The sequence below is a fragment of the Cheilinus undulatus genome, linkage group 12 (genome assembly GCF_018320785.1).
Source record: "Cheilinus undulatus linkage group 12, ASM1832078v1, whole genome shotgun sequence".
NCBI lineage: Eukaryota > Metazoa > Chordata > Actinopteri > Labriformes > Labridae > Cheilinus > Cheilinus undulatus.
The window spans coordinates 1,632,524-1,704,612 of record NC_054876.1 but is presented as its reverse complement, the minus strand read 5'-3'; the positions used below and the strand labels follow the sequence as shown (position 1 = coordinate 1,704,612).

The 72,089-nt window shown below is 39.3% G+C and overlaps 2 protein-coding genes across 2 annotated transcripts; both read right to left on the bottom strand.

Moving 5' to 3' along the window:
• Positions 1–22,108: 22,108 nt before the first annotated feature.
• Positions 22,109–47,068, bottom strand: LOC121519182 (stonustoxin subunit beta-like). Its single transcript, XM_041802010.1, has 4 exons — positions 46,910–47,068; positions 29,587–29,683; positions 22,904–24,358; positions 22,109–22,680 (listed from the first exon to the last, which is right to left on the bottom strand). Exons 1-4 carry the CDS (start codon positions 47,066–47,068, stop codon positions 22,109–22,111), a joined length of 2,283 nt encoding a protein of 760 aa, XP_041657944.1.
• Positions 47,069–47,108: 40 nt separating this feature from the next.
• LOC121519181 (stonustoxin subunit beta-like) lies at positions 47,109–61,243 on the bottom strand. Its single transcript, XM_041802009.1, has 5 exons — positions 60,823–61,243; positions 55,919–57,373; positions 53,042–53,571; positions 50,769–50,954; positions 47,109–47,423 (listed from the first exon to the last, which is right to left on the bottom strand). The coding sequence occupies exons 1-5, from the start codon at positions 61,007–61,009 to the stop codon at positions 47,109–47,111; spliced, it is 2,673 nt and encodes an 890-aa protein (XP_041657943.1). The 5' UTR covers positions 61,010–61,243.
• Between the last annotated feature and the right edge of the window lie 10,846 nt (positions 61,244–72,089).

Sequence of the window (72,089 nt, the reverse complement as noted above, 5' to 3'; positions counted from 1 at the left end):
ACCCCCCCTGTACCTGAGGGTAGTTGAACACAGCCATGAACATTCAAGAGTAGTCATGTGGAGACAAGGCTGTACATTAGGGGGGAAAATGGCCCAGCCAAACTGGGGGCCAGCAAGATCCTGGTCCATTGTAAAGTTAAAGTGTGGTATTTTATATTTAATCTGAATCATAACCACTCTAATCAAAGAAAAAAATACCTTTTTGATTCATTTGTGCAGTAAGAAGCCCTTTTAAAATGTTAATCCTTTTTGTTTAAAACAGAATTAAAATACATTAAAAATAGCTAAAAAATAGTTAATAATGGCAAAAAAAATGGTGGGAAAGGTGACAAAATTGGTGTTTAAAAGTAGAAGAAATGGGTTAGAAGTGCCAAAAATTGGATAAAAGTGGCAAAAAAATAACCCAAAATGGGTTTAAGTGGCAAAAACAGGCATATTTAGTGGTAAAACAGGATTAAAAAGTGGCCGAAATGGTGTTTAAGTGGAAAAACAAGCTTTTCAAAATAAAAGCATTTTGTAAAAACAAAGGGAGTTTCTCCAAAGAAATGCTAAAGTGTGCTTTTACTTTGAAAAGCACAAATCAGAAGTGTTTTCGTAGTGTGTTTATCTTTACCTGTAACATTTTGAACCGTGTGGAAACAGAAAGTTTAATAAATGGCAGAAGTTTCTGGAACAACTTTATCAAACATTTTAGCTCTTAGCCTTCATCTGGTTCATCAAGAAACAGATTTCAAACATATTCTACCCATGTGGACGTAAATATTTGCTGCAACAAGGTAAATATGGCTCTGGATTCATCATTTCTTGTCTAGTTTGACCGATAACCGCTAGTGGTGCAAGGGAAAAATAGAAGAGCTGTAAACTGTGGAGTCCACTGATGACCTTATCAAACCAGACTGGGCTCTATTAAAGATTCATGACCTCCTTATGAGTGAATCCTCCTCTCCATCTCTCACAGCTGGTTCTTCAGGACCTGCTCCTCTGGAGCCCAACCCTCTGTTCTGCTTGGCATCAAAGAACTGGATCACCTGGAGAGGACACAGATTGTCTCAATGACAGCACGCTAAATAAAATTCACTGGTTAATAATACAGATATACTCACCTTTGGCTTTCAGGTATTTATTTTACCTCACACTGATGTGATCCATGTCTGTCCTCTTGATTCTTTGGAGTTAAAACTTCAATGACAAAAAAGCAGAACTCAAACAAAAGAAGACAGTAATGACCAAAAACAATCAAGTGGAAGTGGTTTTTGAGTCAATATGAGCACTAAAATATAGAGATGGAATACCTGCTCTTTTCTAGAATGGACAGTGAAATGACAACAGACTGCATCAATCTGTCTCTAAATCTGTTTTTTTTTTCACACTTCTCATTTTTGATCTGTTTGTTTACTTAAAATATTAAATCTTAACTTAAATCTTTAAAACTAATTTTATTCCATATTTAAATTTTTAAACCACACAATTAGTGTGTGTTGTCATCTAAATCAGTTACCAATCCCGCCCTCATCGAAGGACAAAGAATGTTTTTATTGAGTAAAAAATTCAAAAACATGCGTTTTTAATTTTTAGAAGTAATTTTACTCTCCTTTATAATTATTAAATCTAGACAATCATTGTCTTTTATAATCTAAATCCACCACCACCCCTCATAGGAGGACAAATAACTTTATACTTGTGAAAAAATACAATAATAACAGGTTTTTTTAATGTTTAAAACTACTTTTATTCTAATTTTAACATTATTAAACTAGACAATTATTATCTTTTATCATCTAAACCCGCCACCACCCCTAGGAGGACAAATAACTTTATTCTAGTGATATAAAACAATAATAAAAGTTTTTTTAATCTTTAAAACTATTTTTATTCCATTTTTAAATTGTTAAACTAGACAATTATCTTTTATAATCTGAACCCACCACCACCCCCCTCATAGGAGGACAAATAACTTTATTCTAGTGTAAATATACAATATTTTAAGTTTTTAATTTTTAAAACTACTTTCATTCTAATTTTAATAATTAAACTAGACAATCAATGCTTCACACAATGGTAATTTTAGGCTTTGAGGTGGTGTCAAATATGAGTTTTAAATAAATAGAATTCTAAATGAATATTGCAATATTTCAATAAATATTTTACAATGGTATTGTATTCAGTTTTTCATGCTCTTTTAGGTCTTGTCCTTAACAAGTATCCCAAAAAAAAAACACTAAAACTAATAAAAATAAAATTTAAAATAACCATTTTTGCCTAACAAAAAAACTACCCTTATAAAGTGGTGTTGAAAATAAGGAAAACTAAACTGAAACTGAAAACACAAAGAAAATTTGATAAAAATAAAAACTAATGAAAAATGCAAAACTATCGAAGATGAAGGTGACCGGTGGCGCCTGCTGGACTCTGTCCCATCAAACAGGTCGTGGGTTTTTAATTTTTTTTTAATCCGAGTCGCTGTCGTCACACGGAGGCTGCCAGTGCCAGTGCCTGCTCTGAGTAGAAGAGCTGACTCCAGAGGTGGACAGCTGCTCATCATCCACACCTTCATCCATCCTCTGTCTCTTCGCACTCTCCTGTGCTGCAGCGCTCTCCTCCCTGCTCCTCTTCAGGCCCATGCCTGAGGAGGATGGAACAGACTCCTCTGGGACAGAAGGTCCAGCGGAGACGGAAGGTCCTGCTGGAGGACTATCAGGGACTGGAGGTCCAACAGGGGTAGAAGATCGTGTGGGGACTGGAGGTCCAGCAGGGACAGGAGGGAAATCTTGGCGCCAGCCCTGTCCAAAGTGCTCTGATGGAAACTGCTGCACCAGAGGGGAACGAGGTCTGATGTTGTCCTCTTCATCTTCTCCTTCTTCTTCCTCTTCATCCTCCAACATGGACTCGTACCCCGAGTCCTCATCCTCTGACTCAGCCCACATCATCCACATCCGCAGTAGTTGGACGTCTACCTCATCCAGCAACCTCCACCATTGTTGGATGTCTCCATCCTCCATCCATGGTTGTTGGACGTCTCCATCCTCCATCCATGGTTGTTGGACGTCTCCATCCTCCATCCATTGTTGTTGGGCGTCTCCATCCTCCATCCATGGTTGTTGGATGTCTCCATCCTCCATCCATGGTTGTTGGGCGTCTCCATCCTCCATCCATGGTTGTTGGACGTCTCCATCTTCCATCTGTGGTTGCTGGACGTCTCCATCTTCCATCTGTGGTTGCTGGACGTCTCCATCTTCCATCTGTGGTTGTTGGACGTCTCCATCTTCCATCTGTGGTTGCTGGACGTCTCCATCCTCCATCCATGGTTGTTGGACGTCTCCATCTTCCATCTGTGGTTTCTGGACGTCTCCATCCTCCATCCGCGGTTATTGGACGTCTCCATCCAGCTCCTCCCCCCCACCAAAGATGTCCAAGATGTTTCGGATTTCAACCTTGAGCTTGTTGTCTTAGATCAGAGGACATCCTTCACCTTCACCTTCAAAAGGAAAACCATACTCACCTCATACTCACCTACTCCCTGTTCTTCATCAGGGACGGCTCTGACAACCTCTGGAACGCCATCTCCAGCAGGATGCTCCAGGATGAGGCGTGCGTCATCTGAAAGAGGCAAACCTACAGTGGGTTAAAATATGAAGATAAACTTTTACTACAAATGTGAAATGTTTTGAAGTAGATAAATAATAATCCAGAATCTCTGCTCGGGGATCATCAGGGTATATTTAAAGATGAAAAAAAGGACATTTCCTTACTACACCTGTACTACACTAATAATCCACCAGCACACAAAGAGGCCTGTTAACAGTTAGGATTATATCTGATATTGTGCATTTCTTTCTTTTTGGACAATGGAAACATATATTTATTCTACATCAGAGGCGTCAAACTCAATCACAGAAGGGGCCGGATTCTGAACTAAGGTCTAACCTGAGGGCCTAACAGGGTCCACATTAAACCAAACTGTTAACCTCATTTTTGCTGCTAATACATCATAGGGAAAAAATAAGCACTGATGATAAATGATTTTGAGATTTAAAAAAGTCAAAATGATAAGTTAAAAGGCTCAAAATCTGAGATAAAAAGTCAAAATTATTAGTGCAAAAGGTCAAAACACAAAATTAGATGTTTTACATCATGCTTTTAAAAGGCAAATTTATAAAACAGAAAGTCACAATCATGTTTTTAAGGCTAAAAGATAACTTGAAATTTAAAACTGTGAACCTAAAAGGTCAAAAAATTAGATAAAAAGTCAAAATAATACATTGAAAAAGCCTAAATATTAGTTAAAAGTCCTAATAATAAATGTAGAAGGTCAAAATATGGGATCAAAAGTCAAAATATTAAATATTAAAAGCTCAAAACATAAGATAAAAGTCCAAATAATTGATAGAAGTCATAATTGTGCTATGCAAAATTGAAAATATTAAATGAAAAGACGAATGAATTTCCCACATTTTTTAAATCTAATTATTTTTACTCTTTATATTTTTCTCATTTTTATGACTTAAGGATATTTGATATAATCAAGGTTAAGTTTACATTTTAATACTGAAGGAAATCTGACCTCATGTTTTAGGGCCAGTTAAAGAATATGACAGGATCTTGCGGGCCGGGTATAACTGTACCACGGGCCGCATTTGGGCCCCGGGCCTTGAGTTTGACACCCATGTTCTACATTGACTGGACCCCTTGTTAACAGGTTGACCATAAAAGAACAGGTATATGAAATAAATAATATTGAACTGTCTGGCTCATGATTGAAACTTCATTTGATTCTGTTTTAACTCCTGATACAATAACAGGTCTAAATCCCGCAGGAGCACGTCATCCTGTCTGACGTCATGGCGTTCTACAAAAGTCGCTTTTATGCTAGCCTTCTCTGAACATGTCGGTAAACATGAAAATTAGCAACTCAAAACAAAATAAATGAGATTTAAATCACAATATTCACTGTCATTTCCCTCCACTTTTCCCAGGATATTGAAAAGATTCAAATCTTTAAAAACAAGGCAGTTAAATGGAAAAAAAAATCATCAAGTGAAAAAATAATATCAACAAGTCCATGGGCTAATTTATCCAAACAGGTCGGACAAAGCTAACTGACAGTCTTTAAAAGTTTGTCTCATTCATGTAGACCTACTGAAAAAGCCTTTCAAGTAGATGAGGTCTGAACAGAAACAGACTACATTGTTCAGTAAAATAGTTGAGATGAATTTAGCTACATTTAAAGTTGTCTTACCTCCACCGATGTCCCCTGGAGCAACATCTGCGGCAGCTGTGTGTTGTCTGCTGAAGACCATTTTACACTCATCCTGGGCAAATTTCAAACTGCAGGTGTAACGCACTGGAAAAGCTAAGATGTAATTCCTTGTTTACCTTTATGTCAGTGTATTAAGTCTTGCCTACAAAGAGAGAATTCACATTTGAAATACATCTAGTTAGAAATATTTAAGTTAAAGACAGCTAAAAATAGCATTACTGTGATGTTTATATATTGTCTGTGGAGGAAAAATTGTTTCAGCCTTTAAGAAAAAGGACACTGCCCCTTTTAGAGATGTAAACAGCGGGAAAGACGTGATTCTCACGGAGATTCTGTGAAAAAGAGCTGAAAAAGGCAATAGCTTGTGCTGAACTGTGGGCAAGTTTATGTTAATAAAAGTTGCAAAAAGTGAATCAAAACGTGTCCTGGAGGATTCATCTGAAGGGTGCAACATAATTTTGGTGTTTCCGCCCGGTTCAAGCCAAGTCTTCAGCCAAAGTAAAGAGGGTTTACGACGAGCAAATGACACAACGCTGGACAAAGAGAGAGCCAGCAAGAATGTGCTCCGCAGCGCACCTGCACCTGCATGGAAGGAAAATTACTTCTGCCAAGCTGTGAGTAATTCAACGACGGAACAAACATGGAAAATGAGTGGGAGTTATTGCTGAATGATATCGAGGGAAAACTTCTAACTTTATCACTCACTGAGCTCAGTGCAGTATGTGATGAACTCGGACTTAAGCCTGAAGCAAACCCGTCCTGTCGGCAACTGAGAAGGCTAATCCTGAGTTGTTTAGAGAGTGAGGAGATGCTGAGATCCACCTGAAGAATGCTGGGATCCACCTGTTGATCTCTCCCACTTAACAACAGAGCAGCAACACAAAGTAAGGCAAATGCTGAAGGAAGAGTGTGAGGTGTTTGCTAGGGATGACTGGGACACAGGATGCATTCCTGACCTGCAGATGTCAATACGTCTAAAAGATGACATCCCAGTGACCAAAACATACAATGCCATTCCACGTCACCTGTATCAGAAGTGTGCTATGTCGGACGTGTCATCTCTGAGGAAGGATATCGGATGAACCCGAAAGAGGCAGAAGCTGTCCAAGCATTAAAAAAGTCAAAACCAAGAACAGTCAGAGAGGTCAGATCATTGGTTAGCTTCCTGGGCTACTACAGATCTTTCATTTCTGATTTCTCAAGAATTGCCAAGCCTCTTTACGAGTTACTGTCTCACCCAAAGACTGAGGAAAAACAGACCAAGAAGGGTCGAAGCTGCAGTTCTCCCCAGCTGCCTCCATCTTAGCCTGTGGAGTGGACAGAAAAACATCAGCAAGTGTTGGAAAAGCTGGTTAACACACTGTCTGATCCCCCCGTAATGGCATATCCAGACCTTGAGAAGCCATTTGTGTTACACGTTGATGCTTCTGAAGATGGTTTAGGGGCTGTCTTGTACCAACGTCAGGGAGGAACATTGAGAGTGATAGGCTACGGATCTCGAACACTTACCCCAGCAGAGAAGAATTACAGGCTTCACTCTGGAAAGCTGGAATTCTTAGCACTGAAGTGGGCTGTTACCGAGCGATTCCGTGACTATCTCTTCCATGCCTCTCACTTCACCGTTTACAGTGACAACAACCCTCTGACATATATCATGAAAACTGCAAAACTGAATGCTGTAGGGCATCGGTGGGTGTCAGAGTTGGCTGACTTCCACTTTACCCTGAAGTACAGACCAGGAACTGTCAACCGCGATGCAGACTTTCTTTCACGTCGGCCTGCAGAAATGGAAAAGATTATGTCAGAATGCACAGAGGAGTGTAAACCAGATGACATTGCTGCAGTTGAGGAAGGACTACAAGCTCAAAAAGAAGGTGAAACAGACTGGATATCAGCCATTACCTGTAAGGTGGATGTTTTGACTGAGCTGACTTCTGCACGTGACACAACCATCCAACCAATACCAGCTGAAAGTATTCAGGCAGGTCAAAGAGAGGATGAGGTGATAAGCAGAGTTATCACTCTAAAGCAACAAAATGATCGTTTGAGATACAAAGACAAAATCAGGGAGCCAGCAGCAGTCAAGCGCCTCCTGAGGGAGTGGCCGCGTCTCTATCTGGACAAAGGTGGAATCCTGCACAGAAAGACCAACGTCCGAACTCAGCTTGTGGTTCCTGAGAAGTTCAAGCCACTCATCTATCAGCAACTGCATGAGGAAATGGGACATTTAGGTGCTGATAGAGTGATCGCTTTAGCCAGAGAGAGATTCTTTTGGCCAAAGATGAGAGAAGACATTGAACATTATGTTACCAAGGTATGTCGTTGCCTGAAACAGAAAAAACCAAACAGAAAGACAAAGACACCACTACAAAGCATAACAACATCAGCACCGTTTGAAATGATCTCCATTGATTACCTGCATCTGGAGAGAAGCAAAGGTGGAGTGGAATACATACTGGTGGTTGTAGACCACTTTACAAAGTTTGCACAGGCCTATGCAACACCAAACAAGTCAGGTAAAACAGCAGCACGCAAGATCTTCGACGACTTCATTCTCAGATTCGGCTTTCCAGCTAAGATCCACCATGACCAGGGGAGGGAATTTGAAAATGAGCTGTTTAAGAAACTGCAAAGCTACAGTGGTATTCAACATTCAAGGACAACACCATACCATCCGCAATCTAACCCAGCAGAACGTCTCAACAAGACTTTGCTAAGTATGCTTTGAACACTGGAAGAAATTCAAAAACCAAACTGGAAAGACTATCTGAACAAAGTGGTTCATGCATATAACTCCACTGTCCATGAATCGACAGGATTTTCACCATTTTTCCTGCTTTTCGGAAGAGAGCCAATCTTAACCATTGATCTGTTGTTTCCAAGAGAACAAGCAAACCCACAGTCACATGCAGGTTATGCTGAAAAATGGCAAAGATCAATGCAAGAAGCTTATAACATTGCTCAAGAAAACATGAGGAAAGCATGTGAAAGAGGAAAAAAACACTACAACCAGAAAACATGGAGTTCTGTGTTACAACCTGGAGACCATGTACTGATTCAGAACCTGTCAGAACGAGGAGGACCAGGAAAAATACGTGCTTTCTGGGAAAACAAGGTACATGTTGTTAAGAAAAGAAGAGGAACAAACGGTCCTGTATATGTAGTAAGACCTCTAGATGGAGAAGGTAGAGAAAGAGTGCTACACAGAAATCTTCTGTTACCTTGCCCTTACCTTGTTGATGCACAGAGTAAACTCCCAAAAGAAAGGAAAAAGGATCAGATGAAAGAAAAGAACATACACAGACCAAGAGAAAGAGTTCAGATACCCGCTGAAGATGCAGAAAGTTCAAGTGAAGAGGAGTACAGCATGTGGTGGCCTGAAATGACACCCAGCACTCGCCTCAACCCGCATGCTCCAGTCTTCAACCCTGCAACCATGCATCCCAGAGTAGAAACTGAGGCTGAACAACTCATCCAGGAGGAGAGGACCCAGCCACAGGAAAGAGGAGACACTACTGAGGACATGGATCAGGCAGAGGAGGAGACCAGACCCCAGGAGGAGGACATGCTGGAGCAGGAGATGAGCCGTAGCCTAGATTCAGACTTTGAAGTTCAGGAACCAGAGCTCCAGGTGTATGATGAACATGCTGTGTCTTCAGAGGATGACCAAGTCAAGAGAGCCAGACACTCTACGAGAACTCGTCAACCAAGACGTATCCTTACATATGATGAGTTAGGAAAGCCTAGTGTCACACCCTTTAGACAGTAGATATTATGAGAGACAGTTTATTTACTGAAATTGAAAGCTAAAGTTCATAGTTTAAAGCTAATGTTAACTAAGAGATGAATAGACACTGAATATTTTAGTTACAGTAATCCATTAGTCATGTTTCAGAAATTCTGTTGACTTTAAAGGAAAATGCAAGGAACTACACATACGTTGATAAGTGAGTTTATTACAGGAATTAGTGTGTTAAAGGTGACAGAGTGACACAAAAAGGATTTTCTGTTCAAAAGGACTACACGCTAAAGCATGCACAATGTTAAAGGACATTAAGTGTGTTGGAATGGTAGTTATTGCCATATGAGACTTAATGGACTTGGGAGGCCTACCAATGTACCGATGGATTAAGACAATACAACAAAACAGGAAAAGAAATAGTTATCTATTTATCCTGAACTCATGCTGTTGTGGTCACCAGATGTGTAGTTACTGATATTTGTATGCTCATATTACTGTTCTATTGATATTCATCTAAAGGTATCTTGAGTCTAATGTTAAATTTAAAAGCATTTTAATGATGTTTGTTTACTCAAAAGGAAAATGTTTTGTCAACATTTTATTTTTTTAGTGGGGGAGGGTGTAACGCACTGGAAAAGCTAAGATGTAATTCCTTGTTTACCTTTATGTCAGTGTATTAAGTCTTGCCTACAAAGAGAGAATTCACATTTGAAATACATCTAGTTAGAAATATTTAAGTTAAAGACAGCTAAAAATAGCATTACTGTGATGTTTATATATTGTCTGTGGAGGAAAAATTGTTTCAGCCTTTAAGAAAAAGGACACTGCCCCTTTAAGAGATGTAAACAGCGGGAAAGACGTGATTCTCGCGGAGATTCTGTGAAAAAGAGCTGAAAAAGGCAATAGCTTGTGCTGAACTGTGGGCAAGTTTATGTTAATAAAAGTTGCAAAAAGTGAATCAAAACGTGTCCTGGAGGATTCATCTGAAGGGTGCAACACAGGTCAACTGGTTCAAAGTTCAGGTGCAAAAGGGCAGAATAGAAGGTTCCAGGCATAGATATACATAGAGGAGTAGATAGGACACGCCCCTCTGAGCTGCGTGCCTACAGCGAGGCTAAGCTAGTGGGGGCAAAAGTGTCGGGGCATCCCATGGTTGTAGATGGCACGAAAACTAAAACAACAAGGATGCCTGCACACTGAGCTGCATACGGTTGAAACAAGGAAACTGGAAATAACCTTTCACAGGTAAAAATAGCTTTTGGCTGTTTTTCATTATTAAATCTTGTTGAGAGCTTCAGTAAATGGCTACTAGCAAAACACTAATGTGAGCTAGCAGCTTGACAGCCAAATACCAGACATTTAATAGTATCTGTAGTATAGATGTACATCAGCAGTAGTATAAAAAGCCTTTAGAGTCGTAGAAGTAGTACCAGCATTTGTAATAGTATTACCAGTTGTAGTAGCAGTGCCAGTATCAGCAGCAGTAGTTGGTGTACTACCACTACTACTAGTAGTAGTTATATAGGTTATAGTTATATGTATAGTTATATATTTAAGTCTAAGGTGATTGAAGTGTTACTATTTACTCAGAGACGTGCACAACAATTTCAGTGTACCTGTTTCTAACTTGTACAAATGGCAATAAACTATTCTGTTCTATTCTGTCTCCATAGAGTGTGTTTTTATTTCTATAAACATAGAGAGAGAGAGAGAGAGAGAGAAGGATAAGGAGGGGGAGAGAGACAAATAAATTAATATAAATGATTATTTGATTACCTTTACAATTAAATCTTTCGATCTAAAAACATAATTCCTAGATATGTATATATCTTTATCTTTCTATTTTTATACATACAACTATATGTCTATGTATATACATTTATAAATATTTAATGGCTGAACATAAAAGATTCCCAGACCTCTGGACTTAAAGAGTAAAATAACTAAAATTGTAGGCTACACTGGTAGAAAGCCCTTTCCGTTTTTTTGTTTTTAATCAAATGTTCTGTATTAATAGCACATTTTTTGACGTTGACCATAAAGCAAACCGCATGAAAATTGGTTGAGAAGTGAGCAGGTTATGATTTATTTTCAATGTACATGAATTGCCTTTAATGAGAACGTCGCCCCCGCCAAGATGGCCGCCACGTAGGCACGTCACTTCGCGGGCTGCTACAGCGCGCTGGCGTATCTAGTGTTCTATAGATATCTATGGTCCCAGGGCCTTTAATATCCTCGGCTGGGTCGTTTCCATGACAACGACGTGCGTGTGAGCACGCTCAAATGGACTAACGTGGTATTTTTACACTCCCCAAAGACAAATTTGTGTTTGTTTTTATGTAATTAAATGTATTAATATGTTTATCAGTATTAAACTCTTATTTTTTAGTTTTAAATAGTTCATTTTGAACCAGAGGACCATCCATATTTCCCGGAAACATAAAAATGCTAAGCATTTTCATAACATTTTAATATCATTTTAATGACGTTTTGATAGCACACTCATATGAGGAGGTTCAGTTCTTTTTGTGTCCCTATGTGAGCAGATCATACTAAGCTGTTATCAGTCAAATACTATTTCAACATAGTGCATGAGCAGATCATACTAAGCTGTTATCAGTCAAATACTATTTCAACATAGTGCAAACAGCCTGGAGTGCATGTGAAAAATGGGCAAAACAGCAGAAACATGGTGAAAAATGAGTGTAAAAGTCACTAAAATGGGCAAAAACGTGGAAAAAATGGTCAAAAAACAGCAGAAACATGGTGAAAAATGAGTGTAAAAGTGACTAAAATGGGCAAAAACGTGGGACAACTGGTCAAAAAACAGCAGAAACATGGTGAAAAATGAGTGTAAAAGTCACTAAAATGGGCAAAAACGTGGAAAAAATGGTCAAAAAACAGCAGAAACATGGTGAAAAATGAGTGTAAAAGTGACTAAAATGGGGAAAAACATGGAAAAAATGGTCAAAAAACAGCAGAAACATGGTGAAAAATGAGTGTAAAAGTCACTAAAAGGGGCAAAAACGTGGGACAACTGGTCAAAAAACAGCAGAAACATGGTGAAAAATGAGTGTAAAAGTCACTAAAATGGGCAAAAACGTGGAAAAAATGGTCAAAAAACAGCAGAAACATGGTGAAAAATGAGTGTAAAAGTCACTAAAATGGGCAAAAACGTGGAAAAAATGGTCAAAAAACAGCAGAAACATGGTGAAAAATGAGTGTAAAAGTGACTAAAATGGGGAAAAACATGGAACAAATGGTCAAAAAACAGCAGAAACATGATGAAAAATGAGTGTAAAAGTGACAAAAATGGGCAAAAAACAGCAGAAACATGGTGAAAAATGAGTGTAAAAGTCACTAAAATGGGCAAAAACGTGGAAAAAATGGTCAAAAAACAGCAGAAACATGGTGAAAAATGAGTGTAAAAGTCACTAAAATGGGCAAAAACGTGGGACAACTGGTCAAAAAACAGCAGAAACATGGTGAAAAATGAGTGTAAAAGTGACTAAAATGGGGAAAAACATGGAACAAATGGTCAAAAAACAGCAGAAACATGATGAAAAATGAGTGTAAAAGTGACAAAAATGGGCAAAAAACAGCAGAAACATGGTGAAAATGAGTGTAAAAGTGAGTGAAATGGGCAAAAATGGTCAAAAAAACAGCAGAAACATGGTGAAAATGAGTGTAAAAAATTGCAAATAGCAAACAGCAGAGAGGCAAAAAACTGGTGGCAAAAATGGGATAGAAAAAATGGATTAAAAGTAGCAAGAATATTTTAAAAAAATTGGCAAAAAAACGGACATAAGGGCAATGGAAATATACAGAAAAAAATTAAGGTTGAAAATTAAAGCCAGTTGTATTGATGTGGGGATTCAAACTGATTAATGTGACTTGTAATGGATCATTTCTGAGGTCATAGTTTCCCTTTCTAAAGGTTTTCCAGGGGAATAATATTTCACATTTAGACATAAAAGAGCCACAAATCATCAGAAAAGAGCCACACGTTGAGTATGGCTGGTCTAATCTATAATGGTAGAGAAAAAGATCAAAGTGACTGATTGCAGCAGAAATTGAAGTTACTGTCAGACACTTTGATTAGGTATCAGTGCTGGTGAGCCCTGTAAAATAATGCTGTCACTCTTCTAATAAGAGTAAATGTTCACATTAGAGCCATTCATTCATCAGAGCATTAAACCTTTATTTAGCTAACTGATCACTGTAATTGCTGAGTGTCTTGTTCAAGGACACAGTGGTAGCTAGAAGCCCAGAGAAAAGTCAGAAGATGTTGATGCTTGAAAGCACGCATTAATGTGAAATGTCCACCAGATGGAGCCAGAGGCACGTGCTGGGGTCCCAGTCAAACACTTCACACATCACGTAATCCAGGGCTCCTCAACCTTTCAGCCCAAGACCCCCAAAATAAAGGAGCCAGAGACCGGGGACCCCCACTGTACCTGAACACAGCACCTTCTAGAGCAGTCATGTGGAGACAAGGCCGTCCATAAGGGGGGATTAAGGGGAGAGCTTTCAGGGGCCCAGCCAAACTGGGGCCCATGGAGGTCAACAAAACCATGGTCTATAAAGTTTTGCTGTCATATCCATATTTATGTGGATGTATGGTAACTGTTAGAACCACAAGATGTGAAGTTCAGGCACCTTAGCTAAGAATAGAGCTCTATCTAAACTTCTTCATTGCAAAGATCCATGAGAAAGTAGTGCTAACCAGTTATGTGACCGTCTTCAAATCAACACTGCATTTGACTATATTTACTACGATCAGGCTGGTGACGCTACCGTCTGCTCTCTCATTGGTTGTTGTGGGTGCTCTGTCAGAGCCACTAGGACCTAGAATCATAAATATCAAACATGTCTGATATTTATCATTCTGGGTCTGGGAGGCTACGGCGTGATTTGGAGCAGTAAAACAGTCGTGTTGACACCACACACACAAGGATTATTAAGACAAAAAGTCATACGCCCCCACGATCGTCGGGGGAGGCAAATCTTGTCTCAAATGGAGCTTTAAATCCTGTAGTGCACTGATCATCAAGTGGCGGCCCGAGGGCCAAATCAGGCCCCCCAAACTTCCTGTCTGGCCCCTTGAAGATCAGTAAATTCAGAAAAGGAGGAAGAGATGTTGTGATTTGAATTTTAGCTTTTAGCTTTAAATGTCTGCAGCTTTTAAATCCACCCCAAAAACAATTAGTATTGAAATAGTTGTAGAATGACTCAACATTTTCCTTGTCAGCCATTATTAGTCATTTTTTTATTGTTTAGGACTGGCATAAATGTTGCAAAAATGGCCAGGATAAGTGATGAAAAGAGGTTCAAGAGTGGCACAAGGGAACAAAAATTTGCCTGAAATTGGTGAAAAGAGGTTAAAATGTGGAAAAATTTGTAAAAGAGGAAAAAAGGTGCAAAAAGTATATAAAAAATGGGTTAAAAGTGGCAAAAGTGGTGCAGAAAGGGGTTAAAAAGTGGCAACAATTATATAAAATAGAGTGGCACAAAGGGGATAAAACGTAAAAAAAGGTGGTTTAAAATCAAATCAACTTTATTTGTCAATGTTATCAAACATTCAACAAAAACGACAGCTGGCCCTCTCCAAGATGGCGGCTGCACTGACGTATTGTTCCTGTAAACAGCAGTGACTGAGGCAGCATCTCTGACCCTGAGATCTTCTGTGTGACATTTTGACCTCCCTAAACCACAACCATAACCTCTGCTGAACTCAGACCTGTTGGTCTCCTTCATCGGTGCTTTGTCTCCATCTGGTGGTCATTAAATTAAACTACAACAATCAGTGAATATTCCAGATGGACGCCAGCTTCACTGAAATGTTGTGCAGACGTTCACAACTACAAACTCAACCAGGTGAAAAGCTTCTGCAGGATTTCTAATTGTTACGCCTGTTACACAGTTACACAGTTACACCTGAACAACCAAAAAACACCATACCTGACTTATTAACATTAAACTTTATTAACTGACAAAACCTTACAGACACTTACAGAGATTTTGAAGATTTTTTGTGGACATTGTCAGGAATTTTCACTAAATTTTTGGAGTATTTGCTCGAATTATTGGAATTTGGAATTCACCTGAGAATTCAAAAAATGTCAATGAAATTTTTTATCAAAATGAATAAGATCTTTCAAAAAGTTTCACTTAAAAGTTTTGCAGTGTTTTAGAGAAATTATGGAGGATTTCTTAGAAAATGTAAGAGAATTTTCAGGGGAATTTAGAGGACTTGTTTTAATGTTACAGAAATCTTCAGACATTCCATTTAATTTTCTAAGATTTTCAGTATTTTAGAGGGATTATTATCTATACGTGTCCACATAACTTCACTCAATTTAGGGAGTGATACCACAATAACAGACACCATTCCTGACTCTGCAGCCTTCCAGTCCCACTGTCTAACTCCATGTCTACAGTCTGAGGCCACGGTCACACTGCAGACCTTAATGCTCAATTCTGATCTTCTCTCGGATCAGATGTTTTTGTTTGCCTGTTCACACTGCAGTCACCTTCCAAACCATCAGATATGTATCTGATTGAGAACCACATACAAAAGTGGCCTGAATCTGATTCAAAATGGTCAGATTCAAAGTGACTTCCTCTGTTCACAGTCAGAAAAAAATCTGATATGAGTCATGTGAGCAAAAAAATCAGATTCACTTTTAAGTGCAGTGTGAACGTAGCCTGAATGTCCCCCTGAAACATAGCTGTGGCATTCAGGGGGGTTGTTGGTATTCATAAGTGTGTTTTGGAACATTTAGCTTTGCTTATTAAATTGTGAGATATTACAGAATGTCATGTTGTACTTTTAGATATAGTTAATCTTTTCCTCTGCTAAGATTAGAGTGAGTGGCTCCTTTTTGTCTACAGTGATAATGACAGCTAAGGTTAACGTTAGTGAGACCACTCTTTGTCACAGGGAAGTGTCGTAATTCACAGGACTCCTCCTCACTAGGAAGTGTCGGAGGATCCTCCCCTGAAGATAAAAAGACACACTTATGGAGGGTCAGGAGCTCTCTGCTCTGAGAGCTCACTGGGACACACAGATGGGTGATATTTGTGACATTCTGTAAACTTTATATGTAATCCTTATAAACTTTGGGTCAATGACCATTTAAGCCGAACTAATGCTCTAACAACTGGTGACCCCGACGTGATTGGCTGAAAGGACCTGCCCACATTGAGGGCCACGTTTGGTGGAGTCTCTTGGGAGATTTTTTACTTAGACAACTCACGGTGCAACGTCAAATGAATAAAGGTGAGCAGAAAACCTTTTGATTAAGAATCAGAATTTCTGCATATTGGGAACGCTAAATGAAGAGTTGTCTGAGAAAAGAATTCAAGAGACTGAGTATAATATTTGGATTTTGGATTTGGATATATTGTTTTAATTTGAATATAAATAGATTTAATGGACATAAGAGTGATTACATGTAGAGTGCAGTACCCTATGTAGTTTTAGTTTAGTAGAGTTAAGAGCTGGTGTGCTCCGATAAGGGCTTCAAAGATCCGCCAGAACAATAGCATGCTTGTTTTGGAAATATAATCCGATGTAATATGCCTGCGGTAGGCTATGTCCTCAGTGGTTGCATATTTTGTATATTTATAGTTATATACCTAAAACTCAAGGAGTTCCCAGGTTGAGGTTTTCTAAAGGGGTCTGGAGCCAGCAGTGCGGGACTGCCCACACGTTTCTCTCCCTCTCCTCTTCTTTCTTCTTCCCTGTCTGCGTGTGGTTATTTTATAGAATAGGGTACAGGGAGAGAATCACTTTTTGTCCGAATGTCACTCATCTGTGTGTCATACATTAATTAAATAAATTAATCAATTAATAATTATAATATACCTATATATTATTGTGTGGGTGGATTTTCATGTCAAAAGGCGGTTTTACAGGTCAACGAGCGTTGGCTGAGAATTCCTTGGTGGTTGGTCCTGGTCTTTGACATGCTCTGTGGGGCACTGGAATACATAAGGGGATTTTCTTTGTAGTCTATGGTGGAGCTTAATGGACTGAGTTAAAATAAATGTTCAGATTGGTTCAAACCCCAGCGGTCAAGCGCACGTTATCTTACATCCTGCGTAGAAGCTTCTTGGCTGGATCTGACCATTTAGACCCTGAGTCACTCAGTACTGTTAGAAACCCGTGTGAAATAATTGAAATGTTGCAAAAATTGATTGACAGTCACCTTAAGTGACTTGTGTGTAAATCCGGCACAGAGGTATCGAGTTAAAAGTTAAAGTTAAGATGAGTTGCCAGAGTGTTTCATCTCTGAAGAGGCCTGAATTTGTTGTAGCCTTTATGTTTGTGCCGGCACTCTGTTATTTGTTTTCTGTTTGTCGAGGTTTGTTTGTGGTGTTAAATGTGTAATTTTGAGCTCAGAGAGAATTCCTAATTTTTATTTTTATTTTGTTTGTTTTTGTCTTGGTTTATTTTTTAAATCTGAATTTATTTTTATTTTTTAATTTGAATTTATTTTTGTTTAAAGCAAGCTTGCAAGGCCTAGGGAGGTGGATAGAATGCATTCATTCAGCACTTTGAAAAGGCTCATTATTTTTCCTTTTATTCTCCTTTCTTTTGGTGCCTTATTTATGGTCTTAAATATTAGAAAAATAAACAATTGAATTTGTCTAAATTCAAGAAGAATTCTAACTTTTTACTGAAGAAATCTGACATGCATTGGAGTAATGCTGAGCAAAAACTCTGTGTGTGTGTGTGTGTAGGTGTGGGTGTGTGTGTGTGTGTGTGGGTGTGATCTGCCTGTGTGTGTGTGTGTGTCTCAGTTGACTCCCCCACCCTTCACAAATGCCAACTGAGGGCTTCAACCTACGGCGGCCTTGAGAGGCCTAGAGAGGCTGTGAGACAGAAACAGAGAGAACTAACAGAGAAAATTAATGAGCAAATAGAGAAAAGTTACACAATGTTAAGGAAAAGGAAACATATTTTGAGATGTCCTAACAAAATGACCGTAGTGTTAAAAACTGGAATTATGATTAAGTATAACAAAACAGATTGCCAGGAGGTATAATGGATTAAAGTAAAAGTAAACACGTTACTGCATAGGCTGAGGAAAAACAGAATAATAATGATGATAAAAGAGGGGAGGAAAACTTTTCAGGCTGATTAAGATTCTTGATATAATGCCGGTATGTATGGTAAAGTGAAACAATTGAAGGTGTTAACAGTGAAATAAGGGAGGTTAAACCTAGAATTAACGAAATAACAACAAATTAAAACCCGAAATAAAGATAAATTGATGAACATAGTTGAACTTAAAGCAAGGAAAATAACATAATTTACAAATAAACTACATGATTAGGGTCACAATTTGACATATTGTAAAGTTAAAGAATCATGCACAAGTTTGATAGTTGATTTCCTGACAATGATTTTATGATTTAACTTTTCCTGGACATGAATCATAACAGAACCTACTTTTGGAAACAACAAAAGATGTAGGGTCAAGAGTCTGATCTAAATACAGCAGATATTGTATGCCTATTATGAGACTGTGAGAAATGTTCAGGTCACACAGACTGTAAACTAATAACGAGGGAGTAAGAGCCAAACAGCAGATACGACATGGAGACTAGTCAAAGATATGATACCAGCTCGGCCACAGAAACAAAATAGAAGCCAGTCAAGCCTATGAGAAAGGCAGATGCAGAGAGACAGAGACAACAACAAACATGATAAGGGGTGAGGAACAGAACGATTTGACACAGACTCAGATTACATGACACAATAAAACTACACTATAAGACGGCAATGATGACAAGTAGTGATGGTATTATGAAATACAGACCTTATACATTATGACAAAACGACTACCACGACTGACTGGTGCAGGAATCAGGAAATTTAAAAACAGGAGGATGAAGAACAGGAAATGGCCACACAGCAAATCTACTAAATTTTAAAAACAAAGACTTAACTAAAGAAGAGATTTAACATGACAAGCCTGGTGTCGAATTTTCTGTGAATTCATATGAAGATAATAATAACATGATAATTGTACAAATAATATACACCTGACACACTATCTTGAACATTACTACTGAACAGCGTATATTTTACTGGGAAGAGAGCAGCTGTCTTGACACACATTTGGATGCAAAAAGAAATTTAACACAGTGATTTTCCCCTAAAACTGGAGAACACCCTTGCCCGCTTGACCCCTTTGCCCTAGGTCAGTATGGAAGGCAGGATCATAGGGCTGGGCAATTATGACAAAATGAAGATCACAATTAATTGAAATTTTTTACCTGGATTTTGAACAATCTTGATTAGTGAACGGTTTTGAGTATTTTCCAATTATTTGCTCATCTCTAATGGTCGGCCCAGGACGGGGAACGATCCACGGTTCGTGCTTGGGGCAAAGTCCCAGATACCTGAGTAGCGACAGGACGACCTAACAGGCACTGTCACCATTACTTGGCCTATGTGTCCGTGAAATGGGACTCACGTTGAGCGTGGCAAAGAATGGGGCTTCACAGGACATCTGTGGGCTGAGGAGGAGAACCTGCGTCATTTTCACCGATCAAAGATAACGGACGTCTTGTTCTCTAGAAGCTGCTCTCAACACTAAACATTTTAATTTGGCTGTTTGTGAAAAAAGACAGCATTATCAATGCTGTCTTGTTTCAAAGGGGGATATGATCATAAATTATATGCAGATCGTAAATTTTTTTACATAATTGAAGTGGGCCATCCTGTTTGTACGATACCAGACATGACTTCTACTGTGACGTGACGACAGAGTAGACACAGGAATAGTGGGAGCCAGCTTTGGAGTAGTGAAGGATTTCACAACCAGACTCAACACAAACAGCTGACCTAAAACACCTATATCTACACAGATTTGGCTAAAATTGTTCAGCAATGTTATAAGTTATGTATAAGAGTGAAGTGTGGAGCCTTAAACAGTGGCAAACATCCTGGGACTTAACTAAAAAAGAACACTTCATGTCCAGTTCTGTAGAGACCTCATAGATCCACAGAAACTGTCCAAATTCTGAAAGTTATTTGGTGCTTACAAAGATTTAAAAACTCAGGTTCAGGTTCAGTACTTTTAGATACAGTTAATCTTTTTCTCTGCTAAGATTACAGATACAAGTGAGTGGCTCTTTTGTCTACAGTGATAATGACAGCTAAGGTTAACGTTAGTGAGACCACTCTTTGTCACAGGGAAGTGTCGTAATTCACAGGACTCCTCCTTACTAGGAAGTGTAGGAGAATCCTCCCCTGTAGATAAAAAGACACACTTATGGAGGGTCAGGAGCTCTCTGCTCTGAGAGCTCACTGGGACACACAGATGGGTGATATTTGTGACATTTTGTAAACTTTATATGTAATCCTTAATAAACTTTGGGTCAATGACCATTTAAGACTAACTAATGCTCTCTTTGTCCTTCTGCCAATCAAAAACAAGCGAAAAATTCAAACAACAAAATCAAAATAACAGACACCAAAATCACACTTTAACCCTCTGGTACCCCTTGTGCCAAAAATGCACACTTACTTGATATATTTTTTAAAAAACTTTGTCCTTTTTCACAATTAATATTATCATGTATTGTATTTTTTGTTCATTTTTGCACAATTTTCAAAATTCTGTCCCAGCCACAACAATTAGCCCAACATAAAGAAAGTAAACCTCTTTTATAGCGTTAATACCCCTGGTGTGCGAAAAAGTCCCCATTGAAACCCATTCAAACCACTTCTTTTGATCTATACACCATCAAGGCAGGAATCATGCATTTTCTGGTTTCTGGGCTTCATTTAAGAGTTGGGGCTTTACATTTGCACCTGGACCATTTTTTTACGCTGTGACGTCACTTTTACCATCTATGGGTGAGGGCAGGAAATCCATTGTTTTTTCCACCAGATTTAAGTGTTATACTGCCCTCTGCTCCCCTTCTCACTAACTCTCTGAGGTTTTGTTTCAGTGCAGATCAGTGTGTGAGTCTGCGAGTGTGTCTTTTGCAATAATCAGAAAATAAGTTATCTAATTTTCATGTAGTAACTTGCCAAAAAATCAGTTTTTGTGTGTTTTGCATCTAAAAATGTAGTGACATCATCAATGAAACATGGCATTTAAAGGGTAAAAAAACCTAAAATGAATGAGTATTTGACATTAATGATCAGAGCTGACCTTAAATGAGAAAAATATAATTCAGTAACGGTAAAACAATTTTGAAATGTATGATATTTATAACATGATTTAAAGGTATGCATTTTTTGCGCAGAAGGGTGAAAAACGTGAGTATTTTAGAAAAACTGACCTCACAAAAAAATAATGCATTTTAACCAGTGTTGCTACTAATCAATGACATATGCCAGGCTGCAATCATCTATAAATAAGTTATTCACTTTCTGTGTAGTATCTTGAAAAAAAACAATTTGTGATTTTTTTTCTTCAAAAAATTTTGTTTGTTTACATTACAAACACGGCAATTAAAGGGTTAAAATATATGACAATTATTGAGTATTTGGTATTTTTGTTAATGGCACACGTTGATGAAACAAGGAAAAAATTAAACAATTAAAAATAAACTAATAAAACTTTTTATTTACAGTAATAACCCCCATGTACATTTTTTGCACACTAGGAGGAAAATGAGGAAGCAATTTGTAGGAATACCAGAGGGTTAATATTCCCCAAAAAACTCAATAAGTGTCCTAAAACATTTCTAAATAACTCAATGAAAAAATCAAAATAACAGACACTAAATCACACTTTAATAATACCCATAAAACTCAACAAGTGTCCTAAAACATCTCTGAATCACTCAACGACAAAATCTAACACACTTCCTTTTCTTAAAACCGTCGAACGACTTTGAAAAAATCTGTTAACATGGAAAAATGATGTTTTATTTCTAATGAATGATTACACAGGCAATAAAGGTTAACCCTCTAGTATCACTTCAGTTTTCTAATGTGAAGTCCTTTAAGGATAAAAATGGCTGCTTCCAAAAACGTTCATAAAGATGTCATTTAACAGGCACAGATGCGGCCTAGTGTGAGTGCGCCCCTAGTGGCGAGGCCTCGCCTGCATGTCCCTCCCCCACTCTCTCATCCATCATCTCAAAACGCCAAAGTAGTTTACTGCTACTTGACAGCCTTCCCCAATAAAAAAGGCAGGATAAACTTCCTCTGAGAAAGTGGCACTAAAGGTGTGCAGGTGATAGACTCCTGAGACTGTCTTCTCATAAAATGACAGAGTGCCAGCAGCGAAGTCAAGATACACTCCCACCACACTGATCACAGAGACAGGAGAGACAGAAGGATTGATCTGTTTCTGCTCCTTATTGTGGCATGCAGTGACTTCAAATCCTGATTCAGTGGTCTTCCATCCCAAACACCAGGACATGGCATTCGCACCGAGCTTGGCATCATCCTCCCCTTTCCTGGGCATCCCTTTGTAGCAAACACCAACTGAAGTGTTTTCACTACCAAAGCCCATTAACACCTCCCAGTAACAGCACCCGATCAGCCCCTCCTTACACAAAATCTGCGGAAGAACATCGAATCTCTGAGGCAGGTCACGATACAATTGAGCTGGTCCATATACAGCAAACCAGCATCCCTCCTCCTGAACCACAGTGAGATTCTGGTTTGCTGTGTCCGGGTCCAGGGTGAGATCAGTGAAGTCTGTTGGAGGAGTAAAAAAAAGGTCATGATTCAGCTTCGGAATATTTTAAACACATTTTAAACTGAGAATGTCTGAAGTTCTAACATAAATGATATCAAAGCTAAGTGTCATGACCTGAAGCAGCAATTAAATGTGTGAAATTAAACTAGGGTTGATAAGGAGGATATATATAGAGAAGACTGCTTGGTTATTATTTCTCAAATAGTTGGAAAAAGTTCTCACACATGGCGAAGTCTCCTCTGTTCTTTACGTAAGCCAAATCAAGCTTTTCAGGCTCTGGTTTCAGGATGCCTGCTTCGAGCCTGTAGATGGTTGCTCCTTTGTGGTTCTCATCTGCTATAGCTGTTATCAGAAGGATGCTGAAGTTGTGAGGAAACTGCACACTCTTAAAAAACCTGGCCATACTCCTCATCCTTCTAACAACTGTTTCTGAATAGTACCAGGGGTCCTCTTCTGCATTTTCTTTTTCAGCTGAATCCAAGAAGTCGGTCATTGCTTCAAGGCCAGGGTCAGGGCTGTGCAGGGATGTGAAAACATAACACAGGGCCTCCTGACTACCAGCCTTGATAACCGCTCTTTCTACAGCAGATTGATTTGGGACGACTTGGATCTCTGGTTTGGCTCCCTTCATTAGGGCCAAGCAGGACTTGATGACATTGATTTCTCTCTCTTTACCGTCCATCCACTTGCTGAGACGTTCATGACTGAAGGGGGACTTTGCTCTGTCTTCAAACATTTGCTTTATTGATTTCTCATCTTCTTCACCTCCACGTATGAGGGGCAGTTTCTCTGCAACCATCCTCTTGATGTTAGACGCATACAAGTCACTCAGTTTTTGGAAACGGTGTAACTTCTCTTGAATTGGTGGGAAGCGCTTCACATCTTCATCATCCAGAGCCTCATTAACCCTCATTCCTACTTGTGTCAAATCTTCCAGGGCATCCTGCATCTCCCTCAAGAGTTCCTGACTGATCTCACACTGCAGCTGGACAGCACTGGACTCCAGATTCTTCAGTGGCAACAGCCAGACCCTCTGAGGAACACAGTTCTTTCCGTTTGGTCCTATCAGCTTTGGAAGTTCTGCGTATGTATTCACTGCCTCTACAAATGTTGTAGGGTTGCGTTCAAGAACCAGGTCTCCATAGAATTTGCAGGAGAACGTATCAGTCAGTTTCTTTTCTTCATCAGTCAGTGTGATGTCAACCTTCCCCCCAACCTCGAAAGAGGGTATCTTCTTTATCACAGCTTCCATCTTGCCCTGGATCTCCTGTTTGGTGCTGCTGTCAAGCTTCTCACTGTCAAACACGAAGAAAGCATTCGCCCCGTAGAGGATGCCTGTTACGACGTGTGTTGCAAAGCCCTTCTGAATAAGTTCTATCTGCTCTGCATTCAGGGTCCCCAAGTCAGCCAGAGACAGCTGTTTGAAGCAGGTGGTAACATTGTACTGACAGGTCACTCGGCTCTGATTCTTGAATTTCTTTGTATCGTTTAGATACTGGGCAGACCCTTCAACACTAACCAATCCACCCAAAAAGCTGGCCTTCAGAGAGGCATTGATATCCATCAGAGAGGACTTGGACTCGATTGAGTCAGAGGCAGAGACTTCAAAGGAACTGGTGGGGTGAGGAGTTTCAACCATATTCTCCTCAAGATCTTTACTATGCCACAGTGTCAGACCTAGAGGAATGAGAAAACATCAGTCACTGGATGAAGAAAGATTAGTAACCATACAATCTCCAGAAGTATGTGGACAGAGAGCTACAGCCTCCTTTGAAACCATCTACCAGTCACAGTCTAATAGATCCCACTGGAGTGGACTTATCTGACACTGCCACAATTAGCAATATCAGCCTCATTACCTTTGCCATTATTATTGATGTAAAAGTGTGTTTAAGAGCTGCTCAACTGCTGCAGCTACTGAGTTATCCTATTTTACAATCACTCTAAGGTGGCCGTACACCTAATATTTCCTCCAATTTCAAAGTCGCAGACAAAATTTAAAAGTCGGAGTAAAATCACCTGAGACTTGCTAAAGTCTCAGCTTATTCTCTTTGTCTCAGTCGTCAGGTGTAAGGTGATCATAAGACTCAATTTTAGCCATTTTAAGGCGGTCTTTCTTCAGTCTTGGCATTATGACAATTCCAGACATGTCTGATATTGTCATAAGTCCCGTCTTATGCAAACTTTGTTCATCAGTGACGTGACCAGTGGGAGTCAGGGTTGTGTGTAAGCACATTAAATCCCTTCATTCTTCAAATTTGAACACAAGCGTACTGGAGAGATTTGATTTGATTTGGTTCTTCAAAATCTGGACATGAGTGTGACAGCATAATTAGCAACCTTTTTATACCCTAGGACAGTGGTTCTCAAATGGTGTGCTGTGGCACACTGGTGTGCCTTGAGACAAGTCTAGTTGTGCCTTGAAAATTCGTCTGACTGTACATAAGAAGTACAACTATGTAACAGTTAAAGAGACTATAACCAATGTCCTTACTGCTTGCAAGCGTTACACGTTGCGTTGCATCATATATCATTGTATGCTCACTGTCCATCTGTTATCTTTTAAATATGCAAATGTAAATTTACACATAAAAATTTGACATCTCATGCTTTTACTTAGAAAATCGGAGGTATGGTTCCTCTAACAGCTGTGACCCACATAGTTTTGTCTCCATGTTAGCACAGGTCAGACCATAAAAATTCATAAATGGGTATGGAGAATATCCATGCAACACACTCCTCTTTGTAAAACAAGCTAACAAGTTTCAGGAGCGAGGAAAGTGGAAGAAAATTAAGAGTATCCTCTGGTGGATAAATTGAAAATCTCCCTGATGGGAAGACTTAACCTGATAAAAATGATTATAACCCCTAAGATTAATTATGTTAGCTGCATGTTACCGCTACATTTTCCTCCCACACTTATCAAAACATATAATCAGATGATAGAAAAGTTTGTTTGGGCTGGAAAAAACCTTTATTCAATCAGTCAAAACTTTATGCATCAAATGATAGTGGGGGTTATCTTTACCAAGGATAGATTGGTATCATCTATCTTTTTCTCTGTCTCAACTGACTAAAATACACCTTCCTCCAGCTAAGGTCCCTTCTTGGGTCAAAGTTGAGCAGCAGTTGGTACATCCCTTTTCTATTGAGATGTTCCTTTCACAGACAGACAGGCCGGCTCCAATCAATGATCCTGTGCTAGTCTAGAGAATCCTGGCAAAGGGCACACCAAATAACAAAATCTGATTCATCATTAACAGCTAGATCTTCCTTATGGTATAATAAAAAGCTCTTAATAGATAAAAAGAGTATTGTTTGGCATAAATGGATTGGAGCCGGCATTCACACTATTGGAGATGTGATGGATGAGGCAGGATTCAGCTCATTTGATGAAATTAAAAACAAATATAAGTTGGATAACTCTGAATTTTGGAAATTCTTACAAATTAGACATTGCATCCTTGCAAATAAAAATTATATGCTCAAAGGGAACACAGGCATTCAGGAGATTTCACTTAAGATGGAACAGAAAACTAAGGGAGCATCAAAATTTTATGAATATGTTAGAAGCACACAAGTGCCAAAACTAGATGGACTGAAGAGGTGTTGGGAGAGGGACCTGGATCAGGAGATCTCATATGATAACTGGAAACAAATATTTACTTCATGGTTTTGCCATTTATGTGAAGCACAATCACAACTAACTTTTTATAAGATCTTAAACAGATCCTATTGGTCTCCCTCTAAATTAGCACGACTTAAACTCAGGAACAGTGACACATGCTGGAGATGTGAAAAAGAGGTAGGAACCCTGGTGCATATGCTATATCACTGTGATAGGACAGAAACAATGTGGGTTAAAATCATTTTTTTCCTGAATAAGTTGTTTAATATTAATTTGATTAAAAATCCCACTGTATGCCTTTTTGGAATACTACCAGATAATGTTGAATTAACGAAACGGAAAAAATTGTGGTGCCGTCTGGCCTTGATGACTGGCTGTAGGATTATTTTGCGCCATTGGAAATCATCCAGTATGTCTACTTTTAAAGAATGGCTAGAGCTGTTAAGCACAATGGCAAGCCATGAACGGGTAATTCATAGAGTGGCTGGGAAGGAGGACCTCTTCCTTGATGTGTGGGGCCCTTTTCTGGCGCATTTGATGGATGCTAAGGAATGAGGCTGCTTAATCTGTTTAATATCCAAATATTGTCTGCTTGGATTTCCTAGGGTTTCCTTTTTTACTTTTTGTTTTTGTTCATGTTTTTGTGGCTTAAGTTGAGTATTATTGCTAGAAAATGGACTTTCTTTTGCGTTAGTAAAAAAACAAGAAAAGACACATGACTCAGCAAGATGTTCAATAATGTATATTTCATGACAAGCTGTAATGTGATAACTGATGTCTTTCTGTAAATGTTTTTTTCAAAAAAAAAAAAAAAGAAAAAGAATATCCTCTGGTGGGACACTCCTGGTGTCTTGTCATCCTTTGCGCAACCTCTTCCCTTGTTACTTGTCCATCTTAGTAGGAGCAACAGAGAGAAAATAGAAACAGGCTGACTGGAGATAAACCTGGGGAGCTGCAGTGCATCACATTCAGGGTGTCAGGATGCTACAAAAGGAAACTCTGTAATCAAACTGATGTAGCTGGCACTTGCTCACATTGCATGCAGTTAGGACTGGGACATGTTGCTACTTGCTACACATGCTAAAGAGGCTATTTTGCAAGGACATTAATATGGTGTGCCTTGAGACGTCAGCTTGCTTTTTGGTGTGCCTTGGGGAAAAAAAGTTTGAAAACCATTGCCCTAGGACCTCATGCGACCTCCGGAGGCACACTCCTTTGCTAATTCCTTGGTAACTTTTGAACCGTAGGTTGCAGCCTCTACCTTGTTTTTTCCTGTGAAATCTCTGTGTTGTGCCTTTCTAAATATGTCTTCCATGCATTTGTAGTTCTTTCAGAACATTTTCTAGAGGCCCTGGAACTTGGCTGACTTCCTGGGGTCTCTGAGGACAGCATTGTATATAACAAGAAGTGACAGTTTAGAAAAACGTTAATAACTTTGGAATCATAAGTCATAGACACTGCTTCTTTTTCTCCTCTGACATCTGACCATTTTGCTGTTTGTTTGCTACCCTCGATGTCTCTGTAGCCCTAAAGGACGCCGTTCTAGTGAGCTCAGAACTTCAGTGACTGTTTAGGGTCTTTGAAGATTAAAACCACGGCGGTAGAGCTGTAGAGTCTTTTTGTCCAATTTAAATCCATTTTCGATCATGTACTTTGGCTTTCTTCGGTGGGTAGCCCCATATTCATTGAGGGCAATGTTTACATGCAGTGCATTGTGGGATGGGCTGTCCTCTAATAGCAAGATGTTGCGGCTCTACTGCTTAAAGTAATGGCACAGATAAATCTAACTGCAAAAACGCACCTGGACTTTTTTTGTAAATATGTATATATGTTGAAAACTTTTAGTCACAGAATGGTTTTTTTCACTGTTTTGTCCCCAGGAGATGGAGAACAAGTCTGTACAAAGAAAATGCTTAGTCGCTTTTGATTCCTGTGTTATCAGCAGTTATAGGAATAACAGCGTTAAAATAAACAGCGTTTTTAGTAACAAGTAATCTAACTAATTACTATTTCCATCGTTACAACACCGTTACCGTTACCGACAATTAGATGGGGCTCGTTATAAACTAAAGCAACTCATTGAAGCTCTTGTCATCCAGATTGGCTCTCAGCCACAGGAGCTGCAAAACTATTTATGTTTTTCTTTGGTGAGGGAGGAGGGAGGGACGAGACAACTGCATAAGTGATGATGATTGGCTAAGGTAGAGTAAGCTTTCATGGTAAGCCAATCAGAGGGAGTGTTGAGTTTACATACAAACCGCGCACGCACACAGCAGCCCCACACACCCAAACTATCAGAGGTAAACTGCAGCAATGGCAAGTCTGGAGGAAAAGTTGATGTTTTCAAAGTGAAAGTACAGACACTACTTTATTCTCCTTGAGGTTAAAGGCATGAACGTACGTGTGAAGGGTCCATTATGTCACGGAGCGATCAAATGATCTAATGAAGCATCTCTCAACGGCACACCCTTCTACAAAACTAGTGGACAAAAACACCGTAGTTGACACCATTGATGATAGCAGTGTGGCTAACGTGAGCTCCGCTAACAAAGGAGGACATGGAGCCACGCCGTCCAAGTAGCTAAAGCCCAATTTTTCTGTTCCAGCTTCACAAAAACTTGTGACACAGACTGAACTGAATGGAAAAGTTCTGTGTAAGTACCTGTCTATGCAGGTCTACTCTATGCAACTGGCTTATGAAACCTGCTCAGAAAACAATCCAAATTGTTAGACATATTTAAACTTAAAAAAAGAGTAACGCAATAGTTACTTTCCCTGGTAACTAGTTACTTTTACACTGGAATAATTCACTTACTAACTTAGTTTTTGGGAGAAGTAACTAGTAACTGTAATTACTTTTTAAAAGTAACGTGCCCAACACTGTTTAGCAGTAAAAATCTTGAAGTTTCACATTTAAATTGTTTTTTATAATTTTGTCTTCAGAGTCCTATAACCTTTTCAAAAATCAAGTGACATTACTGTAGTAGATATATTCTTAAAGCCCAGGTTGTCCTGAAAGAAAAGATGTCTAGAGCTTGACTGTGCACCACAGGGTCGATGTTTTATAAGCTTTAAAAGACAAAAAGTCCAGCGAAACATGATGGTGAAAAAATAACTGTGAGCTCTAAGAGTTAATATAAAGTACTGTTTAGCCAGTTTAAGAGGAGAAAAACTAGACTGATTTGGGAATTTTAGTTTATGGGATCACAGGTATGTAGAGATTGCATTTCTGGCTTATAGCAATGAAATCAGTTGAGCAGTTCAGATGAAGACTTACCTGGAATCAGCTCATCTTTGCGAGCATCGTAGAGCATCCCCATGGTGAAAGGACGACCGAGGGCAGCAAAGCTATTGCTGTTGTCATTTTCTACAACCTGTGGAGAAATGTAAAACTGAGTGAGAACAATGCCTTCAGTGTGTTTTTCTGATTATTGGGGGATTGTGGACAGACCCGGGGCACATATTTTTGTTCGAAAAGCCTGAGAAAGTGTATGTTGCATGATATGTGAACTTTAAGATGGTCCTGATGTGTGTATGGAAGCAGTGTTAATTTTGGCAGCTATTTTTAATTTTAGTCTTAGTTTTAGTCATTAAATGAAATGCATTTTAGTCTTTAGTCACATTTTAGTCATTTCTTGTAGTCTAGTTTTAGTCGACGAAAATTCAAAACATTTTAGTTTAGTTTTAGTCCATAAAAGTCCTCACATTTTAGTCTTTACTTTTAGTCCAAGCATTTATTCTCTTGCCTAAATCTGGTACCAAATCATGGTAGTGTGTTCTCTGCTAAACCTGGGGTCCCTGCTTTCTACAGCTGAGAGGCAGAATAGATACAGCTGCATTGTTTTTTGGCAGATTTACCTACAGTGGAGAAATATCACAGATTTTGAATGTCCAATGAAAACTACATTACATTTTTACATTTCAGGGTCACAGAAAAGGCTGTCGACAAACATTTTTAGTCATAGTTTTAGTCGACAAATTAACACTGTATGGAATGGTAGAAGAAGTGAGGCTTTAGTGAGTTCTCCTGCCCATAATATAAACTTTAAGAGGAAGGAGGGGGTAATTCATGGGAGGAATCTTCTGGGGCAGCAGCCTCAAGATCTACTTTTAGCAGGTCTGATGGCCTATTCTTACAGACTAGAATTAACCAGGAACCTCCGGTCATTTGTAATAATCGTGCAGGATGTCTGTGTTTTTAATCCTGTACAAAATCAACCATGTCTGTAATTTGCAAAGTAAAAATTCTCGAGCAGTGATACTCAACCTGCAGCTCTCGAGCCACACTTGGCTCTTCAGTGACCTGTTGCAGCTCTTTTAAGGCATACTTGAGAAAAAAAAAAAACTCCTAAAAATCTTTATGAAGGTTAACACTGTCATCAGTAAGGATTTATTGTAAGTCACATCAATAAATCTGTTACCCACACAAAGAAGACAGGCTTAAACTACCAAACTGAAACCTTTATTTTTCTAATCCTAATAATAATACCATCAGTCGCGCCCGACGGAGGAGTGTGTGTGTAAGAGAAGAGAGCAGAGGCAGTCCGCTGGTGTTGCATTTCTTCAGTAGGTTCATTCATTGAGGTCTGCTGTCTTATGTTCAAATTTCTCCAGCCACTTCCTGACGATGCTCTCTCACACTCATATTTTATGCTGATCATGCCGTGATCATCAACGAGCATAACACACACGGATCACATGTGGAGATAATGTAATATCTAGTGAAACTTGTCCAAACCTGGGGGATTTGTTTGATCTTTAAAGTACTACTGATGATAAATACATTCAAAAGAGCAGAAATATAAAACTAACGCTCCAAAATGAGGCAGGACAGAACAATGCGTCTGGGAAAGCTGCAGGTGTGAGGCAGGGCTGGTTTTAGTCATTTGGAGGCCCAGGGCAAAGACCAAAATGAGGCCCCTCCCCATTTAAGTAAAGAATTATGCTGCGTTCGATTGTACTCGGAACTTGGATAAATTCGGGATGGAAATTCCGACTTCCGAGGTAAATGCGTTTCATTGCATAAGCTCGGAAAACATGGCCGGCCGCAGTAAGCTGATGTTTGTTTGGATGTTTTTTTGAGGATCAAAAATTACTGTCGGGGAAATATATTAGCTACTTGAGGGAGAGAGAGAAAGAGAAACGTCATATGCTGTAAGCATAACTTGAACATACCAGCGAGGGGAACCCTACATGCATCATTGAACTTATACGGGCATCAGCGCAGAGGCCTGTACTGTAGTAGACGACACATAAAAGAAAAAGTTGAGGAGAAAGTGACTCTCACTGTGTGCGACGCCATATTGCTACATCATTACGACCGACTCGGGCTGCTTGGATCCTACCCAAATTCCCGAGTCAGAGTCCCGAGCTCAAGGGCCGTTCTATTGCACTTTTCCGATTCGGAGGTCGGATTTATCCGAGTTCCAAGTACAATCGAACGCAGCATTAATAATGAATTTAAAACTAATCAGAAAGCATCTGTTTTATGTTATAAAGCCACAGAACTCCAATAACATCCCAATGTGAGATAAATAGCCAACCATAAATCATCATTTTCTTTGAAAAGCATCACATAGCTCAAACTCAGAACACTCTGTCTTAAAAAATCTTACAGCCAGGTGGAACTTTCATAACACTGGTGTCAGGCCAAAGACTTCAAAATCACCACACTTCAGGGAATAAAAAGCACATCGTTTGACATATTTTATTGCATTAAAACTGGTTAAAACCACTGTCAGAGGTAAAGGGTGACCAATAGCACTGATTTATAAAAAAAAAAAAAAAGTTAAAATCATGAAAAATTGAGACACAAGATTGTGGCTTTAGGTCAGTGATACATAAAATAAATAATTGCTCATTATCAGTGACAGATTGTTTCTTCTGACACTATACAGACATTTTGTAGCCTAATGCATCCCATTGAAGCTCACAATTATCAACCAATTCACTGTTTTATTTCATATTAACTACAGATTAACTGATCTATGATCTACCTTACATCCCCGGTTTCCATTGTGGCTCTCACTAAAGTATTTTCAAGACAATGTGGCTCTTTGGTAGAATAAGGTTGAGTATCGCTGTTCTAGAGCAAATTACCGACCATGTTCAGGGCAAAGATGTCCACAGGTAATTCTAGTTTCGTCCTTATCAGCATTTCTGACATCCGATGTAATTGACAAATCATCAGATCATTTTCAGTCATAGTTTTTGTGAATTAACACTAGTATGGTCACAAATGTGTTGTACTTTGGAAAAACATTCACTGCAGCCACGAGTTCTGGAGGCTCTCTGCTCTTTGCTAATTATCAGTAACTGCTATTTAACTGACTAAAATGACAAATAACTTTTACTGTGATGGAGATTAAAGATGAAGCCATTCAAGAAGATGTGAAAACCCACTGCAGCCAGATGACATTGCAACCATGAATGCTTGGCACAAAAATGGCAACCTACAAGCAGTGTTGTGCCTGAACGAGTTCAAGTGAGTGTGTTCAATGACTGCGCTCATATTTTTGATGAACGATGAACTCCACTGTTGTGTTCAAACACGTTAAAATGACAATAGGGGTGGGACAAAAAATCGATACACTGAAATATCGCGATACTTCCTGGCGTGATATTGTATCAATATTTTAAAATGCAGTATCGATATTTAATTAATTAGCTAATTATTCACTTTTTTGGCGCGGTAGTTTGTGGTGTAATTTCCCCCCCTGACCGCTAGTTGGCGGCAGGCATTGCTAGCTGGCAGTTGACTCTTGCCTCTTCTCTCTTGAGACAACGAGATCACACGAGACTTCTGGTCTGCGTGAGCCGGTTGCTTGTACCTACCCAGCAGAGCGACTTCTGCCGCATTCATAGTAGATGTGTAGACCTACTTTGGCTTCCAAAACATTAAAGACAGCACAAACTTAGACAGGAGTTAGACTGATATGCCACGCCAGAGTAAAATACTGAGACAACACAACGAATCTACTAGTTAGGCATCATCGCGTTAGCGCTACAGCTAACGGCTAACGTCAACAAACAAGCCTGTTAAAGCTACCGCTGGTCTCTACTCATGCAACCATAATCACAGTCCTATTATTTGTAAGGACCTGTCCCGTGTAGTGTCGTTAAGAATGACGGCTTCGGTAACACAAGAAAGAAATACTGGCCTGTCACGTCATGCCCTCCGCAAAACACAGTCCATCAGTCTGAAAGCTGGACGTGATGATCAGCTCATCTCCCATAATCTCCCTCCACAAACACATTATGTGATGACATAAAAAACAGATAAAATATGAAATATAAAGGATTGGAGTACATTCACTCTATAATAATTTATTCCCCTTTTCTTAAAAAAAAAAATCACAGTAGCATTTTAATTCAGTGCAACAAATGGGGAAAATCCTCATCTTCAGATTGAACAAAGATAGGTAAAATGCGAGATGATGCAGGACTATATATTTTTTTAAATAGCTTAATTCTACATTGTTAAATTCGATATTAACTTAAAATTACATAATGAGTTATACATATATATACTACACATATATGTATAGGCTTTATGCACTTCATATTCAGTATTTAGCTCAGTCTGTGTCAAATTCTGTGAAATTGATACTAAATTGTTGTGAATAAACTGAGAAATCCTGCACTTGACCATTTTATAACTATTTTGTATTCTCTAGTTAGACACATTTTGTGATGTATCGTTATACACATGTGATGTGTATTTTTCCTGATATAGTCTGTAGGCATCATTATCATTCATCTTTTTCACTGGTGTTTAAAAAGTTAACTAAAGATTGCAAAAATCTGCAATATCGTAGAATCGCAATTTAAATTGAATCGGCACCTAAAAAATCGTAAAAAATCGAATCGGGAGGAAAGTGAATCGTCCCAGCCCTACTGTACAATGAACGCCCTCATTTTCTTAACGGTACGCTGTACCGTTCAATTTTCAATTCATGAACTAAGACGTGAGCGCAGTTCATTCAGGAAGCAAAGAGAGCGCTCAAATTCCGAAGGGTACCGGGAATTGCCGAGGTCTCTGTTTTACGAAGGCATCAGTGTGATTTCCAGTAACCGAAGTTATTTCCAACAGCCAAGTCAGGTTTACAGCACGCAGCGCCAAATAAGGCTAATGTGACTAATGCAGTAGCACGTCACATCGGCAGTCAAGCCTCCAGTATGACAGAAGGCAGGAATTATGAACATATAAAAGAATGCTACGATCAAATCAACACAGATCCCAGCGGAAAAAAACCATAACATTCTTGTGTAAATTATCCCTGCCGTCCTTGAAGAAACAAGTCCGAACATCAGTGACTTCAACTTCAAATTTGAAACGGCACATCGAAGTGAAACACACAGCTGCTCTGGGTAATTATCTGCAGCTCATTAATGACTTCAAGAAAAAGTTGTCCAAAAGCAATACGCCTGCCACGAATTTTCAGATGCAGCCCTCCGCACAGACCACAACTTCATTCTGTAAAGGACCAGCCATTGACAAGCTTGTACTGGACTACATTGTTGAGGAGCTGCAGCCTTTAAGCAAGGTAGAGAAGCCAGCGTTTGTCCGGCTAATCACAGGTTTGCAGCCACTCGCGCGTGTGCCTTCAAGGAGGCAGGTACAAACTAGAGCCCAACTGATATGGGATTTTTGGGGCCGATGCCGATACCGATATTGGGGGCTAAAAAAAAGCCGATATCCGATATATCGGCCGATACCTGATATTTTGGCCGATAACCGATATTTTGGCCGATATATGAAAGAAGAACATTGATATACACAGGATGTATACTGTATATGAACACAAATGTGGACATGTGAATAACAACTGCATTTATCTTTAATTATTTCACAAAGATGCAACTTAGACATTAAAACGCTGTATAATAGTCTTATACTGTGGCTGTGGACAATATTAGACAGGAAAATGATAAATGGAGAGCCATATTTATATCGCTGTGGCAAATATGCACATAGAATATGTTTACAATGTGATTCTTGATAACCCTGAGGAAGGCCAACAAGCTGAAATGCGCCTGTTTTATAAAGTTGTTCTCCAAAGATCTACTATTAGTGAAACTTTCTGTCTCCACACTGGTACAATATGTCACAGGAAAGATTAACACCATATGAATGCTTTTCTGGTTTGTGCTTTTCAAAGTAAAAGCCCAGTTTAGCATTTCTATAGAGAAACTCTATTCACTTGTACAGAATGTTTTTATTTTGAAAAGTTCCAGACACACTTCCTCTGCACACTAAATCAAGTCGCTTTTAGCGGTGTTTACTGAGGTAAAACTTATGAAGAAGGACAGGGCTTTGAGAGCAGGGAGATGCAGCTGACAGGCAGAAAACTCGCGCCCTGTACGCGACCCGGAGCTGACACGTGCGGCACACGCGAGCAGTGCTGCTCAGTGAGAAGGACAAGAACAATACGTGCTTTCACATCAACGTCTTCAAAACTCTCCAGTAACACCAGAAAAAGTTGCTAGATTTGTCGCTAGTTGCTTTTTTGAAAAAGAGTCGACAGAGGGGTCTGAAAACTCGCTAAATATAGCAACAAAGTCGCTAAGTTGGCAACACTGAGTGAGGGAGAGCTGCTGCTGAACTCTGCGTCTGAGGGGGAGGGGACAGGCACTCAGGCTGAGTCCAGCATGGAGACACAACACAGAGCGACAGGAGCAGAGACAATCCCCACAAAAAAGTTAATATATCGGCTACATTTTGGCTGATGTTGATTAATCTGTGAAACGCTATAATTGGCCCGCCAATAAATCGGTCGGGCTCTAGTACAAACACTGTTGAACAAGGCATTCAGTGACAGTATTTGCCAACTTAAAGCTAAACTTTCCAAAGTTGAGACTGTATGCACATCAGCAGACTGCTGGTCTGCTGTAAACAAGGCGTTTATTGGCATTACAATTTGACTTCAAAATAGACTTAAAACTTAAAACTTTTAAGTCTTTTTTTCTTTATTTTGAAGTCAATTTTAGAATTTCATAAACTTCTCTGATTGACCCGACAGCTTTACAGAACACCGTCAGGCTTCACGATTCAAGTCCCGTTTTTGGTGCTTCCCCTCTCTCTCTTTCTCCCTAGCTCGCTCTCTCTTTCTTTCTCTCTCTCTTTTCCGCGTGCACACGTTATACATTGAAATATAAATTATCTAAAATTCAGCGCACTGACGTCTTGATTGCATTGTATTTTTCAAAATGTTAAGCATACCCTAACCCTTTGATAAGACAATGATAATGAATTGACACCAATTAAATAGAAAGACCTTATTGCCACAGACAGCGACTGAGAGGAAGTAGGTTAAAGTTCATCATCATACAGTCAGGATTCAACAGGTCACAGAAGCAGCTTTATCCCTTAAAATGTGTTCTCCATGTCATTGGATGGTCTTAAAAGAGCATATTTTTATCTCGTGAACTCACAAAAAAATGTGCAAAAATTGAAAGTGAACACCCTTTTGAAAAATCGACCATATTCCTGTAATCTAAAGGTTGACCTTTCAGACATCATCAGACCTCTGCGTGAATGATGGAGCTTCATTCTTGCTATAATGTGAAATATTACATTCATGCATAAAATAGAGGATTTTAAAATGATTAAGTGTCCCTTTACTTCAATGACAACTTGGAGAATAGAAATAAACTACAATGAAAGAAATAAAGTGTTGGCAACAAAAAAATTCTGGTGAAGGATCCCTTAAACCCCAAATATGGCATAATCTAATGTCATTATTTAACTTCCTTTCCTTGTAGCTTTAAGAAATGTAAACTGTCATCAGAACTTTAATATAGAAATAGTTCATTTAAGGGACCCAACTTCTTTTCTCATTTGTCTAGTACTACTTCTCTTGAAAAAGCAAAAGTGACTGATTTAAAAAATGCAATATTTTTTATTAGAGTACTCGATTAATCGTCAGAAGAATCGATAGAGTACTCGACTACAAAAACAATCTATCACTGCAGCCCTAGTCCTAAACATCTGTGTATGAATCTCTTGCAGCATACTGTAACTCAGTCTGGGAAATGTTTATCCTGGGGTTAGTGAGGGTAGAATAATAGACTCCAGTCACTTGTAGGTATAGACTACTGTATAAGACTAGAATACTGCAGCCAGAAAACAAAAGAAAAATGGGAAATGAACTTGAACTAGTTCAATTAAAGGTGTGTGAACTGAGCTTTTGAACTAGTTCATTTTAATTGTGAACTTGCACATCACTGCCTATAAGTGAATCCATTTTTTATTTTACCCAAATCATAGAAACCTGTTGTGCTTATTCATACAACACAGATGGTAAACACACAGATGTTCATTCAATAAAGTGAACTTGTCTGAGCATGCAGGGCTCTTTTTAAGAGAATTAAGGCCCATTGTTAGCTGTGATGGTTTAACTTTCCTGTTCCCTACCAGGCCTGTCATGCAGTCAGTCGGTCAAAGCTCTGTGAAATTCTGTTGATTTAATAACACCAATATTAGTCCAATGATAACCCATGTAGAAGCTGAAGGGGCAGACATTACCATCACCAGAAAACTCAGGTTTCTACTCAGAATAAATCAGATCAATATAAGCAGGACTTTCAAGATTTATTGCATCAATCACAGTCAACTACAAATCTCAATTAGTGCACTCAAGTATTTTAATCGCTCTTAATCCCTATTTTGTCTCTTTCAGCACTCCATCCATCCAATAATATCACATTTTACTGTCCTCCTATTTCCTTTCAATCCATAACATGCTCTTTCTTCTGTGGTTAACTTTACATCAGATCCTCACCATATCTATAAAAGCAGGTCTGTATCAGACAGGAAGTCAGATACCCTTCAGTTTAAGAAAAAAAAAATCAAAATTGACACAATAACTATTTTAAATGCAAAATAAGAGAATTCTTAAATGCAGTTAATAAGGTGTGATTAATTGTGATTAACTTCAAAATGTGAGTGATTAACTACGATTAAAATTTGTAATCTTTTGACAGCCCTATAAAGAGAAATTTGTTTTTTCAGTGATGTCTCAGGTTTTTCTGAAGTTGTCTGCTCCCAGAATTCAATCAAACATTTCTCAGGTGGTCTAAATGAGTTCAGGAACAAAGTGGTGCTAAATGAAAGACTAAAAGAGTCCTCTCTAATCTCAGAAACAGACCTTCCATCATTCATGCTTACCTCTCCTGTCTCCATCTCTAAAGCGGGGACTCGCCTGATGAAGTTTTGTTGCTCTGCTGATTCGTCCGTGAGTCTCGGTGACTTCTGATGGAAGCTAAACGTCTGATCACCTGTGAGTTTATTTATACTCTCTCCTGCCATCCCCCACAACACACCTTAGCGTGACAACAGCCGAATATGTAAAACAGGTGACATTTTCACCTGGCAGTTTAGAAATAAAGCCAAGAGCAAAAAAATGACTTGACCATGACAGACATGTTTATCCATGGAAAAACACCAACAAAACCACCAAAGAACATTAAGATTACTCAGTCATGGGAACGCATCTGATAACTGAAACTGGAATTTTCCCTTGCGTGACTGATAAAGAAATATCTTATCCAAACTGAAAGATAATTCTCTCTTACAGTTTTTTTTCGATTGCTTAAACACGATTTTGAAAACAGGGCTCATTTTGTCAAAACACTACACACAATTCACACAACCACACACACACATAGCAGAACACCTCAGGTCCTTTTTCAGAATGAAACACTTTTGTAAAAACTATAGACTGATTTATAAAAACCATATTTTGTTACCTTATGTAACACGTTTCATATGACTTAATTCTGTCTGAAGCAGCTACACACTGCTGTTGCTGACCTAAAACACTTTCAGCAGTTCTACTTCTCAGTGATTAGAGTGCTGTAAATGAAGCACACAGAAAAAGAGCAAATATACAATAAATTCACCAAACACGACACAAGACCAAAGCTGCAGACTGATGAAAATATCATTTATTTCTCTCCAAATACCCAAATCAGTCAACATGTCAGCATGGAGAATCACAACAACACATGCCCCATGTTCACACTACTACAGTAGTGAGCATAACACTGTAAGCTCAACAAATATCAGACAAACATAAAATACTGTATCCAGCACAGGTTACATTTACAGTAAAAAGAAAAAAATCTGAAAATACAGTACAGAAAATAATAGACATCTCTTCACCTAGCTGGATCTGGCCAGAGGATTTCATCACCATCACAGGCGACATCCTCATTGGCAGGACAAGAGAAGAACCGTCTTGAGTGTCTGATCCATCCTTGCACAGCTGCGGCGCTGATTTGGTCACAGGCCTCCTCCATGGCTGAATGAGGGGTACCTGAGCCTGGGGCAGAGATCGTAAACCCTCCACTGCCATGCTGAGAAAAACTCTTTGATTGGGTTTAGATGTTTTTGATGAATTTGGTCCTCTTCTTCTTTGAGCACGTTCTCCTCTTGCTTCAGGTCTTCCTCTTCCCCCTTCTCCTCCGTGGATTCCCTCTCTCACCCTCACTCTTCTTCTTCTTCTGACTCCTTCCATTTTGGTTGAAGACAGGTGAACTCCCCTGCTGCATTTTTATAGAGCTTAAACCTGAGTGGTGTGTCTACAATTAAGCAATCGTGTGTTTGTGCACCTGATGGCTGTTTAACCAGCTGGCTCATAGGTGTGGGAATTTGACAGCCAGTGCTGTGGAATTGCAAGGAAGTGACATCGTGACTTCTGTGTCTAATGTATACAGGTGCATTTAGTGTTATATTGTGCTTATAGTGGTGCAAATCTGAGCCGATGGTTTGCTCGAGTGTAATACTTGTGTAATACTTTTGATTTTAGTGTTTATGCAGTCGAAAAAAACTGTAATGATGTGGTTCCCAACAGTAATTTTGAGATCAGGATCCGATAACCATGAGAAACGATCTCAGTTATTAGTTCCATGTGAAACTAGTAGACAAAGTGTTTTCTGTGTGCTTCTCTAATTTTGTAACATCCTGCAAACTCAAACAATGAATAAGAAACTCTTGAACTCAGTGCGCCAGAAAGAGAACTGTTATTATTGGTTGGACAGTACACCCACGTGGGTAAGCCCCCCCCCTTTCCATATCGTTACTATATTTTTATAGTCATATATTATCATGGAGTTTAGAGGGTGGCACGGCGGCGCAGTGGTTAGCGCTGTTGCCTCACAGCAAGAAGGTTGCTGGTTTGCTTTCCAGTCAGGGCCTTTCTGTGTGGAGTTTGTATGTTCTCCCCATGCACACGTGGGTTCTCTCTGGGTACTCCGGCTTCCTCCCAGGTTAATTGATCACTCTATCACTCTAAATTGGCCATAGGTGTGAATGTGAGCGTGCCTGGTTGTCTGTCTCTATGTGTTATCCTTCTCTAAATGTCAAAATGTCAGCCCTGTGATTGACTGGCGATCAGTTGATTCACTTGCAATCGGACATCAGAGTTAACTTGCGTAAAAAGTTCGGTGAACCAAAACTTCTTCTTGCTTTGAAGGCTGCCAGCTGGGGTGGCAAGGGGGTAGATCCGCCCCTGTTTCCATGTAAATATCAATTAATAATGTGATTGAACCAACAAATACACATTGCCATGGGATGCCACCCCGAAAAAATCTCCCACCACCCCAAGAATATTTTTCTAGATCCACCCCTGGCTGGGAGCCATGAGGAGCATCACAGTCCAGAGGACATGATGACTGGTGACCAGTCAATCACAGGGTGTACCCCGCCTCTCGCCCAATGACAGCTCGGATAGGCTCCAGCCCCCCCCAACCCGACCCGGAACGGAATAAGGGGTACAGGAAATAGATGGGTGGATATTGTCATAATGGAATAATACTCACCCATCCTTCTTCTCATACACATGCCTTCTTCTTTATAAATAAATATTATTTGGCTATTATATTCATATATTATTATTAAACATGGCAATTGTAAAATAAAAAAAGAAGGCAGATCAGAAAGAAAAAAGCTTTATTTGCACATAGAAAGATCACAAGCATTCAGCCTTTAACGATGACAAACTCAGGAGAAAACAGACATTTCTGTACAAATCAAGGGAGAACAGTTCGTGGCGGGAGATTTTTTCGGGGTGGCATCCCATGGCAATGTGTATTTGTTGGTTCAATCACATTATTAATTGATGTTTACATGGAAACAGGGGTGGATCTACCAGGGTGGCACCCCGGTAGATCCACCTTGCAACCCCGGCAGGCAGCCTTCAAAGCAAGAAAAAGTTTTGGTTCACTGGACTTTTTACACAAGTTAACTCTGATGTCCGATTGCAAGTGAATGCAACACCTGATGAGTCGGCCCCTCCCCTTCCCCCACGGTGATGACTGTGGGAGGATTTGGCACAGCTGACCGCATGGAGCAGCCAAATCTATGAAGAGATGGCAATCATCTAAAAAGTGCGTGTATTGAGTTGTGGTGCTGATACAAATCTGGCTGAAAAAGCATGGCATCGATTTATGCCAAAAAGGACGAGCGAGATTGAACATGCCCACGAGCGGGTTATACTATCTCACACACGCAGGTTTAAGCACCGGGAGGTATACGGGCACCCGGCTGAAGCTGTCACCAGGCAGGCCACTTTCTCCCCCTCCCCTCTCGCTCGAAGGTGCCTGTGTACCTTCTGCGGTGGTTAAAATTTACGTGAGGACTTAAAACCTGCGTGTATGAAATAGTGTAACCTGCTCATGAGCATGTTTAATGTCGCTCGCCCTTTTTTACAAAAAAATGACGCCATAAAAAACACAATCAACACTAACCTCAGTTTGCATGTAACGTTAGCTAGGTCTGACGTCAGCTCAGTTTAATCTTGGAATACTTGCTGAAGTTTTTTATGCACTAAGTGTTCAATGTCACTGAGCAGAGTCCCATTTCAGAGAGCAGGATTAAATAAAGAATAGGCTGAAGCAGACAATGTGATTTTATTGGGTATTTAGCACATCTCTCTTGTGACTATGTTTTATTCTGATTGTCCTATGTTTGCATGTTTTCAAGATAAAAATGAACACATTGTAATGAGTCTAGTTCTGAAATAACATGTTCATACCGGCTGTAAATAATTTGACACATTATTTGAAAGCACAAGCCTAAATACAGCCTACAGCCTGGATATATAAAGGCTTCAAAATAAAACATAATTAAGGACTTACATTAAAACTTAATTCTCATAATGAAGCTATTGCTACAACCTTGCAAATTACCCAGTTGAATCTAAAACATTTCAGATTTCATTCCCATATTTTTATCACTTTAATCTTTCAGTATTACAACTCAAATGTCAAAGTGTTTATTCTGTTATTTGGCCCTAATACTCCATCATTCTCTGCTTTGCTGCTGAAGCAGTCTAACTTTTTTTCAAAAAGATCTTAATACTTAAATTTTGTTGAACCACCTTCTTGAAATGGGCCCCTGGATGTACAACCTTTTAAAGTCTTAACAAACCCATTCAGCTCCTATAGAAACATAAACAGATGAGAGACTCCAGACAACTGAATTTCCCAGTGGGGATAAATAAAGTTGTTGTATTGTAGAAAGCTCTTATTGACTGAAAACTTTGAATCTTACATATATCTGTTTGGGTTCAAGCTCACGCTGCAGGTGTAACCGGCTCTGCTGCGTTGCTGCAGCTACTCTGCGTTGTGTTCGGGGTTGGAATGAAACAGGGACACGGGCCGGTCTCATAGAGCTCAGTTGTAATCTCTCACAGCTGATGTCTGAGTAAATTCAGAGAGAGCAAAATCAGTCAAAATGGATATCTTCATCCTCATAATATGCCTAACACGAGAAAGAGGAATGTTTAAGGCGAGTCTCAAAAGAGATGTAGTAGCGGCAAAAGCCCACACGCACACACAAGCACACACACAGCTAACACGTGTTAGGCTAACTCTCTCTCTGTCCTACTTACAACTTAAATACACAAAAAAGCGCACATTCAACCTCCTGTATACTTATTTATAACAACTAAATAGTTTTAAACAGCTAACTCGAACTAGTAACTCTTATATTTGCTCTTAACAGACGAGCAACAGCGATACATACCTCTCTCAGTCAAGCTCTGAACGGACTGAGGAGAGGCCGGAAATGATGCAACATACTCGCCTTACAGCCAGCAGAGGGCGTTGTAATGTCATTAGTACAATAACTAAAAAAAATACATGAATAAACAGAAGATTTTGGTTAAATTAAAACTCAATATATTCACAAAACATACTAAATACTCACAAAAATAAAAAGACGGTATTTTTATGCATTATATCTTTTTAGGCATGTCCAGGCAGTGGAATCAGACAGTTACTGGGAAAACAGCCATTTACACATTCAGCATCTAATGTTAAGATTTACACCAATATTAATATAAATATCTACAGTATATGACTTAAAATTAAATGAAAATCACAGGAAAGTCCTTTAGAATTTTATATAAAGAATAGGAAAGATGACAATGTAAATTTTCTCTCACTAAAGACTGAGTTAGTAGAAATAAAGACTGATGAAAGAGGGAAAAAAGTTCTAATAAAAGCGTGTGCAATGTTTTTAGACCTAAACTGACATAAATCCAAAATTGAGAAAGGAATGCTCACCAGAAGAAAATGTTCTACTGCAGGGGTCCTCAAATGGCGACCGCGGGCCGCTTCCGGCCCACCAGCAGGTGTCATCTGGCCCGCCAGACATTTGGGAAAAAAGATTGAAATTTTAAAAAACATATTAATTTTTAATTTTTAACCTCTTAGGTGCTTAAAGTACAAATGTTCACTCATTTTTCATGAGCTTTCTATAATTGTAGCAAGGAAAGGTTGTAATACTCTGCTATAAATCAGTTAGACATGGTTGAACTCTCTTTAGAGCAGGGAGGAGCATCGTAAAAAGATGCACAGCTGACTGCTTCATCACCTCAACTCTGCAAACATGCTGCCCAAAAAGAGGCTGATACAGACTGCGTGGTTTTTAAGACTGAAGGAGGAGGATTTATTGTCTAATCTAATACTGATTATTTTGTTGAAGATGAAGAATTTAACCACCGTGGGCAGCTGCAAGGACTCTCGCTGGGTCCAGCCCTTCCTGCACCTCTGACTAGTTTTCTGTATCTCAGATCTTAATGAAACTCAGAGGTTTTTTGCCTTGTAACACCAAACTTCTCTCCCCGTGGGGGATTTAAACAGCTGCTCTTAGGATAGCAAACACTTTTCCAGCATAACTTTCCGTTGGTTCCAAACACAGACATCGTATCTCGCTTTGGTGATTCAGTTCAATGTCAGCCTGATTTAATCCCTCATTATAAAGAATCTGTAATGCCAAACTAATATCAACTACATTTATTTACATACAATTTAATTTTATGTCAACAAGATGTGCAATTCTGGTCTTGTTCATTAACATTTAAATGGGACATAGTTTATAAATCCTACACGTATTTGACTCAAGGTCTCGTCAAAAAATGGTAAAAATTACTCTCATAATAATAAAATGGAAAATGTATTCCTAACCTGGACACAGGCTGTCCTATGACATGAGAGATCGGCAATTTTGGTCTTGGTGCAGTGCTCACAGACATAATTATGCATGGAGATGCGCCACTTCATGACACGCGCAGGGGAGTCAGGGGGACTCAGAAAGAACGGACATGTAGAAGAGCGACTTTTGTGGCTCGGACATGCTTATAACTCGTTTTCACTCAGTAGGTGAGGTGAGGACTCTCTTTCTGGACTCTGCACTCATCCTAGGTCGGGTGAAATAATCTCAGGGTCTGATCACCGGTTCCGGTGGTCACTCTGGTGCAGACACTCGCGACAGAGTAAACACTCATTGTAATCGCTTTCTATGAGATAATCTGATGGTTTTACTGTCTTTTTTATAAGTAAACATCTTTTGGTTTACCTTTACCATATTTTGTCCTGAACGCTTGCTGCACCAGGCTGTGGACTTATAAACTTTGTAAACCAGCCCTGACTCCCGGCTGCTACTAGCTTACAGGGGTCTGTTTTTAGCCCTGGCGGCTAGGCTAGTTAGTAGGGCTGGGACGATTCACTTTTCTCCTGATTCGATTTTTTACGATTTTTTAGGTGCCGATTCAATTTAAATTGCGATTCTACGATATTGCAGATTTTCGCAATCTTTAGTTAACTTTTTAAACACCAGTGAAAAAGATGAATGATAATGATGCCTACAGACTATATCAGGAAAAATACACATCACATGTGTATAACGATACATCACAAAATATGTCTATCTAGAGAATACAAAATAGTTATAAAATGGTCAAGCGCAGGATTTCTGTTTATTCACAACAATTTAGTATCAATTTCACAGAATTTGACACAGACTGAGCTAAATACTGAATATGAAGTGCATAAAGTCTATACATATGTGTGTAGTATATATATATGTATAACTTATGTAATTTTAAGTTAATATCGAATTTAACAATGTAGAATTAAGCTATTTAAAAAAATATATAGTCCTGCATCATCTCGCATTTTACCTATCTTTGTTCAGTCTGAAGATGAGGATTTTCCCCATTTGTTGCACTGAATTAAAATGCTACTGTGATTTTTTTTTTTTAAGAAAAGGGGAATAAATTATTATAGAGTGAATGTACTCCAATCCTTTATATTTCATATTTTATCCGTTTTTTATGTCATCACATAATGTGTTTGTGGAGGGAGATTATGGGAGACGAGCTGATCGTCACGTCCAGCTTTAAGACTGATGGACTGTGTTTTGCGGAGGGCATGACGTGTCAGGCCAGTATTTCTTGTGTTACCGAAGCCGTCATTCTTAACGACACTACACAGGACAGGTCCTTACAAATAATAGGACTGTGATTATGGTTGCATGAGTAGAGACCAGCGGTAGCTTTAACAGGCTTGTTTGTTGACGTTAGCCATTAGCTGTAGCGCTAACGCGATGATGCCTAACTAGTAGATTCGTTGTGTTGTCTCAGTATTTTACTCTGGCGTGGCATATCAGTCTAACTCCTGTCTAAGTTTGTGCTGTCTTTAATGTTTTGGAAGCCAAAGTAGGTCTACACATCTACTATGAATGCGGCAGAAGTCGCTCTGCTGGGTAGGTACAAGCAACCAGCTCACAGACCAGAAGTCTCGTGTGATCTCGTTGTCTCAAGAGAGAAGAGGCAAGAGTCAACTGCCAGCTAGCGATTCCTGCCGCCAACTAGCGGTCAGGGGGTGAAATTACACCACAAACTACCGCACCAACAAAGTGAATAATTAGCGAATTAATTAAATATCGATACTGCATTTTAAAATATCGATACAATATCGCGCCAGGAAGTATCGCGATTTTGCAGTGCATCGATTTTTTGTCCCACCCCTACTAGTTAGCTAGTTTCAACTATAAATTCTACTCCGGAACTTGATTCTGTGCACAGAAACTTTGGACACATCCATCAGCCTCCTTTTTATTTCCATCCAGGCGTGGATTTCCACTAAAGTGACTGGTTGGATATATACACTCGCTAAAGGTGTTGTCGGGCTGTGACTTGAACTATGGGTGTGTGTAAAGATTGACTACCTGTGTATTCAAAGATCACCAAAGACATCTGCTGCCTTCGTCAGGAATTGAGAATGAAAGATGACCAATTCCACCGTCTCACCACGATTGCTACTGCCCAGGCTAAACACATCTCGTTCTCCAGGCTGTCCTCCTCCATAGCTCCACCAGACTGCGACACCACGCCACCCTGGAACGGGTCTATCCTCACTGCTGGTGAATCGGCTCCATCTAACGACCCATGTGTGGGTAGGGAGGACATCTGACTGAGCCTCGGTGCAAAGCCCAAATCCCAGGCTTGCTCAACACCTGAGCCATGGTCGCTGGTAAAAGGAGGTAAGCTGTGGAGCAAACGCACACCTTCTTGCCTTGCACTGGAGCCTCGCCACCTGGAGAACAAGTTTCAAGCCCTGAAGCCCAAGATAGACATCCTTGACGAGCAGAAGTTTCCACTGCTGGATCAGCGTGTCCAGTTCCCTGTGCCAGCCTTCCCTCCGCAGCTCGTGCACGGCCAGGCTGCCAACTGCTCGAGGAGACGCTCCGGCGCTGACACCTCCGCTGCAGCTATAACCTCCATACACGGCCCGAGCCTCATTACGGACTTTCTCTTCCCGCCTCTACACACCAGAAAACATCCCACCGGGCAGCTTTGGTGGACAACAATTCCTGCCCTCCATCTGTACTTGTTGTGGGATCGTCCATGGTCAGGCAGGTGCACCACATCATGCCATCCAGGTGCTCTCGTCAGTGACATAAACAACTCCACCCACCAGCTGCTACGTCATCACCCATCTCTCTCTACTGTTGTAATTCACACTGGCACCAACGACCTCAGGCATCAACAGTCTGAGAAACTCAAGTCGGATTTCCTCGCCCTGTAAGCTTGGGCTTCACCCCAGCGTACGGGGCTATGCTAATGTCTCATAAGCACAGCGATGTAGTCATGCTAGGTCATGCTAACAACAGCTACCACCTGCACGCCCAAGCATAGGCTTGGGCAATGACGTCACGCCCCAGCAAAGAGGTTTCGCCCCACCTTAGAGGTCTCCAGCCGAACGCCCCAGCATAGAGGTTTGCTCGAGGGCTGCAGCCAGACCCTCTTGCAGGCTGGGGCTCCACCCCCTTGGGCCAGGGCCAGACTCAGGCCCAGATAATAGACCTGTGCAGGGCACTAGTTAGGGGGTGCTAAAACCAACAAGTCAAGCACAAAGATTGTTTTTAAAAGAAATTTTAAAAATTTCAATGAGCAGGCTTTTCTACAAGACATTATAAACAGCAACATAAATCGGACAACAGAAATACTGAATATGGAAGAGGCTTTTAAGTATTTCTCACTTTGCTTACTACCACAGATGAACATGCTCCTTTTAAAAAGTTCAGACAGACGTAGCCCATGGTTCACCACAGACCTATCCTTAATGTTTAAGGAAAAGGATAAAGCCTGGGCTTTGGCAAAGCGAACAGGGAGTACAGAGCACTGGCTGACTTTTAAACAGCTGAGAAACAAATGCACCTCTTCACTGAGGAAAGCCAAAGTTAATTGATATATAGATATTGTTTCTAATGCTTATAATGACCCATCAAAGTTCTGGAAAGCTGTTAATGTAATCAAAAATAACCCAATATCATCTATTCCTTCATGTATTATATATAATAACTGGAACAGATCTGCCAAGCTTTTAACACTCACTCTGCTGCTGCTGGTAACCAGTTTGACACCGTTTACTCCGGTTCTGCTTTAAACAGTCAGCCACCATCTCATGCTCCCTCCACAAAACCTATCTCTCTATTTAGTTTGCAGCCCTTTACTTCCTCTGCTGTCAGAGATGCATTTTAACGTATAGACTGCAGGAGAACAACTGGCCAAGATAAAATTGATCCTTTTTTCCTAAAACTCTGTGCACCAATTATTGCAGAGCAAGTTGCACATTTGTTTAATCTTTCTATTTCCACGGGGGTTTTCCGCCAGGTCTGGAAGACTGCACATGCACTCCCACTACACAAGGGTGGGGATAAAACCGATCTCAATAACTATCGGCCCTTTTCCAAACTGTCCTGTCTAGCGAAAATCTTAGAATCATTAGTCAACAATCAAACCAAATCATTCCTCTCCAGTCATCATGTGGCAGAAGGGGGCGCTGTGACAGAGCAATGATATTGATGTATGGATTTATTTCGGCCCACTGTGTGATTATCTCTGTGAAATATGGTGAAGATTGACAGAAACACTTTAATGTTATAAGGCAATATTGGTGTAAATTCACAGCAAAAAAATAGACAAAAATGGAGTTTAAGTTTGGGCTCCGGTAACGCCACCACCCTACGGTGGAAACTCAAATTCATCTTTTGATGTCAGATCAGAATATTTTCAGTCTACAGCAATAATAAACTAACTGGCCTCACTGCTCCAATACTTTTGGAGGGAGTGTTTATCATTTACATAGGCAAAGCTACCCTACTTCTGTCTGATTGGTTACCATGAGTGCACATCAGGGGCGGAGCCAGTCATGTTTAAAATCCGGCCCTTAGCCCAAATAAAGGATGGACGAGGGATGGGCACTTCCCTTCAATTTATTTACATATCAGACAGTTTAATCGATATTTCTGTGCACTTTAAAATAAAAATGTGAATTAACAATGCCAAAAAATCTATACATCATTCAGGCACAATAATGTTGTTCAACCTAAATAAATACTTCATTGATAACATCTTTTTTTCTTAAATGATGTCCAGTAATTTTCACTTCTGCCTCCTTAAACATCTAAGGTTTACATTTTCACTAACATTTCATAGGTAGGGTAGGAATCTGGTGACAAAGTTTACAATTGAGGCTCTGCTTTTTTTAAATAAAGCAGATAAAAAGAATTAATTGGTGTTAGAGATAGTAATTTGTTCACAAAAATGCTAAAAATGGTATTTTTAGAACAATGTTTAAAGTTTTTTTTTTCACTGCAGTGAGTGTAGAGATGTGAAAGAGTATTATGGCCATTAAAAATTATTATAATTTTTTTTTAATTCTAAGAAAAAGTCAAAATTCATCATTTTTCTTAGAATTAAAAGAAATGCATACCAAATTTTTTGTTAAACGTCCCTAATCCTCCTCCGTACATACTTTCTTAAAAATAGAAAGAAAGAAAAAAAAAAAAAATCTGATTTTTTAAATTACTTTAAAAATTACATTACCATGCTGTGATCAGCACGGCCCAATTGTTTTTTTGTTTATTTCTTTTTGCATTTATCTAAGACAGGGGTGTCAAACTCAATCACATCAGGGGCCGGATTCTGGATTCAGGACTAACCTGAGGGCCTGACAGGGTCGACATTTAACTATAAACTGTCAACCTCACTTCACCAGTAATAAAATATGAAATTAAAAAAACTTAGCACAGGAGAACGGTACTTGTCTGACTGCATTGTGCCAAGTGTAAAGTTTGGTGGAGGGGGGATTATGGTGTGGGCTTGTTTTTCAGGAGCTGGGCTTGGCCCCTTAGTTCCAGTCAAAGGAACTCTGAATGCTTCGGCATACCAAGAGATTCTGGAGAATTCCATGCTCCCAACTTTGTAGGAACAGTTTGGGGATGGCCCCTTCCTGCTCCAACATGACTGTGTGTAACAGAGTTAAAAATGCACTAATTGTTGAATTTCTCCAAAATTAATGTTCTTGCCATATTTATGTCACTTTGTCGCCACCTGGTGGATAAATCATGCTACTGCAGCCGTAGGGCTCCAAGCAGGCCACCGTACAATTCTCAGCAAAGGAAACTGCTCCTCTGCTGAAGGTGGGTGTGTGCATCTAATGCTGAGATCGATGCTAACTTGTTAAATGCTTTAAAACTGTTCTACAGACTTTTACTAACATGTATTTTGACTGTAAACATGATGAGAACATAGTGTGAGAAATAGTAACTGTATTCAGGAGCTGCTTTCTGTTTACTTGCCAAGCTAACGCTAACTAGCTTACCTTGTCGGCTGCCTTGCTCATGGCCATCATCCCTGCGTTACACACGGTGATTCTTTTGTTTGTGTTGTACAGATATGAACCCATGCAGATGCACGATGCAGTACTGATGTGTGTGTACTGATGTTTTTGCACCAGGATTAAAGAGCGAGCCAGAGTGAGAGCAACTTCTGTGTGGTCGTGGCCTTCCTACACCATAAACACTGAGAGACAGAGACACATCCTTCACAGTCCAGCAGAAAGACACAGCAGGGTTACATGTACACCAGTGCACAAACCAAGGTCCATAAAGACATGGATGAGAGAGTTTGGTGTGGATCAACTTGACTGGCCTGCACAGAGTCCTGACCTCAACCCCACAGAACACCTTTAGGATGAATTAGAGCAGAGACTGAGAGCCAGGCCTTCTGGTCCAACATCAGTGTGTGACCTCACAAATGTGCCTCTGGAAGAATGGTCAAAAATTCCCATAAACACACTCCTAAACCTTGTGGAAAGCCTTCCCAGAAGAGCTGAAGCTGTTATAGCTGCAGAGGGTGGACCGACGTCATGTTAAACCCTCTGGATTAAGAATGGGATGTAACTGAAGTTCATATGAGAGTTAAGGCGGGTGAGCGAATACTTTTGGAAATATGGTGTATTTAATAACAATTTGGAAACAATTGTAGCCATTCCTAGTTATAATATGTTCCACATGTTAGTTTTACCCTGATTGTTTATGTGTCGATAGCTCAAATTGAAGAACTTGTGTAGATTTCAACCATGCAGTTTCCCACTGGCAACAGTTGTTGCTGCGTATACAACCTACATTTTCACTAACATAACCAACATGCAATGAAAAAAATCATGTACATTATGTGTTATGGAGGTTTAAGGAATAAATGCGTGCACTTATTTTGCAGGGAAAAGGCAGGGCAACCAGTAGAGCCTGAGCTTGGAGAGTCCCCATCCTCCATGTTGTTCAGGTACTGTAAAACTTTCTAAATGACTCACCCGCCCTGACATATAAATCTTGAAATGAGGCAATCTAGAGTTGTCAACATTTTCTTAGGGGGTACAAGAGGCAGAGTTTTTTAAAAAAAAACAGTAACTTGGGTAAGACATTCGTCTAAATGCTCTCTCTACAGCTGATTTTAAGAAATTCTGATGGAACTCATCATGGACTACACAGGGTTAGATCATGTTAGGCTCCTGATTTCATGATTAAATGTTAGTCTGGTGTTCTCAATTTTAATCTTCATGACATTTTTTTTCATATTTTGTGCTACAGACTATGATAAGAAACAGTAACATACCCAGTATTGATAGGAAAACTGACATTTATTTAGTTGATGGATTCACAAAACACAAACCTCCACAATCCAATACACAAAAACAGCAGAGGCTAAAACTGCCTGAGACAGTGTTAAAATAATAAGAAAAAAAACATTCACCTTAGACCCTCAGAAACAGCAATGACTCAATATAATGACTGATAAGAACCTGGTAAAATAAGTCACATCAAATCTTTCATCAGTTTACAAATAAACCCATCGACAACGTTAATAAAATCGAAGTAAAAAATAGTCACACTGTAATAATCCCAAAATAACTCAAACTCCCAAAACAACAGACACCAAAATCACACTTTAATAATCCCCAAAAACTCAATAACTGTCCTGATACATTTCTGAATAACTAGATGACAAAATCTAACACACTTCCTTTTGTCACAACCATCAAACTACTTTGAAAAATAAAAAAATCTATTAACATGGAAAAATGATGTTTTATTTCTAATGAACGATTACACAGGCCAATAAAGGTTAACCCTCTGATATCACTTCAGTTTTCTAATGTGAAGTCCTTTAAGGATAAAAATGGCTGCTTCCAAAAACATTGATAAAGATGTCATTTAACAGGCACAGATGGCCTAGCGTGAGTGTGCCCCTAGTGGCGAGGCCTCACCTGCATGTCCCTCCCCCACTCTGTCATCCCTGTTTCTGGTTCAATCTACTGTCCTCCTCTATCATTAAAGGAATAAAAAGCAAAAGAAGAGGCTTAAATGATGGGAGCCGAGTGACTTTTTGGAAAATTACAGTCCTGGTAATGTTAAAGATTAGCAAGAAAATGAATTTGGATGCATGTTGGATTTTTATGCAGTGTCTGATTTCAAATTGAACTCCATTGTGTTCATATTATGTCAGATCCAATACAGAGATTTAAAACACCTGATTTGTTGTTTACAAAAGTACTGCTTCTCTTTGGTTTTTGGGACTTTAGAAGTTTACTTTTACTTGACAGGGTTTCTCCGGAAGAAAAAAGGCGGGGTAAACTGCCTCTGAGAAAGTGGCACTAAAGGTGTGCAGGTGACGGACTTCTGAGTCTAACAACCCATAAAAAGACAGAGTGCCAGCAGCGAAGTCGAGATACACCCCCACCTGTTTGAGTTTAGGGACTTCACTGAGCTTTTTCTGCTTCTTATTGTGGTGTGCAGTGACTTCAGCTCCTGATTTGGTGGATTTGAATCCCAAACACCAGGACATGGTGTTCGCACCAAGCTTGGCATCATCTCCTTTCCCTTTCCTGGGCATCCCTTTGTAGCAAACACCTACTAAAAGGATTTCTTTACTAAGGGTCATGTGCACCTCCCAGTAACAGCACCCAGTCAGCCCCTCCTTACACAAAATCTGAGGAAGATGATTGAATCTCTGAGGCAGGTCACGATATGTCTGAGCTGGTCCATATGTTGCCTTCCATCCTTCCTGCTGGTCCACAGTAAGATTCTTGTTTGCTGTGTCTGGGTCCAGGGTGAGATCAGTGAAGGCTGGTGGAGGAGTAAAAAAAAGGCATGATTCAGCTTTGGAATATTTTAAACACATTTTAAACTGAGAATGTCTGAAGTTCTAACACATAAATGATATCAAAGCTAAGTGTCATGACCTGAGGCAGCAATTAAATGTGTGAAATTAAACTAGGGTTGATAAGAGGATATACAGTACTTAACAAATTTATTAGACCACCTGTCTCAGAGACCATCCAGCATCATGAAGTGCTTTAATGTCAGGGTTCCCGCGGATCGTTAAAAAGTCTTAAAGGCATTGAATTCATGAATCTAAAAATAAGGCCTTAATTGGCATTAAAACGTCTTAAATCAATCTTTCAAATGTCTTAAAACATGTTAACACATGAAAAGTAGGACTTTATGATTGTAAATAGTCTCAAATCTCAAAATAAATGGTAACATTTATTTTTTTTAAATAATGACTCTTGTGGTAACAAAACAACAAAATAGTGATGTGGTTGCAGCCGGGACTCGGAGAGCAGATGCACATCATTCATGTAGCAACTTTGGAAAACATGGCAAAATGTAAATTGAACAAAAATTGGCTGTCCAACCAAGATTTTTCTTCATGGCTGAAAGCGGTACCAGCATGCCCGCCCCTGCCTATGCAGAGCGTGTATAGCCTCAACATTGTGTGGGGGGGGGGGGCTCACTTTGAGTGTTTTTTTCTCTCTCTCTCTGCACGTCAGTCCAGTGTTTGTATGACAAATATTATTGAGGTAATGTATATACAATGTTGACCAAACGGAAACTTTACCTGGCCGTTACGTCAACCCTCAAGATATCCATTTTGTGAGATCAGGGCCATCTGTGATCAATGAGGTGCATGCAGAGTGCGCTTGCTCTCCCTCTCCTGCTCTCTCTCTCTCCTGACGCTTGCAGCACAGAAACTCTCAAAACGTCTGTCCTTTATATCCACCCGTCATTCTGCAACCTCTCTTGTCAAAAGTCAGCTATCCTTTAGTTTGTGACTTTATGGTAAAACTCCGTAAAGCTCCTGTGCTGGTTCTGACCAGGAGTTAGCTGACGTCGTAGAACTTCCTCGCGCTGATCAGCTGTTTTAAAATCAGATCGCAGGGGAAAACAGATAAAGACAACGTATATTTTATGGTGATTTAATAAAATAAAGCCTACTTATGATGACACAGAACTATAGTGAGGAAGATACAGAAGCAAAACGGATGAGCTGCTGTCTGTGAGGGAAGATGAGGGGTCCAGGGGTGTGTTTGAGGGAGGATGAGGGGGCTAGATCACTGGTTTATGCTAGTTTAATTCTGAGGGAAAACCCCCAATAAAACAGAGCTAAAAATGTGGGATTAATGTCATGATAAAGATAACAACTAAAAAGTCAGATAGACATTAAAATATTATCTTTATTATTGCAACAAGGAATGTGATCATTGAAAGCAATGATCATTTTTGGTAACTTTTTTTCAGATAGAGGTTAGTTTTGCTGAAAGACACAGACCTGTGGTAGTTTTGGGAGTGCTGTCTTTGATGAAGTTTCAATTTCAACTAACTCAGGCAAAACTGCAATTTGCACAGACTCTGTATGTGTTATTGTAATACTGAGATGGTGGGTGTGTGTGTGTGTGTGGGGAGGGGTGTTTGGGGGCCTTATATCAGAGTCTATATCAGAGTCTGTTTAGGGCCTCACTTCTGCCAGGGGCGGCCCTGGGTACCAGGCAATGTGTGCGAGGCCATTTATGTTTGTTGTGAAATCGCTCTTAAATTTGATCTCAAATGGCATTAAAAAAGTCTGAAAAAGTCTTGAATTTAACTTGCCTTAAACTGTAGGAACCCTGAATGCGGACTCTTTCATTTTCAGTCAGCTCTCCACGTTTTACCATTTTGAACAGGAATGAGGAATTTCAAACTGAATTCACCCAAATTTGAGCCGGCTCACTGGGCTTCTCTGAGAAGTCAGAAATGAATCAAGCATAACATTCAACCACTAAAACTTATTTTTCTGTTCAGGAATGACAGTAAATAACTATAATTTCACATATTAATCGAGAAATAATAATGTGCTTTACTATTTTTTCAGTTTTTTTGTAAATCAGTAAATTTGATAATTCATGTACAGTATAACAATAATAATTCTATTTTAGCATTAAACATATCATTTGGGTTAAAGAGCTTCTACATATTGGTGTATTAACCATTGCAGAAACATCAAAAATGATTTTGGTAATTACCAATGCTGTTAATTTAGGGCAGCTGTGGCATAAACCTGACTTTGGGTGGTGGTCTAATAAATTTGTTAAGCACTGTTTATAGAGAAGACTGTTTCGTTATTACTTCTCAAACTGTTTTAAAAAGTACTCACACATGGCGAAGTCTCCTCTGTTCTTCACACCATCCACATCAAGCTTTTCAGGCTCTGGTTTCAGGATGCCTGCTTTGAGCCTGTAGATGGTTGCTCCTTTGTGATTCTCATCTGCTATAGCTGTTATCAGAAGGATGCTGAAGTTGTGAGGAAACTGCACACTCTTAAAAAACCTGGCCATACTCCTCATCCTTCTAACAACTGTTTCTGAATAGTACCAGGGGTCCTCTTCTGCATTTTCTTTTTCAGCTGAATCCAAGAAGTCGGTCATTGCTTCAAGGCCAGGGTCAGGGCTGTGCAGGGATGTGAAAACATAACACAGGGCCTCCTGACTACCAGCCTTGATAACCGCTCTTTCTACAGCAGATTGATTTGGGACGACTTGGATCTCTGGTTTGGCTCCCTTCATTAGGGCCAAGCAGGACTTGATGACATTGATTTCTCTCTCTTTACCGTCCATCCACTTGCTGAGACGTTCATGACTGAAGGGGGACTTTGCTCTGTCTTCAAACATTTGCTTTATTGATTTCTCATCTTCTTCACCTCCACGTATGAGGGGCAGTTTCTCTGCAACCATCCTCTTGATGTTAGACGCATACAAGTCACTCAGTTTTTGGAAACGGTGTAACTTCTCTTGAATTGGTGGGAAGCGCTTCACATCTTCATCATCCAGAGCCTCATTAACCCTCATTCCTACTTGTGTCAAATCTTCCAGGGCATCCTGCATCTCCCTCAAGAGTTCCTGACTGATCTCACACTGCAGCTGGACAGCACTGGACTCCAGATTCTTCAGTGGCAACAGCCAGACCCTCTGAGGAACACAGTTCTTTCCGTTTGGTCCTATCAGCTTTGGAAGTTCTGCATATGTATTCACTGCCTCTACAAATGTTGTAGGGTTGCGTTCAAGAACCAGGTCACCATAGAATTTGCAGGAGAATGTATCAGTCAGTTTCTTTTCTTCATTTGTCAACTTGACACCAGCCTCCCCTCCAAACTTGATACCGGGTATCATCTTTATCACAGCTTCCATCTTGCCCTGGATCTCCTGTTTGGTGCTGCTGTCAAGCTTCTCACTGTCAAACACAAAAAAACTGTTTGCCCCGTAGAGGATGCCTGTTACAACGTGTGTTGCAAGGCCCTTCTTGATAAGTTCTGTCTGCTCTTTATTCATGGTCCTCAAGTCAGCCAGAGACAGCTGTTTGAAGCAGGTGGTAACATTGTACTGACAGGTCACCCGGCTCTGATTCTTGAATTGCTTTCTATCGTTCAGATAATGGGCAGACCCTCCCACTTTGATCAGTCCGCCCATAAAGCTGGCCTCCAGAGAAGCATTGATATCCATCAAAGAGGACTTGGACTCGATTGAGTCAGATGCAGAGACTTCAAAGGAACTGGTGGGGTGAGGAGTTTCAACTGTTTTCGTCTCAAGAATTGTACTATCCCACAGTGTCAGACCTGGAGGATTGAGAAAACATCAGTCACTGGATGAAGAAAGATTAGTAACTAGGGGTGGGAACCGGTTCCAATTAGCTCGATCCATCAACATCATTTATGTTTTCTCTTAATGATTCCCTTATCGATGCCTCCCCTCCGCGTGCCATAAAACACAAGCATTGCATGTGACAGTCAGCTGTACAGAGAAGCTGAGAAAATAAAACACTTACCGGGCTATACAGTATCGCTGCAAGGTGTTTAAAGACACATTAAACAAGCACCTGTCGGCGTGCGTGCATACGCACAACGAGCGGAGCGGGTGCTTCTGCAGCGCTTCATCTAATCCTTTATCAAAATGCTTTGAATCTAAGATAAAACACGTTCATAAGGAGACATTTATAAGGGCGAGAGAAGTGAATTATACAAGTAAATCAGGTTAAATCATAGCAGTGGATCAAATAAAGTTTCTATTTCTCTTTCAATGACACGGACATGCGCTCTTTTTCCTCCCTCCCCTCCCCTCTTCCAGGAAGATGAGACGTGATATTCCAAATCTAATAGGCTATCATAGAATCTGGGAATGTAAAGTAATGTTCTGTGGGATTTTTAACAGAAAAAAGATTGGACTTTAATATTATTTATGTCCACGTTGTGCTTCAGTGGTGAGCTCCGTCCTGCTGACTGTTTACTTCACGGCGATCTTATAAAAAGCTACAGAATACTTTAGTGCACAAAGCAGTGAATAATCTCATCTATATGTCACATTAAACAGGTAAAGATAAGTTTAAACGTTTTTAGTAATCCAAAAAGAAAATTCACAGGTAGGAATTGATAAGGGAAATGATCAAGAATCAAATTGATAAGAAGAATTGATAACAGCATTGATATTGATAGAATCTTATCAATTCCCACCCCTACTAGCAACCAAACAATCTCCAGAAGTATGTGGGCAGAGAGCTAGTGTCATGATCCAGGTTCTGATTTGTTATGTTTTTGAGATTCTCTAGTGTTTTCCTGTGTTTATTCTGTATTGTTCAGTTTAGTCCTTGATCCCTCCTGTTTTCCTTGTTTGTTCTGTGATTTCCATGTTTCTAGTTTTACATTGTACTTAGGTTTTTCTAGTTTGTATATTTCTGGTGTTTAGTTCTTAGGTGTTTCTTGTAGTCCTTGTGTTTCTGTGTATTTTGTGCCTTATGTTAGTTCATGTTCATGTTTAGTTACTCCTTGTATTTCATGTCTAGTTTATTCCTTGTTTCATGTCTAGTTTTGCTCCTCCTGTTTCATGTTTATTAATTCCCTGCTTCATGTTCGTTTTACATTCCCTGTGTTTCTTGTGTAGTTTATTCCCTGTGCTTCTTGTTTCGTTATTCCATGTTTAGATTTACTCCCTGTGTTTCATGTTCAGTTTTCCTCCCTGTGTTTTAGTTTCCCTCCTTGTGTTTGGTTCTTTGTATCCTCCTGTGTTTCCTTTGTTCAGCTTCTAGTTTAGTTTTGTCTTTCAGTCCTTGTGTGCTTCTTGTGTATGTTCCATGTTTCCTGTTTTATTTTGTAGTTTGCCTTCCCTTGTGTGTGATTCTAGTTTTGCTTCCTGCTTTAGTTTCCCTCCTCGTTGATTACTTTCACCTGTGTCTGATTGTCCACACCTGTCCTCCATTGTTAATCACTCCCTGTGTATTTAAGCTCTGTGTCTCTCTGTGTCATTGTCGGTTCATTAGATGTCATCCCTCATTGCTACTCCTGTTGTTATTCCTCGTGCTCCTGTGGATTTTGTTTTGTTTCATAGACTTTGTTTCCAGTGTTTTAGTTTTCAGGAGTTCTTTAGTTTTATTAAATCAGTTTTAGTTTATCTGCATTTTGGGTCCTTCTCCTTTTGTTTTTGGATTTTGCCTGCCTGCCTTCTGTGACAGCTAGAGCCTCCTTTGAAACCATCTACTGGTCACAGTCTCATAGAGCTCATAGATGGAGGGGACTTATCTGACACTGACTGCTAGAATTATCAATATCAGTCTCATTACCTTTGCCATTATTATTGATGTAAAGAGCTGCTCAACTGCTGCAACTATGGCGTTATCCTATTTTATAATCCCTCTAAGGCGGCCCTACACCTAACGACATTTCCATCAATTTCAAAGTTGCAGACAAAATTTCAAAGTCAGATTTAAATCACGCGAGTCTTGCACACTCTCTTTGTCTCAGTCGTCAGGTGTAAGGTAGTCATAAGACTCGATTTTAGCTGTTTTAAGGTGGTCTTTCTTCAGTCTGGGCGTTATGACAATTCCAGACATGTTTGATATTGTGGTAAGTTCTGTCTTATAAAAGTTTTGCTCTTCAGTGACTTGGCCAGTGGGAGTCAGTGTTGTGCATAAGCAAATAAAATCCCTTTATTCAGTGTTAATTTTGGCAGCTATTTTTAATTTTAGTTTTAGTCCCATTTTAGTCATCTCTACCCTTTTAGTTTTAGTCTAGTTTTAGTTGATGAAAACTCAAAACAGTTTTAGTCCATAAAAAGTCCTCACATTTTAGTCTTTACTTTTAGTCCAAGCATTTATTTTCTTGCCTAATTCTGGTACCAAATCATGGTAGTGTGTTCTCTACACTCTGCTAAACCTCTGCTTTCTACAGCTGAGAGGCAGAATAGATACAGCTGCATTGTTTTTGACAGATTTACCCACAGTGGAGAAATATCATGGATTTTTAATGTCTGACAAAAACTACAGTACATTTTAGTCTAGTTTTAGTCACCTCGATGAAAACTAAACTTAGTTTTTGTCAGTTTTAGTCATCACAGATCTATTTTTGTTAGTCTTAGTCTAGTTTTAGTCATCACAGATCTATTTTTGTTAGTCTTAGTCTAGTTTTAGTCATCACAGATGTATTTTTGTTAGTCTTAGTCTAGTTTTAGTCATCACAGATCTATTTTTGTTAGTCTTAGTCTAGTTTTAGTCATCACAGATGTATTTTTGTTAGTCTTAGTCTAGTTTTAGTCATCACAGATGTATTTTTGTTAGTCTTAGTCTAGTTTTAGTCATCACAGATGTATTTTTGTTAGTCTTAGTCTAGTTTTAGTCATCACAGATGTATTTTTGTTAGTCTTAGTCTAGTTTTAGTCATCACAGATGTATTTTTGTTAGTCTTAGTCTAGTTTTAGTCATCACAGATCTATTTTTGTTAGTCTTAGTCTAGTTTTAGTCATAGTTTTAGTCGACGAAATTAACACTGCCTACGTTCTTCAAAACATGAATGTGAGCGTACTGGAGAGGATTGGTTTGATTTGGTTGTTAAAAAATCTGGACCTGGAGTGTGACAGCAGAATTGGCAGTCATTTAAAGATAAAGTACTGTTTAGCCAGTTTAAGAGGAGAAAAACTAGATTGATTTGGGAATTTTAGTTTATGGGATCACAGGTATGTAGAGATTGCATTTCTGGCTTATAGCAATGAAATCAATTGAGCAGTTCAGATGAAGACTTACCTGGAATCAGCTCATCATTGCGAGCATCGTAGAGCATCCCCATGGTGAAAGGACGACCGAGGGCAGCAAAGCTATTGCTGTTGTCATTTTCTACAACCTGTGGAGAAATGTAAAACTGAGTGAGAACAATGCTTTCAGTGCTGTATTTACTCTCCTCATAGGCAAAACAACAATGATTTAAAAACATTACAAGACTGCATCATTGTGTGTAAATTAGCTTATTTTTCCAGTTACATAATTTCTCATGAATATTTTTCTTTATTAGGCAAAGACCATCAATCTTCTTCTGCTGATCAGCAGACTGGAGTCAAACCCTTCCCCCCAGCGACACTTTCCATTCCTTCTGGGGGATCCCAAGGCGTTCCCAGAGCAGACAGGATATACACTCCCGGGGCAAAAAAAAAAAAAAAAGTCGCCACCTGGATTTAACTGGGGGGTTGCTGCAGTTGGTCAGGTCTAGGTTCACCAACATTATGTGCCCAAAGAATGAGGTCAGCTGACTACCTGAATATACTGAATGACCAGGTTATTCCATCAATGGATTTTGTCTTCCCTAATTGCACGGGCATATTCCAAGATGACAATGCCAGGATTCATCGGGCTCAAATTGTGAAAGAGTGGTTCAGGGAGCATGAGACATCATTTTCACACATGGATTGGCCACCACAGAGTCCAGACCTTAACCCCACTGAGAATCTTTGGGATGTGCTGGAGAAGGCTTTGTGCAGTGGTCAAACTCTCCATCATCAATATTAAAATTAATGCAGCACTGGATGGAAATAAATCTTGTGACATTGCAGAAGCTTATCCAAACAATGCCACAGCGAATGTGTGCTGTAATCAAAGCTAAAGGCGGTCCAACGAAATATTAGAGTGTGTGACCTTTTTTTGGTGGCGACTTTTTTATTGACCAGGCAGTGTATAATCCTTCCAGCATGTTCTGAGTCACCCCAGAGGTCTCCTCCCTGCTGGACTTTCCTGGAAGACCTCCAAGGGAGACGCCCAGGAGGCATCCTGATCAGATGCCTGAACTATCTCAACTGGCTCCTTTTAAAGCAAAGGAGCAGCGGTGCCACTTTTAGTTTCCTCTGGATGTCTGAGCTCCTCATCTTATCTCTAAGGCTGAGCCCAGACATCCTCTGGAGAAAACTCATTTCTGCCGCTTGTATCTGCAGAGGTAGGTCAACCGGTAAGTCACCATCTTTACCCTTGGCTCAGCTACTTCTTCACCACAACAAACCCTCACAATGTCTGCAGTACTGCTGGTGCTGGGTCAAGACCCCTGGTAAAGGATACTTGAACTCAACTCCACATATTGAGGGGAAAATCTGAGAATGGCTTAAGCACACATTTTCCAAAAGGTGGAGAAGGGAGGGTGGGGGGGTATTTTTCTGATTCTTGGGGGGATTGTGGACAGGCCAGGGGCACATATTTTTGTTAGAAAAGCCTGAAAAAGTATATCTTGCATTATACGTGACCTCTAAGATGGTCCTGATGTGTGTATGGTGTAGTGAGGCTTTAGTGAGTTCTCCTTCCCATAATTCAAACTTAAAGAGGAAGGAGGGGGATCAATCTTCTGGGACAGCAGCCTCAAGATCTACTTTTAGCAGGTCTTATGGCCTTTTCATACAGACTGGAATTACTCACGAATCTCTGGTCATTTGTAATAATTTTAATCCTGTACGAAATCAAACGTCTGTAATTTGCAAAGTAAAACTTCTCGAGCAGTGATACTCAACCTGCGGCTCTCGAACTGCATTTGGCTCTTTAGTGACCTGTTGCAGCTTTTTTAAGGCATACTTGAGAAAAAAAACTCCTTCATGAAGGTAAACACTGTCATCAGTAAGGATTTATTGTAGGTCACATCAATAAATCTGTTACCCACACAAAGAAGACAGGCTTAAACTGAAACCTTTATTTTTTTTAATCCATATATTATTGCCGTCAGAGAGGAGCATGTGTCAGAGAAGTAGAGCAGAGAAAGTCTGCTAGTGTTGTGTTTCTTCAGTAACTTCATTCATTGAGCTGTGCTATCTTGTATTCACATTTCTCCAGTCACTTCCTGCCAATGCTCTCTCATATTCATATTTTATGCTGATTGTGCTGATGTTCGTCATCAGAGGCATAACACACACAGGTCACACGTGGAGATAACATAATATCTAGTGAAACTTGTCCAGAAGTGGGGATTTTGTTTGATCTTTAATGTACTACTGATAATACTGTCAAAAGAGCAGAAATATAAAACCAAAGCTCCCAAATGAGGCAGGTTGAAACGATGTGTCTGGAGAGCTACAGGTGTGAGGCAGGGCTGGTTTCAGTCATTTGGAGGCCCAGGGCAAAGACCACTATGAGGCCCCTCCCCCTTTAGCTCAAGAATTAATAATGAGTGGAAAAAAATTAGAAAGCCTCTCTTTTATGTTAATAAAACTGCAGAACTGCAGTAAATGTCCCAATGTGAGAGATAAATACCCAAACAGCCAATCATAATTCATCATTTTCTTTGAAAAACATCATATAGTTCAAGCTCAGCTCATTCTAATATCTTAACAAATCTTACGGCCAGGTCATTGGCCTCATTGGAGCATGTTTGTCAATAATTTTATTTACTTCAGAATTAAAGAAGTCCCATGCTTCCTCAACATATGGAATTAACTGAAATCTATCCCAATTAATGGAAATCAAATCATTGATAAAGTTGTCTTCATTAATATTCTTACATTGTCTGAATGAACTTTTATTTTCCAAACACAGAATATAATGGAATGATCACTTAAGCAGTCTAACAAAACACCAGATTTAACTATTCTGTCAGGATTTGAGACAAGGATCCAATCAAGCAGAGATGACGATCTATAATCAACTCTTGAAGGTTCATTAATGAGCCGCGTGAGGTGTGCACTATCAAATAAGTTTCTGTCCTTTTGAGAGGAGCAATCAAGCCAGTTACTGTTGAAGTCACCAAGAATGATTAATTCATTATGCCTCCCAAGTTAATAGTAGATAGAATACACACTGTAGAATCAGCAGGGGCTGAGGGAGGCCTGTAAATCTTGCCAATTGTTAACTGTTTGTTTTCATTAAAGTTAATTGACAAAAAGACATTCAAAGTTAACAGGCTCAACAATAGGAATGATGAGGTCAGAAGCTAAATTTGCAGCAACATAAGTAGCCACACCACCACCTCTAGAGGGCCTATCATCACTATATTACACAATTTTCAATTTCAATTTCATCATCAGTGATGTTCACATGAAGCCATGTCTCAGAGAGAGTAATGATATTAGGTTTATAAAGAGTAACCCAGGCTCTTAATAAATCAGTTTTTGAGACAAGACTTCGGATGTTAAGGTGAATAATCTTTAGACCCTTTGCTAAATCATTGCATCTTATAGAAAATAAAAGTTCAAACAAAGAAATTCGAATGGGGAGAGATAAAGTGAAAAGAGTAAGGAGCAAGAAAAAGACAGACAAGACACACACTCACAGACACAGACACACACACACACGCATAGTGAAGCAACACCTTAGATGGTTCTCATATTAAAGACTCAGATTTCAATATTAATACCAGTAGAAATAAGGGAGGGCCCTATTTAATTCAGGAAAACGAAAACAAAAAAGTATAGCCTACATATGACTATCATGTAGATTAAGATCATACAACCACAGGGTAGAAAATTTTAAGGCCATATATGCATCCAAAGTAGGGCTGAACAATTTGGGAAAATAATCTATTTGCAATTTTTTTTTCCCAATAGTTTGATTGTGACTTAATACACGATTATTTCTTACGTTCCTTTTCTCATGTATTTTCCAACAAAAACATACAATAATTCATTTTAGACTGTAAGCAACCCAACAGTAGATTAAATGAGGGCCAAACAAATTTGAAAAAAACATCTAATTTTAATGATTTTGACTTATTTTGCAAATCTGCTATGAATTGCTGTATTAAAAGGAATGCTAATATATCTCATATTTAACAAGAAAAACATGCAAAAATGAAGTGAATAGGACTGTTTTGTACACTATTCTAAAAAAATGCCACTAGAATGATTGCATGGTATGTAATGCATAATGTCTCTGCTGCAAAAAACAATTTAAATTGGTATTTTGACACAAATATCAGGTGAAACAAATATTGCACCCTCTGCAATTTGAAAATTGCAGCAGGCCATATTGCGATTTAATCTAATTTGCGATTAATTGCCCAGCCCTAATCCTAAGGCAATAATAATGAAAAGAACAGCAATCAGTAGTTGACAGTTTGCAGCAAAAGTCCACTTGCGACTGCATCACAACAGTAACAGCTGGAACCTGGTGACAATGACGTCACAGGCGGAGCAGTATACGGCAAACAAACAGTGAAATCTCACACACAGTGATGAACAGAAAATCCCTTGGCAAAAGTTGATTTGCAGGTAATAAAACATAGAAGTAACAAACTAAGGCACCAATGAAGAGCAAAGACTCAACAATGATCGAGCTGTATGGAGAGATCCAAGAGAAAAGGTATACACAGTCAAAGTTCGGATATTTGCTGTCAGCATCAGCGGAATCTGTTACTCACAGTGTTGTCATGGAGACCAACTGAGGGGATCGGTGAAGACGGTGTCTGCTTATGTGGCACTTGAAAAGGGCGTTGGCTTTCCATCACGATCACTCTTAGCCTAGAGGGATAGTGAAGAGAATACCAATAAATCTCAGTAAAGCAGGAATAATGTTATGATGAAAATCAGGTACCCCAAGTGATGGCCATTGTTTCTAAATGAAAAACAGATGGAAATAAAAAAAGTTATCCCAACAAGGAATATTATCATTAAAAGCAATAATCTTTTTTTAGACTTTCTTTCAAAGACACAGGTCTGTGGTAGTTTTTGGTGTGTTATCATTGATGTAGACTAAATTATAACCAAAAATTGCATCTTTGCAGCAAGACCTTTTTATTTTTCATTATTGCAGTAGGTATTTTTCTGGTTATTTTAAGTAGTTTTATAGTTTTATATGAGTAATGTTCAGTGAATATGTCGAAGGGTAGTGTTAGAGGGCCTCTTACCAGAGCCTGCTTAGGGCCTCACTTTGGCTAAAGACTTAAATAAAACAAAAACATTTAATCTCCAGTTACACTGTCTGTCTCTATCAGTGAAGTCTGACACATGTCTCTGTAGAATTTCATATATATGCAGAGAAGAGCTTTATTAAGAGGAGAGACAGAGAGAGAGAGGATAGCATGTAACTATGTAGATTTTAGAAGCCACAATAAATTTGGCTAACAAATAATAACAACAATGACAACATCACTCTGCCAGTCATCATTGCGGTCATCCATATACTAGGTTTTTACCTAGTCTTGTTTAGTTGGGTGTCCTGAAAGGCTGTTTTTACAACTGAAGAACTTCTGAGCTGGTTCATGTTTTGTATGACACCCCAATGTCTGTTCTATAAGTGTATAGTTTCAGTTGGGTTTGTGGTATAATAGATCACTGTGTTATGAACCCCCAGGTCAAATTTCAGTCACATAAAGCATCTCCAAGTTTATAAAATGAAGCTTCAAATCATGAAAAATGAGGCAGTAAAATCTGCTCCAGGATGGTGTGGGCGTGTCTGTTGAATGAGCTGAAACCATGCCCACTCAGGACACGGGTAGTCTGCAGCATTAACCCCCTCACTCATGGTGTCATACTTGGAAAAATATTTTCCCCTAAAAACATGAACCAATAAAAAAACATGCAGAACTATAACTTTGCAATGAAACATGAACGTTATAGAACGGTACAAGAGTACAAGACTGAATTCCTTTGCAGTGAATGAAGCAGAAGTCCCTGCTCCAGGTGACTGCTTCCTTATTATTATTATCTTAGTATTATCTTATTATCTTATTATTATTCCTTATTATTATTAAACCTTACAATATTGTAGTGTTAGAGGGGCGGGGTCATTCTCTACTGTGGGCTCATGACATCGTGAGTCTACATATTGGCCCCGCCCACATGAAACCAAGCCAGGAAAGAGGTCAAATGGCCTAAATCCAGAATTCAGTCTCATGTAGATCTCAGAGTTTTCACATGTTAACAGCAACCAGATTCCAACATTTCTAGAGTGTTAAGATAAAAACTTTGGATTTCACTATACAGGGTCTTTAAAGTAAGTATTAGGAAAATGTTTAAAAGCCTTTATTAAATTGGCATTAAAGACCAACAATAAAAAACAGCAACATTTTCACTCCAAGATCTTCATCAGGCTGTATAGAAGGAAAGAGTGTTAACTTACTTATTTGAAAATAATTATCTTTAGTGTGTTTTTAATGTAGAATTTATTTTTTCCTGCATATATTGTAGCAATAGTTAAAGAAAATGCTTGTAAACTACATGAATTACAGTCCCCCTCCCTCATCCCTAATCCACCCTATTACTGTAGTGTCACGTATGTACAAATCAAAGTAGGGCTGGATGATTATGGCAAAAATAATAATCATGATTATATCTATTGATATTGAAATCACAATCAGTAATTATTCATTGATTTCAAAACTTGGGTATTTATTGAACCACAACTTAAAAGGACAATGAAAAAATGCAAAACTTGCAAAATTTGCAACATGCAAATTGTCCTACCATGTCCTACCCTTCTTCTCAACCAAAGGCTGGCGTTCTGTCATGTTTTTAATTGCTCGCTCCTCGTGTTATTGATCCACATACGTCACACGCTTGCTGCAGCTGCGCACGCAACACAGGTGCATTCACGGTGCTTTTACAGCATAGGAACTTGCATACACGCCGTGCCATGTGGCATATTAATCTTTTTGTTTCGATTATAATTTTTTTATGATCATGAGAAGTCAAAATTGAAATCACAATCAAATTTGATTGATAGTCCAGCCCTGAATCATCGTCAAACACAGACCTCTACCTGTAAGTGAATTCTAGTAGTCAGTGTGCAGCTGTGGCCGGACTTAATGCTCCACCGTGTTTTGCAGAAATCGTGTTATTCTGCTTACAGAGACAGACAATCATAGAGGGGAAAGCTTTCACCCTGCAGGAATGGCAAGATAAAAACTGGTGATAATGCAACACTTTTCTCACAGTATAAGCCACTGTTACATTATGAGCTGTTAATACATTATGAGCAGCATTGGTAAGGCTAATAATGTAATAAATTGTTACATTATTACATTATATGCAAAGAGGTTATTACATTATGGGTTCATGATTTTATTACATTACGAGCCGTTATTACATTATGAGTTGCTACAACCTTCATATCAGATCTTCAACATATCTATAAAAGCAGGTCTGTATCAGACAGGAAGTCAGATACCCTTCAGTTTAAGACAGTCAAAAAATCATGAATGAAATAATAACTTTTTTAAATGCAAAATAAGAGAATTTTCAAATGCAGTGAATAAGGTGTGATTAGTTGTGATTAACTATAAAATTCGTGTGATTAAAATTTGTAATCTTTTGACAGCCCTATAAAGAGAAATTTGTTTTGGCAGTGATGTCTTAGGTTTTTCTTTTTTTTTTTGTCTGCTCCCAGAATTCAATCAAACATTTCTCAAGTGGTCTGAATGAGTTCAGGAACAAAGTGGTGCTAAATGAAAGACTAAAAGAGTCCTCTCTAATCTCAGAAACAGACTTTCCATCATTCATGCTTTTCTTCTCCTGTCTCCATCTCTAAAGCGAGGACTCACCTGATGAAGTTTGGATGCTCTGCTGATTCGTCCGTGAGTCTTGGTGACTTCTGATCGAAGCTGAAAGTCTGATCACCTGTGAGTCTATTTATACTCTCTCCTGCTGTCTCCCACAACACGCCTTAGCGTGACAACAGCTGAATGTGTGCCAACATACATTTTCACCTGGCAGTTTAGAAATAAAGCCAAGAGCAAAAAAATGACTGGAACATAATAGACATGTTTATCCATTAAAAAAAACACAAACGCCCCAAGCATTTATTCATAAAGAACATTAAGTTTACTCAATCATGGGAACGCATTTCATAACTGAACTTGGAATTTCTGCTTGTGTGACTAATGAAGAAATATCTTATCTTAAAGTGAAAGGTAATTATCTCTTAATGATGTGGTTCCCAGCAGTAATTATGAGATTAGGTTTGCATAAGATCTCAGAGTTATCAGTTCCATGTGCAACGAGCAGACAAAGTGTTTTCCGTGTGCTTCTCTAATTTTGTCACATACTGCAAACTCAAACAACAAATAAGAAACTCTTGAACTCAGTGGGCCAGGTTTCTATGCATGTTGATTCATTTTTATTGGAAATTAGGTGCAAAAAGGATAGTGTATGAATATTTTTATCATGTATTCAAAATTTTTTATTTCAGTTTAAATTAAGAGGACATACTTATAATTTTCAAAGAAAAGGATAGCATATGAGGAGCTCTTGAACTCCTTGTCTTGTGTGTTATTTTTTATGTAGATTTTTTTTTTAATTTAGAAAAATATGGGACAATATTCTTCATTATATATGCATTTATGAATATAGTTTTCGTAATGTTTCATAGTTAATTCAGATAAACGGTGTTAAATAATTAATATACGGCTGATTTTGTTGTCTTTACCTTTGCGAGGATTTATCTATATAATATATGAGAATATTATTGCTTTTTTAAACAATACTACCACCCTTTCAAAGCTTCTCTCTTCTAATGGTAGTCAGAAAGTACTAGCCTGTAAAACAATAAGAACAGAACATTTCCATCTTGATTTATCCACAACAGTAGATCCTAATATGAAGGAGGGATAAATTTTAACATTTCTGTCTGTAATCGCTTTTGCGAAAAGCAGTTACAGACAACAGCAGCATGTAAATCTCATCTGTTGGGACGGCAGAGGTAAAGTTAAGCTAAGATGCTAACGCTATACATAGCACAAACAGACCCGAACATAAACACTTTTATGAGTTAAAAACTCAGGGAAGTCTTCAGTGTTCACCTTTATAACAGCCCCTTTATTCACATCCACAAAGAATCATCCCAGATCATTTCTGACCCAGTAGACTTAGCAGCCTGCGCATGCGCTGACATGGCATTGTGCGAATCGGTCACAGGCAAGAGGTCTGTATTTCAGAGGTCTGTATCCAAGAGGTCTCCGGGTTGAAAGACAGTTAAGGAGATCTCAGATGAAGCAGATCAGGACAGTCAGTGGATCTGGATGAGGAGGAGTAATGCCAGCTGGGGCAAAATGAAGGTTGACAAAACCCCGTAACTAGTAGATGGGGTAGAGCGCCACGCCACGCCAGGCCAGGGGTGTGTGTTAACCCATGACAGGGTACCACACCCTTAGCTCTGCCTCCCCCACCTTATTGCAAAGCTTGCTCTCTCTCTCTCCCTAATCTGTCTCATTTTCCCCTCATTTTTCCTCTTAGTTATTGGTAATAATTGTTGCACTGTAACCATGAGTGGAAGGTAGTATCAGCATCGTCACTACCTGGAGCTTGCATGTACGGGGCCTGAGTCTATTGAAGGTGGCATGTTGTTGAGGCCATGTGGGCCATGTGGTAAGATAGGTAAAATGATGTCTGCCTGTTGGCATGGTGGGTGGTGAGAGCCGGCATGGGGGGGTGGCTCTTGGACGCTAGAGATTGCTGTTCAGCCCTCTGGAGGTGTCGTGGGACCACTTGACAACCGCTGAGAAGTGCTGGTTTCTTACTGCCCATGGGTCTGCATGGTATACTTGTGGAGGCAGATAGTAATGGATTAGTGATTTCTTCACTGAGCGCTGATCCTCTTTATAGGGCACATGTATCTTGTGTTTCATTCAAATGCAGTCAGTTATATCACCTTCTTTTTGTCACTTGAAAAAAGGAGGACATGATCTCGGTGACCTCAGTGGCAGTTGCGGCCATGCCTGCCAGTGAATTCTTTCCTGTTATTATTGTCAAACCTACCATGCTCTTGGCTGCCAAGTTTTTGATCATCAGATTTGCCATGAGCATTAACTGTCAGTGTGCAATATTTTCTACAGCAATAGTGAGCTATTAAATCTGTGAGCCCATCCTATAGGCCTTTAAGATAACATAAGTTAATGAATTAATTTACTGATCCCCAGAGGGGAAGTTCTGGCATTGCAGCAACACAACAAAGGAGAAAGGTGATGACACATTTTCTGTTCTCAGCGCTCACTATCTGACTGAATCTCTCATGACACATGATCAAAACTAAAGATTTATGTTCTTAAACTGTGGTCCGATTGTCTGGAATGGCCTGAGTTCTCACACTGGTGAGTGAAACTTTGTCTGAGCCTAGTTACATCAGAAGTTTAAACAAATTCCCTCCTTATTGTAAATAAAATGCTGAAGATGTTTGAAACGTTTTACCTATGATAGAGACGCTCTTTTGTTGAATCATATTTATATTTATTTATTGGCACTAGTAAATCATGCAGTTCTTACAGCGCAACCCATAAACATGATCATGTTTGTTTTCTGCTATCTCAAAGACCAATAAATAACCCATTAGAAGACTATTCTTTAACTTCTATATAGGAAAATGTTCTCTTTTTAAAGATAAGCATGAATTGTTATTTGAATATTGAGTGCATAAATAGAGAGAGAGTCAGTGGGAATAGAGCAGAGCTCTGCTGTCAGTCTGAGAGTAGATCTGTTCAATTTTAAGACAATATAAAGACAATTAGAGCAGACAGGAACATTCAGCTGTAACTCCTGTCTTCCCTTCTGCAGTTTTTTTTGTGTGTGTGTGTCACAAAGAAATGTTAATCCAGTTGTTAAATCACGTGACTCTCAGTAGGTACAGTATTAGTGACAGGAACGTCATTACGTGGTAAGATATCGTAGCCTTTTCTATATTAATATATATATTTACATTATTTTTACACATGGGTGTTCTTTTTAAATAATATAAGCTTATGTTCAGTGGTGGCTAGAGAACACAGTTACAGTACTCAAGTAAAAGTACTGTTACTTTATAATAATTACTCAAGTAGAAGTACAAGTAAGTAAGTAAAAGTAAATAAGTACTTTATTTAAAGACTACTCAAGTAGTGAGTAACTGCATGAGTAACTTCATTTTGTGCAATTTTTAAAAATGTATTGCATTCTGACATATTATTCAGGGGTAGTAATGTAAACTGCACATTGCCATAAATAAAGTAGCATAACTAGCCAAAAGTAAAAGAAATAAAAACTTAATACATAAAGCTGCAGTCAAATTATGTTTGTTAATCACAATTATGGGATGAAAAATTCAATACAATGAGAAAAAACAGACTCTTTCATTATAGCTATCTTATT

Excerpts from the sequence above, each read along its gene's own strand:
- LOC121519182 (XM_041802010.1), bottom strand. The coding sequence starts at position 47,068 with ATGTCCTCCCTACCCACACATGGGTCGTTAGATGGAGCCGATTCACCA. Across the intron at positions 29,684-46,909 it reads CCTGGGCAGTAGCAATCGTG|GTTGTAGAAAATGACAACAG; the intron begins GTGAGACGGTGG and ends ATTTCTCCACAG. Across the intron at positions 22,681-22,903 it reads CAGAGGAGACTTCGCCATGT|ACTTCACTGATCTCACCCTG; the intron begins GTGAGAACTTTT and ends CTCCTCCAACAG.
- LOC121519181 (XM_041802009.1), bottom strand. The coding sequence starts at position 61,009 with ATGTTTTTAAATCATTGTTGTTTTGCCTATGAGGAGAGTAAATACAGC. Across the intron at positions 57,374-60,822 it reads CAATGATGAGCTGATTCCAG|GTCTGACACTGTGGGATAGT; the intron begins GTAAGTCTTCAT and ends TCAATCCTCCAG. Across the intron at positions 50,955-53,041 it reads TTCCGGAGAAACCCTGTCAA|GAAGGCCACGACCACACAGA; the intron begins GTAAAAGTAAAC and ends TTTATGGTGTAG.